The sequence below is a fragment of the Mus musculus genome, chromosome 8 (assembly GCF_000001635.26).
Source record: "Mus musculus strain C57BL/6J chromosome 8, GRCm38.p6 C57BL/6J".
Taxonomy (NCBI): Eukaryota; Metazoa; Chordata; class Mammalia; order Rodentia; family Muridae; genus Mus; species Mus musculus.
Genome location: NC_000074.6, coordinates 11636552 through 11708399, shown reverse-complemented (window position 1 = coordinate 11708399; position 71848 = coordinate 11636552). Strand labels below are relative to the sequence as shown.

Here is a 71848-nt window from a genome sequence, read left to right as displayed (position 1 = left end):
GTGTGTCCTAGTGAAAGCAGCATGAAGTGACGGAGCAGCCTCTCTGCAGACTTTCGGGAGTGGGAGACCGCCAGTTGTGTGCAGAGGTGGGGAGGATGTTCAAGCTGGGGTGCATCTCCCCAGGGCCCTGGGAATGTGGGAAGGAAGCCACTCAGCACCTCCAGCTGCTGCACATGTGGAGAGCCTGTCTCACGCTCGCCCTGGGATCTCAAAATCAATCGCCCTGCTGTGGACACAGCAGCTCCTGTCAGGTGGCCGTCCAGCTGCAGAGTCCACAGGCTCCACACAGGGAGCAGCAGAGCTATGGCTCCCAAAGTAGGCTGCCCAGGCCTGCCTCAGAGCTGGGGCTGCTCGCTATAGGGAGAGCCTCCTGGCCACAGAGGGCAGGACTGTCACTTCCCGAGCAGAGTCCCCTGCTGTGCCCTGCAGCCACTGAGGGATGGATGGTTCTCCGTTACTTCTCCCTGGGCCTTTCTTCACCCTGGGGCTGAGGCTGTTCCCAGATCTCAGGCCCCCTAGGTAGCTCAGTTTCTAAAAATAGGTTTTCTCTCAGGGTGGCACCAAGCCATTGCCCTCCCAGTCACATGGAGTAATAAAACAGGATTCTTGTCCACCACTAACCCATCTTTGGGAAGAATCACTGTCTCACCAAAAACAACAACTAGACCTGAGGTTTGTGAGGGCTGTGGCCTTGTCCCAAGGGTGAGACTTCCACTCCTCCCATGGGCCCCCAAACATTTGATTTGAGTTTGAAAGATGATGGATAATGGAGGTGAGAAGTTTGACATGGCAAATTGAAAACACACAGGCTTAGACAGGACACATATGGTAAATTATTTCATCTCACTGAACCTGTGTCCTGCAAAGGGGTGTGGTCGATGGAGAGGTGTCCACACATGGGGTTTCTGGGATGAGTGGGAAAATTCTGTTTATGTGGCACGTGTGAGCTGTGTGAGCAACAGTGCTTACTGGCCACATAGAGCGGGAATATAGATTTCTTCCCTTGCATCCATTTCTATACCCTGCCATCCACTACACGCTCCGACTGTGACCTAACAATAACAGAACATGCAAGGACAAGGCTAGGCTCCAGAGTAAGCCCCCTGGGTCACTTGTGTCCCCGAGGCACTGTGAAAGCTCAGGTGACACAATGAAGATTGCTTCTGTGATGTTCCAGCAAAAGCTTTGCACCATAAGAAGGAACTTCAGAGCCAGGCGTGAGTGGCACGCACCTTTAATCCCAGCACTCGGGAGGCAGAGGCAGGCAGATTTCTGAGTTCGAGGCCAGCCTGGTCTACAAAGTGAGTTCCAGGACAGCCAGGGCTATACAGAGAAACTCTGTCTCAAAAAAATAAAAAGGAAGGACCTTCAGAGACTTGAGTACTCTAAAGCAGGCTACATTATACACTCTGGGCCCTGGGGTAGTGGAAGCCAGGAATGTAGCCTGGGATTTGTAATGAGTTAAGTTCCTGCAGTATGGACAGCTGCTTTGTTCTCTGTTAGGTGCACACACACACACACACACACACACGTATGCACACACACCATGCACACACATGGACAGGCACAAGTGCTATGCATTTGGTATCCAGAAATCAGCTTCTTCTTTTTTCTTTTTTGAGACAGGCCCTGGCTGTCCTGGAACTCACTCTGTAGACCAGGCTGGCCTCAAACTCGAGATCACCTGTCTCTGCCTCCCAAGTGCTGGGATTAAAGGTGTGTCCCACACAGCTAGGCTCAGAAATTAGCTTCTTGTGCCTTCTACTTGGTCATTCCAACAGCAGAAAATGCAAGATGTCTTTTCAGAGAAATGACAATGGGGTGCCCGCTTTTGCCCTCAGCAGGGATGCTGGACACCAGTGACAACCCACAGGCTGCAGCTCACAGGCTACCCTGGGAGCCTTAACACTGGAGGGTAGCCCTGCAGTCTGCACCCACAGGAGAAGGGGACCACTAGGGGGTCTCTTCTTTTAACCACGAGGCCCCAGCTAGTCTAGAGTGACCCTGTGAGTCCACTTATATCAATCAGGTCCATTTGTAGAAGGGCCTTCCAGGGCTAGCTCAGAACCACAAGGCTGAAACCAGGACAGCTACTTCCATGGGTGGCAGGTGGCAACAGTGAGCTAATGCTGCTACCTCTGGCTCTCGATCAGGTCAGCCTCTCTGTTTCCCTGCTTCCAGGCAGCAGTGTTCAGGGCCAGGACTCCATAGCACTCTGCTGGGACTGTCTCCCTGCACCCCCCCCCCCCCCGGGACCAGCACACACAGCAGAACCAGATGTAGTCCCCACACCCTGAGCTCAGACATTCCCAGTGAATGTGAACATGACTGGCAGGCCCGCACTGCACATTCCCTCTCTCTGAAGCTCTTCCAAGATGCTAGCATTCTGACAAGGCTTTCCATAAATAACGGCTCCCTCGCCCGCCTGTGTTCCTGGAATATGCAGACACTCAAGTGCCTGACTGATTAAAGCGGTCACCGCTTCTTTTTGCAGTCTCTAAAGGCAAAAGGCCCAGAGACATCCAAAAATAATGTGTCCCGAAAGGCGAGAGGGCGTGACTTCCCTTGAGTTCCCGACTTCGAGTGTCCCCATGGAAAACACTTCTGACATCACAGATGTGTGTTTTGTCTGTCTGTCTGGTTGGGTTTTTTTTACAACATAGTCTCAGTATATAGCTTTTCTTATTCTGGAATTCACTCTGTAAGCCAGGCTGGCCTCAACTCTCAGAGATCTGCCTGCCTCTGCCTTCCAAGTGCTGGAATTAAATGTGTGTCCTGTGCTTATCTACAGAAGTGTATTTTTTAAAGTCCTGCTTTTTTTTGTTTTTTGTTTTTTTTAAAGAGAGATTCCTTCCCCAAACTCTGTCCCAGGGGACCAAGAGCATTGTATGTTGCCTTACAGTTTTACTGCTGTGAACAGACACCACGACCAAGACAACTCTTATAAGGACAACATTTAATCAGGGCTGGCTTACAGGTTCAGAGGTTCAGTCCATTATCATCAAGAGGAACAATGCAGTATCCAGGCAGGCATGGTGCAGGAGGAGGTGAGAGTTCTACATCTTCATCTGAAGGCTGCTAGGACAAGACTGGCTCCCATGTGGTTAGGCGGGAGGGTATCACTGCCCACACCCACAGTGCCATACCTACTCCAAGGAGACCACACCCACTCCAACGAGGCCACACCCATTCCAAGGCCACACCTCCTAATAGTGCCACTCCCTGGGCCAAGCATATTCAAAACCACCACACACATAGACATTGTCATATAAAAATATGCTGAAGACCATTCCAGGTCAGGCTCACGGACTGCATTGTTTTCTTCTCTCTCAGTTCTTATTGTTAGCCAAATAAGTTTTTGAGGCTGAAAAATAGAAAGAATTAAAGAGAAAAAAGGTGTACCTGTTTTCATCTTTTGGGTCTCACGTTGCATATAGGTCACTCAGGGCTCAGCCTTGCTATGGTTGCAAATGACCTTGAGTTCCTGGCTCTCCTGTCTCCCTCACCCCACCCCCACCACCCCAAGTGCCGAGATTACAGCTATGTGCCACCAGGACTGGATTACTTACAGAAATTCTTTCAGTAACAAAACAGGTTATGTGGCACAGCTCTGTGTTCCTTCCCCAAGTCTGGGTGCCGGAATAGCAAGCATGCTTTTATCTTTACATCCTGCAACACAAATGCACCGTGTCCAGTAGCACAGATCAGCAAAAGAACAACCAGACAGCCAGTGCTTCAGGCTCTGGGAGCAGATAGTCTGCTGCTGCATGCACCAACAATATAAGTGAGCGGATGACACTGGTGTGTTCTAATAAAACTTTATTTACAAGAACAGGCAGCAGGTTGAATTTGGTCTTTGGGCATTATAATGACAACCACCAATGTGCACCATCATTAAACAAGATTATATTGGCACCACTCTACAAAAGCTATTCTTCTTCTCAAAGCAGTGTTCTGGGGGCTTATACTCCAAGGGGTGCCACTCTCCCTATTTCAAATGCCCTATAGACAGGTCAGTGAGAGAAGGACCCCAGCTTCTCACCAGAAACACTGCCAACATGCTTCTATTCCCAAGAATGGACTTGTAATTGTTTTTTTTTTTTCTCTTCCCATTTGAGGTTCGGTAGTAGGACTCAACTTTAGCCCTGCTTGCTTCACACTTCTGTGGTTCTCTTTCCTCCTAACCCAGGAGATACTGGGGTGACCCGCACCCTTTCTTGGATGGTTCACCTCCACTGTCAGCTTATGATTTAGAGCATTCTATGAGACAAACTTCTGGATGTATCTGAGGGTGTTTTCAGAGAGGCATAGTTGAAGGAAGACCTCTGAGAATGTGGGAATGTGGGCGGCACCATCCCCTTGGCTTCCTCCTTTGAACAAGGAAGAGGCTGGAGGAACAAATGCCACGCCTCTCTGGTCCCGACTGACTGTGTGTGGTGCAGCTGCTCCACGCTCTTGCTGCCAGGCCCTCCCTCCATGATGTCATGAACCCACTTGTAAACACCGAGCCCAAATATACCCTTGCTTCACATGCTTTTATCACAGGAATGAGAAAAGTAGCAGACACACCTCAGTTTGTCTTCTTGTTGTTTTTAAGGCAGGGTCTCTAGCTGCCCTGAGGCTGACCACAGTTCTCTCTGAGGATGGCCCTGAGTTTCTGACCCTCCTGCTCATCAGCTCTTGAATGCTGGGATTGCAACCCAGTCTCTGTGATGCTGGAGAGCAAACCCACTTAGCACATTGGAGCAGCACTCTACCGAGAAGCTGCACCCCAGCCTTGCTCCTTCTCTTTAACATGCTTGGATGTCCTATCTCCCTGCCACATGCCATGGGCAGGGCAGTCGCCACAGAGCCTGTTCTCAGAAAGAGGCCTGGATGCTTGGTCAGTTCCACTATAATTCAATCTGCACACCCATGCAAGTCCTCTAAAAGTGTAAAAGTGAGTTAAAAACCATAGTGGGGAGGGGCTGGAGAGATGGCTCAGTGGTTAAGAGCACTGACTGCTCTTCCAAAGGTCCTGAGTTCAAATCCCATCAACCACATGGTGGCTCACACAGCCATCCGTAATGAGATCTGATGCCTTCTTCTGGAGTGTCTGAAGACAGCTACAGTGTACTTACATATAATAAGTAAATAAATCTTTAAGGCCGGGTGTGGTGGCGCATACTTTTAATCCTAGCACTCAGGAGGCAGAGACAGGCAGATTTTTGAGTTCAAGGCCAGTCTGGTCTACAAAGTGAGTTCCAGGACAGCCAGGGCTATACAGAGAAACCCTGTCTCAAAAAAACAAAATAAATAAATAAATCTTTAAAAAAAATAGTGGGGATGGGAAGAGGGACGGGGCACAGAGACTTCACCAGCAAACATGTTAACCACTCAATGAAAGCAACACATTCTGTTTATTTTTATTACATTTTTTATTATTTTAAAACTTTTTAGACAGTATATTTTTGATCGCACTTTCCCCGCCCCAAGTCCTCCCACATCCCTCCCCACCTCCATATCTACCCAACATCATGGTTTTTTCTCCTTACTTCATCTAGAAAAAAAAAAAAACCCTCAAAATCAAAAGAGAAAACCCATAAAACCATAACAATAATAACAACAAACACGTTAAGTCCTTTGAGTGGTGGCCAAGTACTCCTGAGCATGGGGCCTTCCCTGATGCATGGTGCATATAAAAGTGTCACTCCACTGGAGGAAAATGAGTTTTCTCCTCTCTACTGAGCTGCAATTGCATCTCAGTATCAATTGCAAAGAGCTTCCTGGTTAGGGCTTTGGGCCACTTCTCCTTTGCCAACAACACACATTTGAGGAAGACATGTGTGTAAATACACAGAAATCCCACCTGGGGGGTGTAGGAGAGCAGGGTAGACCCGTGATGAGTTTGGGAGAGTTAGTGGGAGTAAAAATGATCAAAACACAGAACATGACATTCACAAAGAATAAAGTCTTTCTTAAAGGTAAATATAACTTTCAGAAAAATAATTGGGGCTGGAGAGATGGCTCAGTGGTTAAGAGCTTTGTTTTTGCTCTAACAGAGGACCTGGGTTCGATTCCCAGCACCTATGTGATAGGTCACAAAGGTATACAGTTCCAGTTCCAGGGGATCTGATGCCCTCCTCTGGACTTCAAGGACACCAGCCGTGCACAGCCACACACAGCCATGCAGGCAGGCAAAACCCCATATGCATATACATTGTTTTGAATTAAAAGAATACATTCTGCCACACCACAAAGAGGGCCCGGGTTGTCTGTGATGTCATTATCAGAGGACACAGCCTGGAGCTGCCACGAATGTGGTGGGAGACTCATTCCTGGAAATCACACAGGGTGCTGCCAGGGAGAAAGCCAACCTTCTCCCCAGGTAAGACTCCCGCCGGGGCCCCTGGAACAAAGAACACAGACATGCGTGGATGCGCCTCCACTTACTGTGGGTCCCATTTACTGTTAAGTGTTAGGTGGTGTGGAGGCCATCTTAAGAACCAGAGCCCCCATGCTGTGGGCTGCTGTGGGCATGTGTGACCAGTTAAAACCAGGGCTGAGCTAAGGATCCTGGGAGACACGGCATTCCTTCCTCTGCCTTTAGGAAAGGCAGCTCTCCCATGAGAGCCTTGTCACCTGCTGCAGGGACAGTCAGAGTCCTTCCTGCACCTGCCTTGCTCAAATCCCTGCAGTGTGGGTGCCCAACACGTCAGATCCCATGTTCTGGAAACGGTATGTCCAGATCTGCCAGGTGCCATGCCACATGGGTCCGGGGAGCTTCTGACACACACACAGGACCTAGACAGGTGGGGACATCTCGATCTGGTCTGTGGCTTTGTCACACCCACTTGGCTCCAGTCCCTGCATGGCGCTTCCTGCTCTCTTCCTCCTTCACTCCAAGTGGACTTTAACACAAGGACCAAGCCATTTGTGATGGTTGCACTTGCCGAGCTACAGCTAAAATCACCTAAGAGGACAAACCTTTGGGCTTGCCTAGGACAGTTTCTAGACTGGGTGGATGCAGGAAGACCCTAAATGTGGATGGTACCACACCATTGGCTCGAGGGGCTTTGACTGAATCAAACCTCAGAGAGTGAGTTTAGCACTCCCACTCTTTGCTCTCTGCCTCTGAACCCGCACACAACAGAACCAGCTGCCTCGAAGGACTAGATCTTAAGAGCTGTGAGCTAGAATAAACCATCCTTCTCTAAATTGCTTCTTGTCAAGTATCTTGTCACAGCAACAAGGCAAGGAACATAAGACACTGTTCCTCTTGTCTCACCCAGGCTGTGGTTAATCAGCCTTCTCCAAACAAGGCGTGGCTTCATCTTCACCCTCCTCATCTTCCTTGGGAACAACCGCATGAAGGATAGACAGACGTGATCCTGCCTTTGCCTCTGAAACATAACTTGGGGAAACTAGAGGTATGTGTGTGTGTGTGTGTGTGTGTGTATGCGCGAGTGCGCGAGTGCGCGTGTGCTGCCTGCTCCTCTGCCCTCAAGGAACAGCTCTGTGGAAAGGCCGCTTTAGGACAGGACAGAGGCAGACTGACCTTGGCCAATGTGTAACCAATGAGATACCAAGTGTTCAGGGCTGGATGAAGCCCAGACTAGAATGCTAGGCATCTCTAAAAGTGAGGCTTGTCTCTGCCTCAGGGCCACAGTTCCTTAACGGTAGTACCAGAAATATAATCTCGGCAGGTTGGGGGATGATAATGAACTGTGTATACACATGGCTCCCCCAGTTCTACTGTTCATTGATGTAGAAATCCTCTTTCTCGCTAATATTTAACTCCCTCCAAACCCCAGAGTTTTCTCGACTTGAGTGAATTTCCTATCTCTGGAACTAGGGGTGTAGAATGGAAGGTCTGACAGCAGAGGGCGCCAGCAGCACACCGGCTCTCCGGGTCTGTCTGTGCTTCGGAGACAGCAGGAGTCCTATGCCTAGTGAAAGACACCCAAGTCGGACTTCTCTGTCCATCTCTGCACACTCCCACCTCCAAGTGTCCCTTCACCCTCTTCACACCCAAGCAGCCCCAATCCACGGGGCCACACACACAAGAAGCACACCAGGACGCACACGCGCATCCTACTGTAAGCCTGTCCTTCTCCCCATCCTGGGGCATGTGGAGAAAAGCAGCCCAGCTTCTCTCCAGGCTCCGCTGCTTCCGTGGTAGGTTTTAGTGGGCTCTAGCAGGCAGCTGTCCCCTCTGCAATGCTCTCGGTATCTCAGTGCCACAAGAGGATGCGGGGAATACAGGCTCTAGCCCGGGCAGAGCTGACACAGCTGAGCGTATAGTAAGGCAACTGCAGGAGAGCCTGGTTAGATTTGATTCCATGTGTCCTGCAGAGTTCTTCAAGTTGCCAGGTGAATCAGGGCTGCAGCCAGACCTGCCGTCTGAGGTATGTGTGTGGTTCTGGCCCCAATTCCTGGGCATTTTTTGCCCACACTGTAACAGACTCCCAGACCTTAGCACAGCTGATCATGTTAGAGGGGTCATTTTGTCCTTCAAACCCATAGGCTCCCAGCATCTGCCAAAGCAGGAACAAAAACCTAACCCATTCACCTGGTCCGTGCTTCCAGGAAAGGCCTTAAACGCACTAACCTTGCTTTTTGGCTTCTGTAATTCTGCTTCTTGCTAATGAAGTTTGACAATGAGTATGTGGTTTTGTGCATAAAAGACAAAGAGCCTTTAACTCTGAAGACACAGGATGGAGAAGCCGCAGGAGGGGTGCTGGGCCTGGACTGAGCCTGCGCTCCTTTCAGACTCCTTTTGAGCTGACATCAGCAGAATTACAAATTCTGAACAAAAGTTGTTCGGTTTTTGTTTTTCCTGTTACTCAGGGTTTCTTTAGAAGCAAGTTATAGAAAATCCTGACCAAGAAGGATTTAAAAAATATATTTTAAATCTCAGCATATGGGAGGCAAAGGCAGGTGGATCTCTGAGTTTGAGGCTGGTCTGGTCTATATAGTGAATTCCAGAACAGCCAGTTACAGCTACACAGTGAGACCCTTTTAAACACACACACACACACACACACATACACACACACACACACATTCATCTCATGAAAACTTGCAGCCTTCAAAATGTTGGTCTCTAATGTTGTGCGAGTCTCTAACCCACAGTCCATGGGCTTTATGCATCCAGGAACAGTCATCACTGTCATCCAACCAAAAAAATTATAAATTTAGTTAAAACAACATGAGATTTTTGTTGCAGTTTCCTTTTTGATAACTCAATTGTTCAGTTTGGGGCATGAACTTTGTAGACAACAATATTGTTGTGTCTCAGTGTCAAAAGATTGGATACCCATGTAAATCAAAATATTGAGGGGGCAAGTAGGGGTTCATTGTAAGACTGCAGCCAAACCAGAGAAGCTCTAACCGAGAATAAAACATGCTATTGAGCCCAGCACTGCAGGAGACACGGGCCTATGGGCAGGCACCCATCCTATGTGCTGATTTCCTTTCCATGGCTTTTTAAATCCTTCCAAACTGTTCTCCCAAAAGCTCACAGTGGTGTCCACATTCCCTGGTGGGGATATGTAACTGTCAAGATCAGTGCCACGTGAAGGAGAGAGGAGAGACCATGTGTTAATAGTGTTGAGGCGATGACCTGAGAGTGCCCCCTCTTCCCCCCCCCCACCCCCCGCCCCCGTGGCTTACCCGATCCGGCTTTCCGGTTCCTGGTGTTCTCGCCTTGCTCTCCTGCTGGCTGGCGGGTTTTCCTTACGGCTCTATGAACTCCTATGCCTATCAGAATGTTGTCATTGTCCCGAGACTCTGACCCCAAATATAATTTCATGCAACTCGATTTTCCCTTCAGTTAAGGTATCTTGTCCCTCAGCATCCACCTTTACATTTATCCTTGCAATGGCTTGATGTATTTCTCTTTTATAGATTTAGAGGAGGAGGAGGCGGCAGGGTCTCACTGTGTGACATAGCTGGCCTGGAACTATCTAGACCAGGCTGGCCTCAACTCACTGAGACCTTCCTGCTTCTGCCTCTAGGTGCTGGGATTAAAGACAAGCATACTGCCACACCTGGGTTTTTTAGATTTTTTGAGATCTCATGTAGCCCAGACTGACTTCAAAGTTCTTACGCAGCTGAAGACAACTCCTGATCCTTCTGCCCCCAACTCCCAAGTGCTTTGACGTCAGACACAGGCCCTGTGACCAATTTATGCAACGATTGAGAATAGAACTCAGGGCTAGGTATGGACTCTACCAACTGAGCTACATCCCAGGGCCCCCAATAGTTATTACAATCTTTTCATATTTCCCAAACTGATTTTCCATTAGGCTAATTCTTTAAAATGTTGAGTTATACAAGAGAGTGGGGGATGAATATTAGGAAAACGCGTGATCTGTGTGACAATGGCAAGTGTCCTATCACTGAGAAGGTAGGTAACACGATGAGTTCCATTTGCTTTTATGCTATTCCTGTCTAGCTATTCCCATCTAGCTGTGTTTGTCAGGTGCAGCAAAGCTCTGTGGTCCCTGCTGTCCGCAGAGAAGAAAGTAGCCCAGCAGAAACCCAGGAGCTGCTCTCTCCTCTGCAGGAATGGGGGCATGGAGCAGAGCTCACACGGGGACCCTTTTCCATCAGATGGAACCAGCCAGCATCTGCATGCTCCAGTCCCACGCAGGGCCTCTGGCACCGGCCGAGGTCCTCTGTTGTTTTAAGTTTCTAGACCTATTCCTGGACACCGCACGGTCACAGTGCTGATCGGTTCTGGTGTCCTCCCCAGGCACCTGTTGCTGCCAGACTGCCTGGCCTTCACTCTTGCTGGCTCCCCACTTCTTCCTGAGCCTGGGCAGGGGCTGGGATGGGGCAAGCACTGGAGAAGTTTCCAGAAAATAAGTTGTTTTCTTTTTTTCTCTTCCCACCTATGTGACTTGTCTCTCTGGTGCCTCTGATATATCAGAACTGGATTTTTACATTAGAAGATGGTAAATTCACTGCAGACTCAAATACTCTGAAGTCCACTACAACTTTAATTGTAGCTTCAATAATTGTGACTGCAGTCTGTGACTCAATTTGTGACTACCTGAAGTCACTCAGACAATGGTGAAACCCCATGCAGTGTGGAAGAGACAGCATGTGGGGAGCCCCAGCTCTCGACCCACCTCTACCCCCTCCCCCAAGGCCATGCACCAGGCTTTTGGGTGTCCCTCACTGGACTTCCTGGGTGAAGCTGGAGCAGTCAGGAGAGGTTTGGGGAAGGTGCAGAGTCTGCCTCAGACCCAACCTCCCTCTGATGGCCATGTGTCCTGTGTTTAAGTGTGTGTGTGCATTTTTACATAAGCTATGAAAGTTCAGCCCAACAAATAATTCCAGGTCTTTATGCTCCATGAGGGGAACAATTCTAAGTCAGTCAGTCTGTCTGTCTGTCTGTCTCTCTCCCTCCCTCCCTCTTCTGACCTTACACACACACACACACACACACACACACACACATACAGGATGGAACTCAGAGCAAATGCTCTATCATGAAGCTACAAAACCCAGCCCTAAACATTCTAGTAACTTTGTTTTAAGACAGGGTCTTACTCTGGGTGTGATGGCGCACACTTTTAATCCCAGCACTCAGGAGGCAGAGGCAGGTGGACTTCTGAGTTTGAGGCCAGCCTGGTCTACAAAGTGAGTTCCAGGACAGCCAGGGCTATACAGAGAAACCCTGTCTCTGAAAAAAAGAGAGAGAGAGAGAGAGAGGGTCTTACCATGTAGCTTTGACTGTCCTGGAACTCACTCTGTAGACCAGACTGGCCTCAAACTTAGATATCCACCTGCCTCTCATTTCCAAGTCCTGGGATTACAGGTATGTGCTACCCTGCCCGGCCACTTGAGGTGTTGTGAATAAAGCCTTACAGATATCTGAACTCAAGGAGTTGGAGGATCGAACACAGTCTCAAGGGCCTGGTAGGATTCATCTGTTGCTCTGGGTGTTAGTGACCCAGGTATTCTTGCACTCTGCGGCAGTGTAGCTCCAGTTCCTGCCTCTCTGTTTCTACACCCCACCTCAACTTCCACATTTGCTGGTTATCTAACAAAGACACTAGACACTGGATCAGGACCCACTAGAATCAAATGGCTTGTCTCCAAACTGTTAGCTGACCAAATAAGAGGCAATCTAAGAATTCTAGGTGATATGAATCTTAGTGGGACACTGTGGTGGTTTAAATGACAATGGCCCCTGAGGGTCCCAAGCTCATGGAACTCTTTGGGAATGATCATGAGGTGTGGCCTTGTTGAAGGAGGTATGTCACCTGGGGTAGACTGTGTGGTTTCAAAGTCTACACCAGGTCTAGTCTCTCTGTCTGCTGCCTACAAATCAGGATGTAAAGTTCTCAGCGCCTGCTCCAGGGCTAGACCCATCTGCTTCCAACCTTGATTATGACTGACCCTCCAAAACTGTAAACAAAGCCCTGGTTAAATGCTTCCTTTTATAAGAGTTGCCTTGGTCATGGTGTCTCTTCAGAGCAATAGAACAGTACCTAAGACACCTTTCAACCCTGCTTATGATATTGAAACACTGTTCTCTTCAAGGCCCTGTGAGACAGTGGGTATCTCACCAGCTGCTGCCATCAGCCACTGCTCCTTTAAGAGATGGTTCTAAGCCGGGCAGTGGTGGCGCACGCCTTTAATCCCAGCACTTGGGAGGCAGAGGCAGGTGGATTTCTGAGTTCGAAGCCAGCCTGGTCTACAGAGTCAATTCCAGGACAGCCAGGGCTAGACAGAGAAACCCTGTCTCAAAAAACAGAGAGAGAGAGAGAGAGAGAGAGAGAGAGGGAGAGAGAGAGAGAGAGAGAGATGGTTCTAGAGATACATTCCTATCTCGATGTTCAAGTTCCTCCTGGTTGAGGGACCTGCTTGCTCACTATTGTAAGAGAGAGATGTCAAAAAGAGATGGGCACATTTCTGTCCACAATGTCCGTTCACCAAGTAACAATAAACTCGCAAGCTATGTTGATTTCATTGGCTTTAATTTAGCAAGAACCACTGATTGCACCTGACAAACATTGCATTGCCACAGGTTCCTCTACACCACTGCTAACACTCTCACATTTCACTGTACACAAATACTTACAGTACAGATCGTCAACAAATGGATGAAAGAGGCTACAGGGCTCAAAGTGTCCTTCCTGCAGGCCGGAGCAGAGAGCAAAGGGAGGCAGGATGTGACAATATGTCAAGAAACCTGTTTTAGGCTGAGCTGGTTCAAGGACACAGCTGGAGCTGGGTGAACTGGGTTTTAGGTGAGCCATGCATGGCACGAAGGCAGGATCATACGGTTACAAGCTCCATGTATGAATTCTATGTTGGATGTACATGAATGTCTGATGACAAGTACTGGGTGAGGGTTAGGGTTTGGTGGCACGTGTCCCTCATTTTATGTGGCCCTGGATAAGCCACTGCATGCTGCTGGGGTGAAGCATTCATTTGCCTGGTTTCCAGAAACGGTTTTGGCATTTCCATGTTTGCACACTTAGCATAAGCCTATGAGTGGCCATACTTTGTGTGCGTGTAAATAAGTCAGGTCTCAGCTGTGCCTCGTGGTTTGTGCAGGACAGAGGGTGGCTGCTTGCTCCTACAAACAAGGTGCAGAGTCCTGCCTTCTGCATTTACTCTCTGAGTGGAACAAATTACTGCTTTATAAAGAGTCCCAGAGCCAGGCACAGCCTCAGAGCCACTGTCCTACAGCATCATCTGAACTCAGCAACCATCTCTCCATCAGGGAGTCCACTGTGAGTAGAGGCCACAACTGTCTTCCCATGACTCAGATGACAGGATTTCAGTGAGGTGGGGGTTGGAGAAAGCTTTGGGGGGAACACAGGTTGAGTGTGCTATAAAAATAAAATCTGGAACTTGGTAGCAACTGAGAACTACAGAGGAGAGCCTGGGCTGTGCCAGCTTACATGTGACCATGAGTCTTGAAATGATAGTTGAGAATGTAAAATTGGCTCATGAATATGCACTGCTGGGAAACTATGACTCTGCAATAGTCTACTATCAGGGAGTTCTTGACCAAATGAACAAGTACCTGTACTCAGTCAAAGATACATACCTCCCTCAGAAATGGCAACAGGTTTGGCAGGAAATAAATGTGGAAGCTAAGCATGTTAAGGATATCATGAAAACACTCGAGAGCTGTAAACTGGACAGCACTTCTTTGCAAGCTGCATGAACTTCCAGCTGCTGAAGGAGAAGTCTGGTCCTTGCCTGCACCTGTTGAGAGAAGACTCTCACCAGGACCTAGGAAACGCCAGTCTTCTCAGCACAGTGACCCTAGGCCACACAGTAACCAGCCAGGCACAGTCGTCAGAGCTCATCGGCCATCTGCACAGAATCTTCACAATGACAGAGGGAAAGCTGTTTGTAGTCGTGAAAAGAGAGAACAGAATAAGGGAAGAGAGGAAAAGAACAAATTACCTGCTGCCGTTACAAAACCAGAGGCAAATGAGCCTGATAGCGCTGGATCTGACGAGGGCTTAGTGGAAGCTTTGGAAAGATATAATTTCTCAGAATCCCAGCGTTCGGTGGTGTGATATTGCTGATTTAGTAGAAGCCAAAAAGTTGCTTCAGGAAGCAGTGGTGTTACCAATGTGGATGCCAGAATCCTTTAAGGGCATTAGGAGACCATGGAGAGATATGCTGATGGTTGGCCCACCTGGCACTGGAAAGACCCTTGCTAAAGAAGTTGCCACAGAATGCAAGACAACATTCTTCAATGTCTTTTCATCAACTCTGACTTCCAAAAACAGAGGAGAGCCTGAGAAGCTTGTCTGTCTTCTGTTTGAAATGGCTCGGTTTTACTCCTCAGCTACCATATTTATTGATGAGGTAGATTCCATTTGCAGCAGCCAAGGAACTTCTGAAGAGCATGAAGCCAGCTGAAGGATGAAAGCTGAGCTGCTGGTTCAAAAGGACGGTGTTGGAGGTGCCTCAGGAAATGATGGTTCTGGAGGCTACTAATGTCCCATGGGACATAGATGAGGCTGTAAGGCATCGTCTGGAGAAAAGAATCTATATTCCATTACCATCAGCAAAAGGCAGGGAAGAACTGTTAAGAATAAGTCTACGAGAGCTGGAATTGGCTGATGGTGTTAACCTTGCGAGCATAGCAGAAAACACAGCAGGCTACTTGGGTGCAGACATTACCAATGTATGCAGGGACGCATCCTTGAGAGCTTTGAGACGACGTACTGAGAGTCTAACCCTAGAAGAAATCTGGAACCTTTCAAGAGACGCAATGCATATGCCTACCACCATGGAGAATTTTGAAATGGCTTTTAAGATTTCTAAATCAGTATCAGCTGCAGATATTGAAAGATACAAGAAATGGATAGTTGAGTTTGGATCATGCTAGCTATGTTCACACATGGAAACTGTGAGGAATCTGCCTTAAGTCTTTGAAAAATAATTAAATGTAGAAAAATAAATAAATAAAATCTGATGGTCCATAGGTGCTTCAAGCCAAAGTAGTACCAGCTGCCAAGGAACAGAGAACCCTAGACTCTGCAAATTTCTGCTCTCTGGCCATACCACCCCCCCCACACACACACCAAGCTCTGCTTAGCCACCACTACCACCCCCCAGAACCAAATGGAGATTCAGAGTAGAACACTGCTCACAGCCAAGCTTGCCTGCAATGTCCTTTATCTGATAAGCTTTAAATAGACAGGGTGTAAAATGTAGGGATGGTCTGGTTTTTGTTAAGAAAGATAAGACCTGAATGGCAAGATTGTTTCCTCCTGATACATTGGAAAAGGGAGGCCAAGTGTTAGGGTTGTAAGCTGTTGTCTTAAAGTGCCTGCCTTGTTAGGCTGAGGCCACCAGGCCTTTTGAAGTGGTCTTATCATGAAGTGAGAACTGCTTATCTCAAATTCTGCTCTCAAGCTGGATCCAGCAGGGCTGGTACCTTCCTAACGTCATCAGATTCCTGTGTGCACCTAAGGTTGGACTTGGAAGAGAGAGAAGCCTAGGAATCCCCAACAGCCACCCCGTAGGTTGAGGGTACAGACTAATGAATAGAATAGGAGGCAACCCAGCAAGGGGAAGCTGGCAATGCCCAGCCCGAGACTACAGAGTGGGGTAACTGGGAAGAGCTTGGGGGCCCTCATTCTCTACAGCACAAGTGCCTAGGAGGTGCATCAGCCCCAGTGAGGCCTGGAAGGCCCGGGGTCATTGGTTTACATAAAGTAAAGAGCTGCCACAGGAGACGGGAAATAAGAACAAAACATGGTATATGTATATGAAAATGTCATGTAGACATGGTGGCGCCCAGTACTGGGCATATTAATTGTAAAAAGAAGTTCAAGAAGATGGAGCACACAGGCCTTTGGACAGCCCAGTGTTCTCCCCTGACTTTGGTGCCAGCTGCTGTTGTCTCTGGCACAGCCACAGCTTTAAGATATGACAACAGGTGGCAGGATGTCCCCACTGGTTCAGGTCAGGACTAGGGACAGCTGATCCCACGCTGCCTGCCAGAGGGCCTGGATTCACATCCTACAGCCAGGCCGGGGGTGGCTACCAGTCTCCTGCGGACACGAGTTTCTGTTTCTGTCACCAAAGTCCCTACGGAAAAGCCAGAATGGGGGGGGGGGGGGGGCTGCACATGGTGGTGTCCTGCAATCCCCAAAATGGAGAGGTAGAAGCAAGACCAGTCTCAACAATATAGTAAGTTTGAAACCAGTCTGGGCTATGTAAAACCCTGTCTTGAATAAAGAAAAAGGAAAGAAGGAAAGAAGAAAGGGAGGGGAAAAGGGAGAGAAAGAGGGAGGGAGGGGAAGAGAGGGGGAGAGAGGGAGAGCCATAACTAGACTGGAACCAGCAAAGGAGAGAGCCTGCCACCCTATCACGAGGCCAACAAGGGCTTTACTGCGCACAGAGCTGCATGGATGCTGGTTAGTCACTTGGAGTGTGGACTCAGGCTGGGCAGCCGTGGCTGTGGTATGAAGCTGTTCCGGGAGAGCAGGGCTGAGTCAGAGACGACACCCACTGGAGCAATAGTAAAGAATGTTAGCTGAGATAAATTAAAATTGGGTAGTAAAGGAGCTAGCTCAGATATATGAACCTTTTTAAAAAGTTAACTTTCTATCTGGGTTAGAGGCGGCTCAGCAGTTAAGAGTGCTGTCTGCTCTTCCAGGGGCCTAGGTTGGATTCCCAGCACCCGTATGGTGGCTCACAACCATCTGTCACTCCAGTTCCAGAGAATCTAATACCCTCTTCTGCCTCAGAGGTCACTGCACACACATAGTGCACAGATACAAATGCAAACAAAACATCCATATAATTAAGGGGGGAGTAATTTACCATCTAAGATGACTGATTTTAACTCACTTGGTTTACTCAATGGTTTGTTCTAGAGGTTCTGATGCTGTAGCTCTCAGATGTCAAAACCAATTACTTTATTCAAGTGAGCTGTGCTTTCTAGTAAAATCAGCACTGGTGTGTGTGTGTGTGTGTGTGTGTGTGTGTACACTCGAGCAAGGGCCGGACTCCGTGTACAAGGCGCAACATCTACACAAGGGCTCCATTCTCCAGAAGCCACATTCAAGGTACTTTAGAAACCTTCAAAGGCTGGGGTTAAGATCTAATGGAGTCTGACTGGTGTTGAATCTGCTGACTTTTCCTGTGGCAAGGACCAAAGACAAAAAGGTAAACTGTTCTTGATAACTATCTGGAGGCATCGATCCCAGCACCCCCCAAGTTCATCTGAAGACGCCACCAAACACTCTCAGCACAAGACTATGTTTCTCAGCAACAAAGATATGGAAGTGGGGGCTTCTCAAGGCGGGGTGTGGGGAAGGTGAGACCTAAAGCCCAAGGGACTCAGGAGGGTGGCACTGGAGTCTGAAGGAGACCTGGGAGCCCAGGGAACCTGCTCTTAGGTTTCCCCACACAAAAGTTTTTTAAAGGTTTCATGGTTTGTGTGTGTGTGTGTGTGTGTGTGCGTGTGCGTGTGCGTGTGTGTGTGTGTGTGTGTGTGTGTGTGTCTGTGTATGTCTGCATGTGCCTGAACTCCTGAAACCAGACTTATAGGCCTAGAGTCAGGCATCAAGTAAAATTACCATGTCTTGGCCTCAGAAGAACTTTTCAAAGAACAATTTGCAAAGAGTTAAAATAAATAAATAAATAAATCAGCTGACCGCCTTCCCATTTCTGTGACTGTGACTATAAAAATGAGCTGTGAGCAAGGAGTGCCCGCAGTGTTAATCCTGGCCAGCCGCCCTCCCCCACCTGCTCTGAGCCACCAGTTGGGTGGACAGCAACACAATGGAGCCAACTCAGTCTTCCGGGCAGCTGCAGGAGGGGAAATCTTTAAATAGGGACAGCTGCTGCGTTCTCACAGCCATTTCTGGGAACGAGGCTATTTAGTTCAGGTAAAACCCTATGAGATATCAAACGTGAATCTCATGACCCAGCTTAGCCACATGGATGTGTGTCTTAATCCATGAGAAGGAACAACACACAAAGCCAGACTATACAGTCAAATGGACTTTTACATAAATCTGTAGCCATGCCTGTAGGAGACCTGTATCTTATCTACAGTAACCAACCTGGAAGCCATACTCTCAAGAACTTCTGTAACAATGCACTCAGAGCTGCCAGGGCTTAACACCCCGAAGCTTCCATCCCCAGACCAACCAAAACCAAAGGGGCTCCCTGCCAGTGGCAACCCTGCTTGCACTGACCCTGTTTGCTACCAGATCCTCACACAACCCTATGGCCAGGCAGAAAGCCGGCTTTGTTCCCAAAGGCAAACCTTCAACAGCTTGCCTAAGGCTGTCCAGAGATTCTTGTTGAATATTGTGAACCAGGGAGGGGGGCCTTCAACCGAGGTCACCACCATCACAGCATCTCTTGAGGAGAGAGACCGAACCCAAAGTTAACACAGATGGCAAGTAGCCTTTCAGAACTAAAGAGAAGGCCAGGTTCAGAGGATGAAAAGGGGACACTTCAGGGGGAAAGAGGATTGCAGCAGAGTGGGCCTGACAGGAATCTTTGAAGGCAGGACATAATCAGACATCTCTTGGGAGAGGGGGAGGCTAAGGTCTGACATGAGATTCTAAAGCAGCTAGGTAGGTTCCTGAAGAGAGAAAACAGTGCACACACACACAAAAGCCCTAAATCAGGGTCTAGGGATGGGAGTGTGCTGTCTTTTGTCTTTGGACCACATATTAATCTAGAGTTGTCCAATAATCTAGAGGCTATTTTAGTGACATTGTGACATGACATCATCTACAAATTTCATTTTTGAGAACACCAAAGTCACCAATAAAGAAAGAGGAGGAGGGGGAAGAGGAGGAGGAAGAAGAGGAGGAGGAAGAGGAGGAAGAGGAGGAGAAGGAGGAGGAGAAAGAGGAGGAGGAGGAAGAAGAGGAGGAGGAGAAGGAGGAGGAAGAGGAGGAGAAGAAGAAGAAGGAGAAGAAGAAGAAGGAGGAGGAGGAGGAGGAGAAGAAGAAGAAGAAGAAGAAGAAGAAGAGGAGGAGGAGGAGGAGAGGAGGAGGAGGAGGAGGAGGAGGAGAAGAAGAAGAAGAAGAAGAAGAAGAAGAAGAAGAAGAAGAAGAAGAAGAAGAAGAAGAAGAAATCTCAAAATGTTTTAAGTGTGCAGATGCCTGTATGTTGGACTGTGTTCATAGCTATCCTGCCCCATTTGTCTCACAGGCTTGAACTGATCACTCCTGCTCCATCCTGGGTTACGTATTATTGTGGTCTTGTTCCTGAGATGAATGTGAAAACTAAGATTCTTAAACGCAGAGACAGCACTTCAAAGTGTGTAGGGCCAGGCTGAAATTTTCAAACAGTTCATAGCAGGCCCTAATGATCGGATAAATAACTCAGACAAGTAAAATTCACTCTACAGGATTTGTCCTTTATCTTCCCTAAGACTCTGATCTCAGAAGGTCATGAATTTCGAGATAACCCAGGATCTGTTAATGGGCAACACTTGTCACTACGACACTCCAAAAAATAAACGTCTATGCTCAAGATGTTTCTACCTCAGTGTCAGTTTCTATATAAAACTTGAATATTCATAGTCCAAAGTTTATTCATTTAACAAAGGTTAAATCTTAAGAGTTGTGGGATTTTGAGGACTTGGCTGGCCTCCAACTCACAGAGATCTGCCTGCCTCTGCCTCCTGAGTGTTTGTAGTTTCTAAAGGGTCCTGAGATGAAAACTCACTTGAAGCCACCTTTTGGTGGACAGGGACATCTGCTGCCCTTCTCGGTACTTCTTGGTGTGGGTGCTGTCACCAGTTGATGGATAAAGTGGAGAATGTTAAGGCCATGACAGTTAATGCTATGTGCAGACCGCCCAGGTATGTGACTGCACATCACTCCATGTCAAAGGGTGCTCCCTGGGGCAGACACACATGTGAACCATCAGAGAGGAGGAGAAAGGAGGAAGGAAGGGAAAGCAAAACCAAGAAAGCACTGCAGTCAGGGCTGAAGCCCTGGTCATTGACCTGAAGTCAATGGTCAGAGCATTTGCAGAGCCTACACACAGCCCTGGGGGCTCGGCCCTAGCACCACATAATCCACACGTGGTAATTGCACGTGCGATAATCTCAGAAATCAGGAGTGGTAGACAGAAGGGGCCAGCCTTGCCCTTGAGAAAAGAGAAGGGGGGAGGGAGGGAGGCAAAGTAGGATAACCTGGGGCATAAACAGACACTTTCTCACTTTGGAGACATCCAAGGCTACAGTCCCAGGGTTCAGCTCCTGACAGGGGACTCCTCGTGGTTTGCAGACAGTCGTGTACCTGTTACAGTCTCCTAGGTCCCCCGTTATGGTGGGAATGTAGAGGAACAGGTAAGAAAGACAGGCTTCCTCTGCCTCTAAGAGCGCCAATCCTATAAATAAAGATTCCCTCAGCCTTAACTGCTCTTGAAAGCCCAATTCCAAGAACTGCTACATGGGGGTGTGTTTGGGGAGATGAGGATTCACTACATGAGTCTGGTGAGTGGGAACACATTAAGTCCAGAGAAGCTGGATTTCCCACCATCTTATAGGCAGGAACGTGAAAGCTAGTCATCGAGTTAAGCTATATATAGATCTCTGAGAAGAGACACACCTGGCTAGCTAAGCTTTAGGCTGTACCTCTGGCAGGGCTGCCTCTTCTCTCCAGCTCTGCTCACCATTCCATGTTGGCCTCTGAATCCTGCTGGGTCTCATTCCAGCCATGACAGACATTGTCAGGAGCAGGATAGGCACACAGATGGGACACTGGTCACCAAGCTGGCTGGACAGCAGATCCTTCATGAGCTCAGCATTTGCCTTAGCTAGGGTTACTGTTGTTGGAATGGAACACCATAACCAAAGCAACTTGGGGAGGAAAGGGGTTTATTTCATCTAATACTTCCAGGTAACAGTCCATCTCTAAGGGAAGTCAGGACAGGAGCTCAAACAGGGCAGGAGCCTGGAGGCAGACGCTAATTGAAATGCTGCTTACTAAGGCTTGCTTACCTGTTTTCTTATAGAATCCAGGACTTCCAGCCTAGGGATTGGCACCACCCACCATGGACTGGGCCTCTTCCATCAATCAATAACTAAGAAAATTTCCTACAGCTGGATCTTATGGAAGTATTTTCTCAATTGAGGTTCCCTCCTTTCAGAGGACTCTAGCTTGTGTCAAGTTGACATAAAACTAGTCAGAAAACTGACCCCTTGTCATCTTTACACACCACACATCAATGTCAAGCCACAGCCTTTCTTTTCTTCCTTTCTTGTTTATCTCCAAGATGACAAATTAATATCGATATCACAACATAAAACATTTTTACAAACTTAAAGTCTCACAGTCTTTAGAAATTCAAACACCTTTAAATTCAGTCTTTTTTAAAATACAAAGTCTCTTTTAAAACCTAAAAATCTCTTTTAAAATTCAGTTTCCCAACTGTTGGCTCCTGTAAAATAAAAAATACATTATATATTTTCTTGTTTCAAAAGGGAAGAACCATGGCACAGTTACAAAAGCAGAAGCAAACTCCAAAAGTGTAAACAACTCAGTAGTCACTATCTGGGATCCGCTCACAATCTTCTGGGCTTCTCCAAAAAGCCCGGGTCACTTCTCCATCTCTGCCCTGTGCAGCACACAGCTTGTCTTGTAAGCTCAGGCTGGCTCTACTCCACCATTGCTGCTGTTCTTGGTGATCATCCCATAATACTGTAATCTCCAAAAATGCTGGAGTCTTCTACTGCAACTGGGATGCACTTTTACCAACAGCCTCTCCTGGGCTCTCTTCAGGGACTCTAGACTTTCCACACAGTGCCAAGCCTCAGCTGCTCTCCATAACTCCTTCACACTTTCAAAACCAGCACCACCTGCGTGATTCTTACACTACCATGGCCAGCTGACAGTACGAGGTACAATGATGGCAGATTCTGGAACACAGCAGCTTCTGTGTGCTGACCCTGAGGAAACACTTCCCAGAAATCTTCATCCCAGTGACACTGGTCTCTTCTTAAGGCTGATTCTTCAGCCTCAGCTGACCAGCATCCATTGTCCCAGCAATGCAAAGGTTTTTCTTTATTAGTTCTGGTCTTTTGTCAGTCACAGCTGATGATTCTTCGGCTTCAACTGACCAGACAGCACAGATTCTACACACCAACGGCCTATGAGAGCCTTTGCTTCCCTCTAAAACATCACAACCCAGGTCTTCATCACCTGCACTGCTCTCAAAAGTCTTATCTTCCAAGCTCCCACAGAACAGCTACTAAGCTCTCAACATTCATGCCTTTTCTAGCCCAAAGTTCCAAAGTCCTCCCCCAAACAATGTGCTCAGGTCTGTCACAGAAACACCCCACTCCTGGTACCACTAAGGTCACCTCCTTTCAGATGACTCTTGCTTGTGTCAAGTTGACATAAGACTAGCCAGGACAGCATCCATGGCAGGGAGGCAGAGAGCAGAGGACGCAGACATGTGAGACAGAGCCTCCAAGGGGACCGAGACTTCCCAGCCATGAGTGTCCAGTAGACAGGAGAGGATGAAAGAGTGAGGGACAGAGAAACACCCTACAATAACTGCACTCACACGAGCATTCTGGTTCAGAGAACATACTCTCGGAGGGGCTCCATGGGGCACAACTACACACTCAGCCAGGAACACAAGCTGAGCTGGCCAGGGATCTGCCCCTCTAGAAACAACTGAAGCACACAGAACACAGGTCAAGTCACAATCAAAGGAAGTATTTTTCCTCCCAAATATTACCAGATGTTTGGAATGAACAACAGAAGTGAGGCTAATTGGATAGAAAGCAGAACTTGTAGGTTTATTGTCATATAAAGCAAAAGTTTAAACAAACAAAAAAAAAAAACCCTTAGACTTTAAAGTGTTTCTGTCCTGCCTTTTGCTTCCAAGCACATCTTAAAGAAGAAAACAGCACGGCAATGGGACTTTCTGTGGTCTGGGAGTGAAGACTTTAAGGGATGATCTTGGCCCAAGCATTCCATCATCATTTGCTTAATGGATCTCTTAAATTTTCTGTCCTGTGCATCATTCCCAGCTAATGGCTTAAAAGTTAAATTTAGTCACGAACCTTCTGTTTATGAAAATCCTGAATCCATCGGGACAGGAAAATGATGCTCCCCCGTGAGCGTGTCTAATAGTCTGGCAGGTGTTGCACCTCATCACCAACTTGGCTCGCTTTTGAGCAGTTCCTGGTAGTGTCACCACAGCATGCCCTTTCCTGCGGTTTCATGGCAGGCAGAGGAGCAGACAGGTCATGAGCAAACACATTTAGTTGTTGACTGAAGCCACAGCAGCAATGTCTTGTGGAAAACTGAGAGGGACCCGATGGAGCTGAAGGCCAGATGGAGGACCCAGTAATAAAAGACAAAGCTAGAGCGGGCCTGAGTCATTTGTAGAGGATGTCACTCTCAGCAGAACTGTGTGGACACACATGAGATTATTCTAACCCCAAGTGACAGGAAACTAAAAACTACTGAGGAAACTTGCAGAATATGACATGTGACAGTAATAAATACATGTGATCTCCAGTGGTCTCCAGGGTGAAGGCCATGACAGACACATGGGTCACTAAAGAACAGAGGCTCTGAAAGTCACCCACAAACAGACTCTATTAGAAGCTCAACAGAACTCTCAAGACTCTGGAGGTTCACAGGACTTTAAGATTCACAACCCAGCCCTTTTGGCTCTCCGGTCGGCAAGAACAAGCGCCTGACGAAAGGTGGCAAGAAGGGAGCTAAGAAGAAAGTGGTCGATCCATTTTCTAAGAAAGACTGGTACGATGTGAAAGCTCCAGCCATGTTCAATATTAGGAACATCGGGAAGACACTAGTCACGAGGACTCAAGGAACCAAAATTGCCTCTGATGGCCTCAAGGGTCGTGTGTTTGAAGTGAGCCTTGCCAATCTACAGAATGATGAAGTTGCGTTTAGAAAATTCAAGCTAATCACTGAGGACGTTCAGGGCAAAAACTGTCTAACTTCCATGGTATGGATCTTACCCGGGACAAAATGTGCTCCATGGTCAAGAAGTGGCAGACCATGATCGAAGCTCACGTTGATGTCAAGACAACCGATGGGTATTTGCTCTGACTTTTCTGTGTTGGCTTCACTAAGAAATGCAACAACCAGATAAGAAAGACATCCTATGCGCAGCACCAGCAAGTCCGCCAGATCCGGAAAAAGATGATGGAAATCATGACCCGAGAGGTGCAGACCAATGACTTGAAGGAAGTAGTTAATAAACTGATTCCAGACAGCATTGGGAAAGACATAGAAAAGGCTTGCCAGTCCATTTATCCTCTTCATGACGTCTTTGTTAGAAAAGTAAAAATGCTGAAGAAACCCAAGTTTGAATTGGGCAAGCTCATGGAGCTGCATGGGGAAGGCGGCAGCTCTGGCAAAGCAGCTGGAGACGAGACGGATGCTAAGGTTGAGCGAGCTGACAGATATGAACCGCCAGTCCAAGAATCAGTGTAAAATCCAGATTTTTAATAGTGACAAATAAAAAGTCCTATTTGTGATCGTTAAAAAAAAAAAAAAAAGATTCACAACCCAACTTCCACCCCAAGACTAATGTGATGGTTTGTATATTCTTGGAGCGGCACCATTTGGAGGTTTGGCCTTGTTAGAATAGGTGTGACCTAGTTGGAATAGGTGTGTCACTGTAGGTGTGGGCTTAAGACCCTCACTCTAGTTGCCTGGAAGTCAGTCTTCCACTAGCAGCCTTTGGATGAAGACGTAGAACTCTCAGCTCCTCCTGCACCATTGCTGCCTGGATGTTGCCATGCTCCCACGTTGGTGATAATGGACTGAACCTCTGAATCTGTAAGCCAGCCCCAATTAAATGTTGTTTTTTAATAAGACTTGCCTTGGTCATGGTGTCTGTTCATAGCAGTAAAACCCTAACTAATATAACTATACAGGCAAAAATCTGAGTAAACGGGGAAGCTTTCAGGCAAAAGGAGACTCCAGTGGAGCTGCCGGCAACGTGTGCAAGGAAAGCCAGACACCAGATTTGGTGAGTTATCACCTATGCTGGGCTGCTTTGAGAGAAGCAGCTGCCTTTGAGTCACCCCATGCTCTGAGAAGTAGCCCCAACCGGCTCACCCGCTCACCAGGCCACACTTGACTTGGTGGATTATCCCTTTGGTTGTCATCAGTGCCCTGTCTAGAGTGAAGACGTGTTTGTTCAAGTTGGCCTAAGAGAAGTCATACCTGTGAAAGAACAGTACAAGGGTCCAGATGGGACACATGTCAGAGCCCTGTCTGAGGTGTCCTGATGTTGACTGGTGATGCTCTACTGGGAGACACTGCTCAGATGACCTGTTTGCGACCTTCTTCCAACTTCATATGAATCCATAATCACCTCAAAATACAAGTTTAAGCAAGCCTGAGCTAGGAGGTGAGGCAAGAGCACAGCTTCAGTTGTCACCTCAGCAGACACCTCGGGCACTCACACTCCTTACCTCTGATTAATTAGCGGTCTGCACACGGCAAGGAGGAAAGGGCAACTGGGACAGCAGGAAGGTGCAGGTGCAGCAGCAGCAGCAGCAGCAGCAGCAGCAGCAGCAGCAGCAGGTAAAGGTACTTGCAACCTGACGGCCTGAGTTCAATCCTTAGGTTGCTACAAGAAAGATCTGACTTCTGCAAGTTATCTTCTGACTTCACACAGACACACACACACAGACACACACACACACACACACACACACACACACACACACTTTTTAAAAGGAAAAGAAAAGGCTTTTATTAAATTTGTGTTGAAATTCTTCTTTAAGAGCAACAAGAAGAGGTTAATAAAAATCAAAACCTTGCAAAGTCAAACTGAACTCCTTAAGAACAAGCACAGAGCTGTGTGGCCTTCCATTTCTTTTTGTTCGCTTGTCTTTGTTGTTGCTTGGGTTTTTCTTTTTCTTCTTTTTTAAAGACAGGGTTTCTCAGTACACCAGCCTTTTCTGTTCTGGAACTTGCCTTCATCTCAGGCTGGCCTCGGACTCACATAGATCCCATTACATCTGCCTTCCTAGTACTGGAATTAAAGGTACACAGCATGTCGCCCGGTTAGCCGCAGTTCTCTTAGGGAGGTGCACCTTTACATAACCAAGCTCACAACTGAGCTCCCACACTTATTAAGGGAGATGCCAATGCCTTGGGTTTTATTATATAGAGATTTACAGCCAACATAATGCTCTAGGAAATTTGATCTGAAGGCAACGAAGACCCATGAATGAATGAGGGCACATGCACATGCAGAAAGGTATCAGGGGTGTCCTTCCTCAGCAGACCTCTCGCCATTGATTCCCAGAAAAAGTGAGCTCCTGAGCTGTTTCTCTGTCACTGACTCCTGGCCCCTCCTGCTGGTTATACATCTCCTTTGTCCTTCTGGGATTTCTGAGCAACAACGTCTGTCTTTGGGATTGAGACGCCTGAGGAGTACACGCCCACTGTGGCTCTCTCCTGCTCTACCTTTTTTTCTCAACTACATTTCCTAATAGAAAAATATGAGGGTTCCATAACCCAGTCCTCAAGTCTTTCTCCAAAGAGTGGGTGGGAAATTGAAAGAAATCAAGTAAAATTTAAAGGACACTGGAGGTGCCCTGTGTGGTCACTTACACTCTTGAGAAGCCTTCCGACGTGTGAAGGAGATGAAAACAAACATATGGAATTACATTCTAACATGATGTGCTAGTTAGATTTAATTGTCTCAGTGAGGAACTGTCTACACTGGGCTGACCTGTGGACATGTCTATGATGTTGTCTTAAGTTAACTGATGTGGGAAGACCTGGTCAGCCCACTATGGGCAGCACCATGCCCTAGGCAGGGAATCCTGAACTGTATAAAAGAGTGGGGAAGGCAAGCTGCTCAAAGGCAAACAAACATGTATAGATCTACTTCTCTCTGCTTTGGAGTGTGTGTGTGAGGTGATAGCTGTTCTGGGGTCCTGCTTCCTTGACTTCCCTACATGATGGACTATAATCTGAAAATATGAACTGAAACAAACACTTTCCTCTCCCAAGGAAAATCAAACTACGAAACATGGTGACAAAGAAAAAGAATGCTAGGCAAAGGTCAACCAAATCGACAACACAGAACAACCATAACAGAAAAGAGGACCGACTGACGAGTCATCAGTGACAGGAAACCTAACATGCTACATAAAAGTCTAAAGATAGAAATAGTGCATAGGTGTGGAAGTGCTTACCTTTTGTTCCAGCACTCAGAGGCAGGGAAATCTCTGTGGGTTTGAGGATACCCTGATCTCTACACAAAGTCCCAGGACAGTCAGGACTACACAAGGAAACCTTTCTCAAAACACACACACACACACACACACACACACACACACACACACACACCAGAACAGAACAACACACAGAGTAACCGCTGTGGAGTGGCTGTGCTTACAGCAGGTACACAGGACTGGGACCTGGGGGAAGTTCTTGGAGCATGGGGTTTGTTTCCTGTGAGATTCTGGCTAGCCATCCTCAGAGGATGGTTAGATGGAATCTGTACCACCCTGACTTCCTGTTCTGGGGAACAGCCTTTCTTTCTGCATGTGCTCCTGTATCTGCCATGGGCCCCTTACCAGAGCGTGCACATTGCTAGCTGGGCTTACAGCATCTAAAACTTTAAGCAGAACCTCATCTCTTAGGAAAGCCTTATAATATTATTATAAGTCATAATATTATTACAAAGCAAGCAAAAACAATGAACAAAATAGCTGCTCTGGAAACTGAGTGGGTTACGTATACAAAACCACAATGACTACTACAGAAGGCAGAGTTATATCCATCAGAAAAAGGTTGGCAGACAATGAAGACCAAGAACATCAACCCAAGGAACACTGGTGTCCCTGGGTCAAGAAGCAAGCAGACATCACACACAGTCCCCACAAAAGCACAAGTAAGAAGAGCATCTGGAACTACAGTGTGGTCTGACTCCTTGGGTCATATGAAAACGTATGAGGGAAAATGCAAAGTTAAGACCTAATTAAACTGTTGACCTTCATAAGAAAGAGAACAGTTCAGACTGAGAGCCCTGTGGAGCGCAGCCACCATACAACTTCAACCTTCCTCAGCAACATGCCAGATTTTCCTGAAGATCATGAAGGAGTAACAGAAGCTGCCAGGAATTTGGTTGTTTTTATTAACCTGGAGCTTCATTACAAATGAAACATTTTCAATTTAAAGGAAAAGGAAGCCTGGTCCAAGTGTATCATCCCAACCACTGACCTGTTAGACCATAAGGTAGCAGACTCCCGCGCAAAGGATTCCTGGGTGATGACACCCATGAGGCCAGACTACAGCCAATTGGCACTGAATTAAAGAGGCATTTGGGAGAAGAAGAACACAGAAATGGGAAAGTGCTCTCAGGTCCTCATGAGAGCAGTAAAGAAGAGCAAAGGGTCCCAAAAACCCTGGTGGGCACACCTCACTGGGTCCTCGGGGTCATGGGGGGTACTGTTGGCCTTGCATCCAGAATTACGTCATGGCCCACTAGGTATGAAGCTATCTTAAGGCCGACCCACTGGCACTCTGAAGTAGATGTACCCTGTATGCCCTCTCTGGGCACTGGATCTGTCCAGGGATAGTGTGGAGCACGGCTGAGTTAACTGAAGGACCGTTTGGAAGATTTTGCATGGTACTGAGGGAGAAAACTCCAAAAGCCTTACAAGGCAGAGCTGGGGGAAGACGGTGGAGAATGTGGCCATTTGCTCTGCCTTGTGATGACCTTTCAGGGACAGAAACAACAGAAATGGATGCAAAGAGAAGAGAGGAAGGGAGGGGCTTGAGCTGCTGGAGTGTTTAGACTTTGAGCCCTGTTCTTCAGGATCCCAGAACTGCAGAGCCATGGGCCATGTTCTTCAAGGACCATCTGGATCTGCTTGTCCTGGCACACATCCTGCAGTTCATCAAGTCCTCCAGCACCCTTCCAGGACGTCCGTTCATGGAAGGAGATATGATGGGCTTTGACCTTCACATTAAGAGTATTGACTGATGCCTTACCTCAAAGGTCTTGGGATTGTAGCAGACACGGGCAGGCAGTACAAAGCAGCAGAGAGGTTCTTAGGTGCAGTCAACTCGCATCAGTCTCTCCTGAAGACCAGACAACAAGCATGGCCCTACTCACAAGGAAAAGGAACCCTGATCACTTCCTAGTGGTGATGTCACAGGTCTCGGGCATTCCACGTATCCGAGAGATCAAGGCTGGGGAAGCTGAAGACCTTCCAGGGAAGGGCCTCCTCCTTCTGCTGGAGGGACCATGACAGCGAATAGAGGAGCAATGACCTTCTTATCTGTCTTCCTGCTGTGCTGTTGGCAAGACGTACAGCCCTGGCCGAATAGAGAGCTTTCAGGTAGAGTCCCCAGGAGACTGGCAGATAGAAAACTATAGGCACGATGAATCAGGCAGGCAATGTGGTTCTCTGCTATTGTTTGAAAGGGCTCCTTTCTAAGCTATAGGTTTGGAAATAATGATACCAGTAAGAGTAAAGAGATCTTTACGGTAACTGAGCCATGGGGGCCGTGCCCAGTAACCTGGATTAAGGCCTTTATAGAAAAGGTCTGTGTAGCACTTGACTGGTTTGCCTGGCCACTTCCTGCCATTAACATGCAGCAATGGAGCGTTGTTCTGAAGGAAGGAAGCAGCCCTCACTATTCACCATGCCTGCCTAACTGTGAGGAATAAAATCTATAGACTTTGGAATGACATATCCTCAGGTCTTTTATTGTCTCTGGAGCACAAAAAGGCTAAGGCCTTCTTCCTGCCCCGAGGAACGAAAGAAAATCGAAGTTTCTGTCTATGAAGTCCTTTGAAATTCTGCAAGTCTATGGAAGAGTTGTTATACTGTGTGCTTTAATTTTCATTAACTTGGGGAAATACTCTACCTTACCTAAAAGTAAAGGAGGGTTGCCAGGAGCCTCAGGATGGGTAGCTGCTCTTGAGTTTAAATGACTGTGCACATTTTGCTAGTTGATCTTTGCTTCATCATTGAGCATCTTATGTCAATCTCCTCTGTATTTTTTTGAGACAGGGTCTCACTCAAAGTTGAACCCAGAGCTCAGTAATTGGTTAAACTATCTGGGGAGGTAGCTCCAGGATCCACCTGTCTCCATCCTCACCATGCTGGGATTACAGACTCACACTACCATGGTTCTCCTGATTGCACACAGGCACTCTGCTGACAGTCATATCCTCAGCCCCTGGAATTCTTTAAGTGATAACTTTAAAGTTATTTTTCACTGAAGTTTTCATTCTGTACATTCATCACACATAACTAATTCCGCACAACATAAAGACATTTTTGTAGCAGTGAGTGACATGTGCCAAACATGTTCCTTCCCATTTCTTTCTACCCTGCTGTCTCCGTTTTCCACAGCCCTGAAGAAACTTCATAACCCAACAACTTGTAAAAGAAAGCATTTAATTTGGTGCTCAAAGCTCCAAAGGGTTAGAGTTCATGATCATCGTGGTGGGGAGCAGGGCAGCAGTCATGCTGAAGTAGGAGCTAAGAGCTTGCTTATGTCCTTATACCCAAGTAGAATACGCAGAGAGGGTTAACCAGGGATGGCTGAGTTTTTGAAAACCTCAAAGCTCACCCACAGTGACACAACTCCTCCAGCAAGGCTACACTTTCTAATTCTTCCCAAACAGTTCCACTAACTGGGGACTAAGCATACATGAGCCTACGGGGGGGGGGGGGGGCATTTCTACTCCAATCACGCCTGATTTCTGTTTAGCCCCCTTCATTCTCCCAGAAAGTCTTGCTTTACCTTCATGTCATATACACTGTGATTACATTTCAGAAATCAGATTTATTTCCTTACTGTGGTCATCTCCAGATACATTTCTTTCCTGAAAATGGCACCATGTTGTTCCTTATGGCTGAAGGAGATTCAATTGTGTATATACTACATATTTTCCTCACCCGTTCCTCTGCTCTTAGGAACCTGAGTTGGTTCCATCACTGAGCTAGTGTGAATTTTGCCACAGTAAACATCAGCGTTTAGTTAGCTCCATTGGTGTTGATTTGAGGTCCCCTGGGTAAATATCTTGAACTGGACCACAATGGCTCTTGTTTTAGTTCTTCGAGAAATGTCCATCCTGAATTCCATGGTAAGTAGACTAGTTTACATTCACACCAGCAGTTATCAAGGGTTCCTTTGTCTTGCTGGTCCTTGTGTTTCCTCAGTGGCTGCCACTCTGACTGGGATCCCAGTGTACTTTTAATTTGCATCTCTCTGATGGTTTGTGAGGACAAACATCTTTCATGTTTAATAATCATACTCTTATTTTGAGAGCTTTCTGTTCATTTCATTGTCTGCCTTTATTGGGACATTCCGATGTCTTGATTCAATTTTTAGTTCTGCACACCCTAGCTATTAAATCTCTGCCAGGTGCAGTAAGAATTTCAGTATCTTTAAAAATCACAGAAATAGGACTATGCTTTCCGTTTAATCCCAGGTATGGAATACGGAGCTGCTTCGGACTGTCTGAGGCAGCTGAGTCCAATTTGCCTCACCCTCTAATAGAAGCATGATTTTGCCAGCTGCAGATAGTTTCTGTGATTGTGTTAGGAATTGTGGGGTTGGGGTTTCTTCAGAAGGCATATATATATATATATATATACACACACATACATACACACACACACACACACACACATATGTGTGTGTGTGTGCTAGGTCCCTGAGGACTAGGGCTGTTGGTAGCGAGTTGTTGGTTGGTTCTTGTTGGTCAAGATTTGTTAAGTAGTCGTGTACAAAAAAAGAAAGAAGAAATGAGATATCCTTATAGTGAAGATCAAACTTGCCCCAAGGAACTCAACGTCCCTAATCAGCAGGAAGCAGTTTAATGATAACATCACCTCTTTCCTTTCTATCCTTTTCTCTCTCCTATCTAGAGTTAGGGGGTTGAAAGGGTGGAGAAGGGTGGGAAAGAAGAACCCACAAAGTAACTAACATTGACTACTGACAGGTGTATAGCTAAGACTCTCTCCTACCTTGTAGGCTATGTCTTCATTTCAATGGCTGTTACTATCTGTGCATCTGTATAATTCCATCAGAAAGTCCTTGCCTATGCCTATAATTTAAAGCACTTGCCTGACTTTTTTGGGGGGTGGGGGAGGCCTAACATTTTCAGTCTTTATACTGAACCAATTGAAGACAGTCATAAGCCTATAAGGCTGAGAAAAAAATCTAATTTACATATAGATATCCAGTCTCCCTACCATGATTTGTTGAAGATATTGTCTTTTGTACAATTAATATTTTCAACATCTTTGTAGAAACGGAGGCAGCTGTGGCTCCATCAGTTTGTCTGGACCCTCTCGTTCATCGTGTGTCTGTCTTTGTGACAGTACCATAATGTTTTTGTCACTATGGTTCTGTGACAAACCTTGAATTCAGGTGTAGGAACACCTCAGACTTATTTGCTCATTCTTGATTTATTTCTTTGTTTTAGATTTCTTGCCTATGTGAGGTCTTTTCTGCTTCCAAATTAATGTTAAGATTGCATTTTTTCCTAATTTCTGTGAAGAATGATCTTGGAACTCTGATGAGGTTTGCATTGAGTCTGTACTTTTATTTTGTTGGTGGTACTAGTTGCTCGATGCTGTGCTAAGAGACACGATGAAAGCAATTTAAGGAAATTTATTTCGTCTTCTAGTTCAAAAGCACAGACTCGTGGTGGCCGGCACATGTTGTGTCTGGCCAGTAGATCACAACGTGGTGGCCGGCACATGTTGTGTCTGGCCAGTAGATCACAACGTGGTGGCCGGCACATGTTGTGTCTGGCCAGTAGATCACAACGTGGTGGCCGGCACATGTTGTGTCTGGCCAGTAGATCACAACGTGGTGGCCGGCACATGTTGTGTCTGGCCAGTAGATCACAACGTGGTGGCCGGCACATGTTGTGTCTGGCCAGTAGATCACAACGTGGTGGCCGGCACATGTTGTGTCTGGCCAGTAGATCACAACGTGGTGGCCGGCACATGTTGTGTCTGGCCAGTAGATCACAACGTGGTGGCCGGCACATGTTGTGTCTGGCCAGTAGATCACAACGTGGTGGCCGGCACATGTTGTGTCTGGCCAGTAGATCACAACGTGGTGGCCGGCACATGTTGTGTCTGGCCAGTAGATCACAACGTGGTGGCCGGCACATGTTGTGTCTGGCCAGTAGATCACAACGTGGTGGCCGGCACATGTTGTGTCTGGCCAGTAGATCACAACGTGGTGGCCGGCACATGTTGTGTCTGGCCAGTAGATCACAACCTGGGTTCTAGCCTGGCACATCCCCAGGCAGCTTCTCCCAGAGCATCCATAGTCAGAAAGCAGAAGCAATGAATAATAATGCTCACCTCGAGTTTTCCTTTTTATTCAGTCCAGGACCAAATACGGCCAAGTACGGTGCCACCCATATTCAGGGTAGATCTTCCCACCTCAACTAACTTAATGTAAACAACTTCTCACAGTTATTTCCAGAGGCTAACCTCCCTGGAAAGGTTTGCCCTTGTAGGCTATCTCAGGCTTGCCCAGAGGCTGTCACTGACATGGCCCTACATGATGTCAGGTTGGCAATATTAATCACCACAGCTCTGCCTTCTTTCATCATCACACCAAAATACATTACATGTAGGCTCACGGCCATCTCATAATAAAAAACAAAAAACAAAATCATTTAGTCCCCGTTGTCTTTAAACAGTTGCAACATTGTTTCAAAGCCCCAGGACTATGTTTGACCTATAAAATAAAAAACAAATGACAAGCTTCCGATACAGACTAGCACAGAAGAAGCATGCTCGTTCCAAAAGGGAGGACTCGAGCACGGCAAGGGATGCTCAGACCCAAGTAAGAACAAAACCAAGTAGAGCAAACAAAGCCCGCGTCTGGCATCTGGCTCTAGAGGCAGAACCATCTGGGTCCATGGGGTTTGGTTAGGCCTGCCTCTCCAGCTCTGCTGCCTGCAGAACACATGGCCTCTCTCTTGGGATGGTTGTATTCTATGCCTTCAGTTTTCATCAGCAAACATCTCATGGTCCTGGCATGTCCAAAATCCTGAAGTCTCCACTGAAACTTAGGCTTAGCGAGGTTATTTCTCGGGAACTCCTTGCAGGGCCTTCAACCCTGTCACACACTGCTTGGCCTCTGAAGTTTTCTGGAACCATTGTGCATGAGTCCATGACCCCTTTCATACTGCGTATTTCATTACTGTAAAGGGAGTGTCAGGTGAATGCTTCTGCCAACTTCTATCTCCAGCTTATAACAGAAGCTAGCCATTTTGGACCAGTTGTGTTAATGTCTGTGTGTCCTGCAGGCTGATCATAGAGAGACACATCACTAGGTGTCATTTTCCAGCTGTAGATTTCTTACCTGCGTTCTCAGTTCAGGCTCTGTCCTCTCAAATGAGTTTGCACTTCACAAAATGGATTGGCAAGTCTTGCCCTTGGGCATCTTTTCTAGTGTCCCAGTGCACAGCTGGAGTTTTCTCTTTAAGAATCATACCCTCAGAATACCCAAGATACAATTTGCAAAACACATGAAACTCAAGAAGAAGGAAGACCAAAGTGTGGATACTTCTATCCTTCTTAGAAGGGGGGACAAAATACCCATGAAAGGAGTTACAGAGACAAAGTTCAGAGCAGAGACTGAAGGAAGGACCATCCAGAAACTGCCCCACCTGGGGATCCATCCCATAAACCACCACCAAACCCAGACACCATTGTGGATGCCAACAAGAGCCTGCTGACAGGAGCCTGATATAGCTGTCTCCTGAGGGGCTCTGCTAGTGCCTGATAAATACAGAAGTGGATGCTCACAGTTATCCATTGGACGGAGCACAGGGTCCCCAATGAAGGAGCTAGAGAAAGTACCCAAGGAGCTGAAGGGGTTTGCAGCCCCCTAGAAGGAACAATAATATGAACTAACCAGTAACCACAGAGCTCCCTGGGACTAAACAACCAATCAAAGAAAACACGTGGAGGGACTAGTGGCTCTAGCTGCATATATAGCAGAGGATGGCCTAGTCATCAATGGGAGGAGAGACACTTGGTCCTGTGAAGGTTCTATGCCCCAGTATAGGGGAATGCCTGGGCCAGGAAGTGGGAGTGGGTGGGTTGGGGAGCAGGGGGAGGGGAAACTAGGAAAGGGGATAATATTTGAAATTATGTAAATAAAGAAAATATCTAATAAGAAAATTTAAAAAAAAGAATCATAGCCTTGGGCTGGAGAGATGAATCAGTGGTTGAGAGCACTGACTGCTCTTCCAGAGGTCCTGAGTTCAATTCCCAGCAACTACATGGAGGCTTAACCATCTGTAATGGGACCAGATGCCCTCTTCTTGTACCTTAAGACAGCTATAGTATACTACTCATATACATAAAATAAACAAATCTTAGGAAAAAAAAAAGATATCGAAGGGCTTTTCTAGACCAATGTTCCAATTGTTTTGCACATTCTTTCCACGGGCCGCTTCCAAAACAGCACATGATCTGGCTAACACGGCAATGGCCCCGCTATCGGTACAAATATTGTCTGTCAGCTACTTGCTGTGACAAACACCTGAAAAAAATTAAGGGTGGATTTTTGCCTCACAGTTCAAGGAGACACTCAAGACAGCAGGAAGCTGGGCTGAGTGTCACCGTGTCTACGGTCCGGAAGCACATCCATGATCAGCTTGCTTTCTGCCTTTCCTTCAGTCTAGACCCCTAGTCTAGGCAATGGTACAACACTCAGGACTGCTCTTCCCACCTCCATTACCCTGATCTAGAGAATGTCTCATAGGGATGCCCAGAGTCTTGTCTCTTGGGCAATGCTGGACCACCCCCAGCCCCCAGCCCCGGCTGGCCATTAGTATTAACCACCACACCAGGATAGACATTTTCACAATACCAGTTCTTCCTGTGTATAGACTTAGAAGCCTCTCCATGTTCTGATTCCTTCTCCTGGGTCTTAAAACTTTTCATTGTACCAATATTTCCCTTTAAATTTAATTCCAGAGTGTGTTTCTCAGGCAACTGTAAGTAGGATTGTTTTCTACTGTCTCCCTCAGCTGTTGGTTAGCGTTCTGCTGGAAGGGTACCGAGGTTCACAGGTCCGTTTCACACCCTGCCACACGGCAGAAAGGTTTTTCTCATGGCCCCCTGAAATGTGAGCATCCCTATGTACAACCGTATCATCTGCAGATGCGGCCCTCTGGCCTCTTCCTTCCTTGTGTGCACCCTGTATCTCCTTGTTTCACTGCTCTGCCTAAACCTTCCCACGCTGTGCTGAGTGAGGACAGTGGGCATGTCAGGGACACGGGCTTGCCTCGTACTTTACTAAAGATGCTTTTAGTTTTTCCACATTTAGCAGTAATGTTCACTATTTGCTAAACTCCCTTTATTATGTTGTGATATGATCCTTCAGCCCTTCTATCATGGAGCCATGTTGAATTTTGTAAAAACCTTGTCTACATCTATTGAGATAATCGTGTGATTTGTCTTTGAGTCTATGAGATATTGAATTACATTTATTAATCTTTACATGTATATTTTTATATAACCAGTCTTTCAGCTCTAGAAATAAGCCAACATGACCATGGTAAATTACCTTTATGCTCTCTTTTTAAAATCACTTTTCAGGTATTTTACTTAGAATTTTTACATCTATGTTCATCAAGGGAATCCGTCTATAATTGTTTCATTGTGTCTTTATGTTTTTTTTCTGTGTGTGTAAAGATAATAATTTCACCAAAAGTTTACACTGTTCCTTTTTTTTTTGTATTTTATGAAATGCTTTGAAATGGGGGTATGGGTGCTCTTTTAAAGTCGCCAGCCAGCAGGATGGTTCAGTGAGTAGAGGTTCTTGCACCAGGCATGGCAACCTAAGTTCCATTCCTGGATCCCATAAGTGGCAGGGAGAACAGATTCCTAAGCTTTGTCCTCTCACCTCCATGAGTGTACCATGGGACACACATGCTGCACACACACACACACTCATCCTCTTTCCCTCTCAGTGTGTGTGTGGGGGGGGAATAGGGTTATACTGTAGTGAACAGACATATAAGGCAGAATACAACAAATTATTTTTCTTTATTTTTAAAACTTCCTTTATATTCTATGGTAGGAGATTTTACAGAAAGCCCCATGGCTGCTAAGAAGGATATATATTCTGCAATGTTTGGATGTAATCATGGTCTATAGGTATCTTCTAAATCCATTTGATCTACGTCTACTTCAGCTATCTATTTTTATTACCAGGTGGCATCCAGTGAAAGCAGGATATTAATGTCACTCACCCATGAGGGACATCACTGGTGTCTGGGTAATCTGTATCTTTAGATCTAGCAGTATTGCTCTATGAGGCTGGACCCCATGGTCACTGTGCATGGGTTTAAAATGGTCTCTCCATACACTGATCCCTGCATCAGGAAGAAGTGACATATCACTTTTATCTTGGTTTGAACTCTATTTTGTCGGGTATCAGAAGACCAATACCTGCTTGGTCCCCTACACCAACTCCCTGAAGTACCCTTCTCTATCCTTTCATACTAAGATTGGATCTGTCTTTGACAGACATGCTTCTTGGAGGCAAACATAGGTGACTCCTGCTTTTTAATCCAAACTGCCAATCTGTGTCTTTTGACTGAAGAATGGAGGCTGTTAATGTTCAGAGTCATTACTGAAAGGTTTTGTAATGGTTAGTTACCACTGATTGTCAACCCGAGAGCATTTACAATCACAGGAGACCAGGCCTTAAGCTGTTCCTGAGAGTGCAGGGCTCTCTGTATTGCGTCAAGGTGCAGAACACTCCCATTAAGAAAGAAGAAGTTTGAGCTGGGCATGGTGGCGCACACCTTTAATCCCAGCACTTGGGAGGCAGAAGCAGGCGGGTTTTTCGTTCGAGGCCAGCCTGGTCTACAGAGTGAGTTCCAGGACAGCCAGGGCTATACAGAGAAACCCTGTCTAGAAAAAGAAAAAGAAAGAAAGAAAGAAGTCCCCAGGTTTCATCAGTCCCTCTAGCCAACACTCTTTGCCCCAGCATCATTTTCTTTGCTCTTTACTGTTGACAGTTTAATTGGAATGGGTGGTAGACAGTCCTATTTTGATCAAGTCCATTTGGGGCTCTAAATGCAACTTTTGCCTGTATGTCTATATTTTCACAAGGACTTTGCTATTTTTTTTAACTGAATAGCTTGTCAGTTATTTACTCTGTACTTTTCTCCATCTATTTTGATTATGGGTTCATTTTTAATCTTTTTGTTTTGTTTTGTTTTGTTTTTCGAGACAGGGTTTCTCTGTATAGCCCGGGCTGTCCTGGAACTCACTTTGTAGACCAGGCTGGCCTCGAACTCAGAAATCCGCCTGCCTCTGCCTCCCAAGTGCTGGGATTAAAGGTGTGCACCGCCACGCCCGGCTTCATTTAATCTTTTAATGGCTGATTTTGTTTTGGTGTTTGTTTGTTTGTTGGTAGTGGCTTGAATAAGAATGGTTCACATAGGCTCATATATTTAAATGCTTAATCATCAGAGAGTGGCACCATTTGTGTAGGATCAAGTGTGGCCTTGTTGGAGGAGATGTGTCTGTCACTGGGGGTGATATTTGAGGTTTCAAAAGCCCAAGCCAAGCGCAGTGTTGTTCTTTCTCATGCCTGCAGACCAGGACGAGGTTCTCAACTACCTCTCCAGCACCGTGCCTGCTATGTCTGACGTTATGTTCCCAGCCATCACAACAATGGATAGAGCCTCTGAAATTGGAAGCAAGCCCCCAGTTTAATGCTTTCTTATATTTTTGGTTGTGAGCCTAGCCTTTAACGGCTGAGCCATCTCTCCAGCCCAGTTTAATGCTTTCTTAAGAGTTGCCTTAGTCAGTGTCTTCATAGCAATCAAATAGTGACAAAGACATTTTTGTTTTATTTTGTTTTTTGACACAGGGTCTTATTACGTAGCCCTGGCTAGCCCACAGCTTGCTATATAGACCAGGCTGGTCACTAACATACAGAAATCAGCCTACCTCTGCTTTCAAAGTGCTGGGATCAATGGCAAGTGCCACCACACCCAGCTCAACTGTTGATTTTGTATGTTCTATTTATTCTGCCTTTTTTCTTCATTAGATTCCCTAGTGTGGTTACCTATCAGCCTTGGCTTCAAGCCCCTGAGTCTCTCTTTTGCTTGATCCAGTGTACTTTGTGAGGTTTCCTACCATATTCTTGTATGATTTACTGGGTGTCTCTTTCTCAGAATCTCCATCTCCTCTCTGTAGTACTCTTATGTCCAGCGCTGTCTTCTGTCAGCTGCTTGTCTCAGCCCCTTTGAATTTAAGCTCATTTTAGAAATCATTCTTTGTCATTTCATCATCTAGATATCTTTAGAGTTGGTCACTGGAGAGGCAGGAGATTTGGAAGCTTCATGTGACCCTGGGTTCTCGTGTATCTTGTGTCCCTGTGTTGACATCTGTGCACCTGTTGTGATGGATATTTGTCACACTGATATACAGGGACCTTCTTAGTGAGAAGCCTGCTCTTTTTTTATTTTTTATTCTTTCAATACTCCATACATGTTTTCCAGTGTGTATGGACCATATTCTTCTATCACAACCTCCTTCCCAACCCACACATGCCCCAAACTTAGCCCCAACTCCACTTGCTGTTGCTCAGATACACAAGTCTGTAGTCACCTGCTGGGCACACACAATCTACCAGTGGCCTCATCCTCAAATGAGTGACTTCCCCTTCCTCAGAAGCCATTTACTGTGGGATGCAGGGCTTCCCCCATCCATGCTGAAATTCTGACTAGCTTAGTCTTGAGCGCATCACCAAGCAGTCTACTCTTGACATAGTTTGCAATCTTGGTTTCTTATACACCTTTCATGTGAACCCTATGGAACGTCATAGTCACATTCCCGTGTGGCTTTGGCTATGACGGATGGGTTTTGTCACAATCCATATTTTCTTCTTGGTTAGTCTCACAAGAGCGCTGTCACTCTAGTCATTCAGAAAGGTATAATGCCATTAGCAGAAGGTATGGTATGTACCACATGTGGTGGTTACTCCTCTGGTCTTTCCTACAGTGTATGAGCTAACAGGATATGAGCTCTGCCTACACTGTGGTCTTTACAGGTTCAGGTTAAAGTATCTGTGCTGTCAATTCCTGCTGCTGCTATGACGTGAACACAGAGGTGTGGACTTACAGCCCTCTATAGTTAGACATACGTGGGTTATGTTGACTAGGGCTTTTCTTTCTCCTATTCTGTAAGTTAAAGCATCCATCCATGTATGCCTATGGCTGGTCTGCCTTTTTCTTAAAGGAATATAATATGGGTCACTTAGATAGCAAAGTATTATATGTCAGAGGGTGTCAGAAGACGCAGAATTGGGATGGGATGCTTGTCCTCACAAGTGTCGCTGATGGCCTCACTTGTCCACTCCTGTGCACAACTCTTGAATATGTCTGAAAGTTCCTCGAGTAGCTTGTTAAGGGTTTGCTCTCGATGAGATGATTTCTAGTAATTTTCTCCTAAGACCTGGTCAAAACTGGGACAGCATTCACCATCTTCTCTAGCTTGAAATCTCACTAAATCCCTGTGTGACCCTCATGATCGTCATCAGTCTGAGAATGGTCACTACAAGGTCTAGCCTGGGCTTTTAGTAGCACACACCTTTAATCCCAGCACTCCAGAGGCAGGCAAATCTCTGCGAGTTCAAGTATTAGGATAGCAAGAGCTTTGTAGAGAAACCCTGTCTCAAAAAGAAAGAAAGAAAGAGAGAGAGAAAGAAAGAAAGAAAGAAAGAAAGAAAGAAAGAAAGAAAGAAAGAGAGAGAGAGAGAGAGAAAGAGAGAGAGAGAGAAAGAGAAAAGGAAGAAGGAAGGGAGGGAAGGAGGGAGGTAGAAAGGGAGGGAGGATGAATAGATGGTAGGAAGGAAGGAAGGATGGATGGATGGATGGATAGATGGTTTGATGGATGCAAAACAAACACTACAAGAGATCTGGTTGTACTGTGTATGACTCCAAAGGTCTCCCCAGCTTGAGCTTTGGCCATTGCCCTACATGACCTCCAAGATCATTCTCCAAGGTCTTCCTCAGCTTGAGGGGACAGTGAAAAGAGTTTCTCCAATGCCTTAAGGGAAATGACACGGCTACCCTCACCCCATCCTAGGGTGCTCCCCCTGCTTACAGGGAGAAAAGTTGTGACTCTAAGTGTGTGTGGTTTCCTCATGGGGAGGTGCTGTCCACTTAGGATAGCAGTTGATGTGAGCATGGTTGATGTCTTATGGTCACTCAACCGGAGTGAATTCAGAATTCAACAGTGAACTTCATAAGGCCAGAATGTGCTGACGTGGTCACTGAGAGGACGTGAGTGTCTTGACCTTGTGGGTATGTGCTGTCTAGAAGCTGTGACTCTCCCCGGGAGGTGGTGACAGGAAAAGTAGGTACAGCAGCTACATTTGACAATGCAAATGAACAGGCACAGACGACACACCACGCATGTGCACACGGCTGACTTGCACAATGCTCCCATTGTGATTACGGGACAGACACGGGATGAAAAGAATATTTTTAACAAAGTGCTGGCGCTGCGCAGCTGTCCCCATTCGTAACGATCCATTAATGTCTCACGCAAAGAGAAACTGTACAGTTTGTTTGGTTTACCAAGGTCAGCACACTGAGAAGCAATTGTCATCACCACCACAGACCTCCTTACATATTTCCCATTGTTCCGAGCCATGCAGATGAGCGCATTGCGATGCAGATTGTCCACCATTAAAGCCTTTGAGAACAGCTTTGTCATTGGTTTAGCTGCAACTTTAGTTCTTCCAGAGTTCTGTGCCTCAGAAAGGAAAGGTACGGACAGTGGCCCTGCTCGCCATCTTTGGGGGTCTCGGGACCTGGGAGCTGGAAGAAGAGGCCAACCTTGAGCTCAAACTAAGAGATGTACCAGATCCAGAGACACCACAGTCCCTGATAAAGAGGGGTCATGCCAGAAGGAGGGAGGGAGTTGTGGTGGATGCTACAGGGAAGAAACCGGTCCTCAGAATTCTCATGGCATCCAGATACAGGTAAACCCCATGTACCCAGCACACATCACAGATAAGAGCCCTGGGCCCTGGAGACAACAGCCATCCAGAACCCTTGAGCCCACTGATCAGACTCCATTTCTTACCTGCAGACAGAGCACCCTGGAGGGCTCTGCTCACGCTGGAGGAACGAGGTGCCCAGTCTCTGGTCCACCCCATAGAAACTCGAGTATCACAAATGAATGTGCAGGGCCACCTAGGGCTCTCAGAGAAAAACACATCTGCAGTGTCTTCACACAGGACAGACAAGCATTTGGGTGGTGACATGAGAAACCTTAGTCAGGGGCTGGGCAAGTGCTTCTCCTCACTGGTGCTGAGCTGGGCTCTGAAGCTGGAGCTCCCCAGACCCATCCAGATGATGTCACCAGCCATGCAGGAGGCAATCGCTGCTTCCTACAAAACAAAGCATGTGACCTCTTCTATCTTTTGTCCCTGTGATAGAGCTTGGTTTTCCCTGAGCACCAACACTGTCTTACCATCCCTGAGGGTGACTCCAGAGAGCAGGAGGGCAGGTTCTACTCAGGGTGCCAGGGGAAATCCTGGTTTCCACAGACACAGCTGCTCCGTGGGTAACGCCTTGCCCATCTTCCATAGGAGAAGCTCAAGTCCCGAGGGCTTCCCTCAGCGCACAGAGGAAGGAGCAGCACCCCACACTGCGTCCTCTCTGTAGAGTAGACTAGGGCTGTGTCTCACAACTATCCGTTCACAGAGAGGTGGGTGAAAATCACTTAATGCTGTAAAACTATAGGATTGTTTTATTGTTTTGTTTTGTTTTCCTATCAGGTTCAAGTGGTAAGCAATGGCCAAATTTAGAAACTCTGGATGATGACATAGCTACAGTGTTTGGTAAGGACTCTCCACCTGGTCCATGGTGAGGGAGGGGTCGGGCACTCCCCAAGGCTTTACCAGACAGTCAGGCGTCAGTCACAGGCACTGGAGGAACTGATGTGTTTGAGGGCAGAACCACATTCTTCTGGCCCACAGCTTTAGCGCTGACCAAATTCCTTAAGTCATAGAATGACCATCAGAACCAAGTCACCACGCATGGAGCTTTGCCTTGCCACGTGGTGTCCGGAGACCACTGGTATGTCTGTCACCCAGAGACTTGCTTCAAACACCCTGCATCAAGCTCCACCCAAGCCTCCCACATCAGAATCCACATTTACCTGGACATGCTGATGCAGTGTACGACAGAGAGGCCTGAGGCCAAGGAACTCCTCAGCCTCGGATCAGGCAGGACAGTTCCTAGGGGTGAGGACCTGGCCTCTCCCCAGGGTTTCCGCCTTTGTGGCCTCACCTTAGGGCTTCCTACAAAACTCTGGAAGGGCTTGAGCACAACAGGATTGGGCACATTGATCCGACCCACACTGTCCCTCAGTGACAGAGTACAAACTGCAGACGTAAGGCTAAGTTCTCTGGTAGCCACCTGAGAAAGCACGTAAGCAGTGTACAGTGACTGATATGGAGGTCCATCTTTAGCACCAAATCTACAAAGTCCATTGTGTATGACCCTCCCAGAGGCGTCCCCAGGTCTGTCCTGTGAACTGTGCTCACCACCCAGTGCCACACTCATGTCACACTTGGTAAAGTAAGGCCTGCAGAAGCTGCCTGTGCAGTCTGACTTGCAGCTTAGGATCCTGGGGCGTCTGTCTGCCCAGGATCACCAGTCAGATGGGATCAGGAGTAGACTAAGGGAGGGCACGGTGTGAGTGTGAAGCTGCTCTTACAGCTGAGCCTCATCAGGAAGTTTGTGATGGCAATGTCAGGTGACAGGGGCCCTTCCCATGAAGGACCTCTTCCAGAAAGGCCAGGTCTGCTTGTTCCTGAGTCTGGGCTGGGGAATCATTGTGGACACATGGCTGATCGCACGAATGAGTGAATGAGTGTTTCCCAGTTCACCTCTCCTACCCCATCTGCCCTCCTAAACTACTACTGTATCACATGCAGCAGACCTACTTCCCACCATGCAGGTGGCCTCATCTCCTCACACCGAGATGAGCAGACCACACACAAGGTCGAGGTAGCTTCTAAGCCCCATCCATGGGTGGCCATCGTGCTGCAGAGACAGGCAATTTCCAGCTGTTGCTTATTTAGCTTCCACTGTGACACCCACACAGTGTGGGGTGCCATAGGTCTCACAAACAAGCACCCCATTTTACTAAAAGTTCACTGAGAGTTAGAGACACGAAGACAATTCATTCTTACTCAAATCTGAGTGAGTGAGAGATAAGCCAGAACATTGGTTGGCTACAAAGTCCTGGATGCATGTGAGAGACTTCCTGGGAAAGGAAACAGAAGAAGAAAGACTGGCTGGATATAGCGGTGTGTGCACGCCTTTAATCCCAGCACTTGGTGGCAGGGGCAGGCAGATCTCTGAGATCAAGGCAAGACTGGTCTATAGAGTGAGTTCCAGGCTATCCAGAGTTAAACTATGCAGACACTATACAGTGTGTCAAAAGAAAAGATGGACGTGTTTAAAAAAAAAAAACAAGAAAAGTTGTTCTGTCAGTACCTGAAGGCAGAGTCAGGACAGCATGATAATGGACAGGAAAGTGGATCGTGATCAGGGCTAGGGCTAGGCTTTGGAACTGTGACTTCAACATATGTAGTAGATTTTCCTCACTATGGCAAAACTTCAGGGTAACCACTTATAAAGATCAAAGGTTTATCTGGGATCAGTTTTGGAGTTATCAGTCCTTGTTTGGTTGGCTATGTTGCTTTGAGCAACTGGTCACATGTCATGGTGTGAGTGTGTGGTAGTATAATACATTTACTTCATGGTCAAGAAGCAAGAGAGAGTAAGGGGACCAGGATCCTACTACCTTTCTTGCAGATACCCCCCAATGTCCTAAAGACCTCCCACTAGGCCCCATCTCTTATAGAGGTTCCATCACCCTCCAATATTACCACTGAGGAATTCAGCCTTCTAAGACATGGGCATTGAGGGACCTTCAACATCTGGATTACAAGGGTGCTCAAGGATACTCCAATGATCTTAATCTCCCTCAACTAGGGAGGCAGCAGTATGGACAGCATCCACAGATAAATTACCCAGAGTAAGGCCACTGTCCAGAAGTTACTTGAATTTTCTAATCATGGTATTGACAGGCCACCTGGAGTTCAAATTCTTCACAGAATATCGACCCTACGTCATTGGCTCTATACCATGTTCTTGTGTGCTTTTTCCAAGATGAAATTCTAGTCCGGGATATTCTGGAGCCAGGGAAAGCACCATATTTTGAAAATCAAAGCCCATCAACAACTTCACAACAAAAAACAACGAAGGAAAAAGGCAAGTATACCCTTTCAATCCCTCAATTGCCAAGTCTCTTTAGATCTGCAGTGTTGAATACAGGACCCTATTTCATGAGCACTCAGTAGATCCTGCCATATTTGGGCAGGAGCAAGTGGACACACAGAGAAGCCAAGGTCCGAGGCCACTGTTACAGCCTTCCTGAGATGGAGGAAGTCACCTCCAAGGCAGAAGAGGCTTGCTTCCCTCTGGGGTGATCTCTGAGTTACAGTCATACATGTCCTTAGGCCCAGGATAAGGGTAGAGTCCACTCACTGCAGGAATCCAGAATGAGCCAGATCACTGTTAACACACACCATCTGCTTGTGCTCACCTATAGCTTCTAAGGGAAGCCCTTCTGTCACACGATGTGGCCAAGGTCCAGCATATAATGTGCCTAAAGCCAAGGAGAGCCAGGGATAGAGGCAAACAACACGCTTGGCAGAGCACAGCTCTACACTGAGAGACTGTGCAAACAGATGGGGCAACAAGGGCATGGAGGATGTGACAGACGGTGGCAAGGAGAGGATCTTGAGGAAATGCATGCAGAGGAGGGTTCATTACTTTCCTGGGAGGCTTTTGTGCAGATGTGACTAGATCATAAGGTTTGTTCACCCTGTAGCTTCCTAGTCCCAAACCACCAGGCTCAAGGTGGTTGGATGACACCCAACTATTTAAAGATTTAACTTTCTAGTGCACAATTTCAACTAGAACTTAAACCCTGTGCCATCATCCTTCCAGCCCAGTGTTGGAAAATAGGGCTCAGGCTAAAAATGTTTACAAACATGTAATAGGAAAAACCTTCCCTGTTTCTTTCCATGTTTTTCCTCAAAGAAGTCCACACAAAAGAACCCATACCTTCTAAGACATATCAGAAGCAGTCATCTTCTGGGACCATGCACACCCCTTCCTTTGACGGTAAATATAACCCCACGACCCCCTTCCTGGATTCAGAACTTCTCTCTTAGGGTTTTCATCGCTGTGACGAGACACCATGACCAAGGCAACACTTAGAAAGGAAAACATTTAACTGGGGGCTGGCTTACAGTCTCAGAGGTTCAGACCATTATCATCACGGTGGGAAACATGGCTGTATGCAGGCAGACCTGGTGCTGGAGAGGGAGCTGAGCTTGATCTGAAGACAGCAGGAGACTGTCTTCTACACTGAGCAGAACTTGAGCATAAGAGACCTCAAAGCTGATCCCCACAGTGACACACTTCCTCCAACAAAGCCACACCTACTCCAACAAGGCCACACCTCCTAGTAGTGCCAGTCCCTATGGACCAAGCATTCTAACACATGAGTCTATGGAGACCATTCCTATTCAGACCACCACAGAACCTAACTGGGGAGCCTCAGCCAGCCAGGCGCAGATGGATGGTTCTACTTGAAGCAGGGCAGAGATTCTTCTGCTGGAGCCTGTGGCTGATTCACCTGGTTAGGTTGTTAGGTAGGTTTCCTACGATGTCCCAAGCCTTAGGATGTCTCGGGTGTCTAGTCCTGCATTGGAGCTCAGCATCCCACAGCTCCCAGACCTGTCCTGGGCCGGCCTCTGCATAATCCAGAACTGCCCAGAAGACATGTCTTCTTGTGGGGGGGACACAAGCTGAGTCCCCTCCCAGACTTCTGAGTCTGAATAGAATAGAATAGAATAGAATAGAATAGAATAGAATAGAATAGAATAGAGCAGAGCAGAACAGAACAGAACAGAACAGAACAGAACAGAACAGAACAGAACAGAACAGAATAGAATGAGCAGGGCATTTGGAGTGCCCCTCGGGGCAGGAGGGAATTGGGAGAAAAACCTCCTTCCCTCATGAGTCTCCTACCATTGACAGGGACAGGAGACGCAGCTCTTTGCTCCAATGAGTAGATAGAACAAAGTGTATGTGTAACAAAGGATGTGCAAGTCCAATGTCTGCAGAGTGACCCCATGTGGAGCCAGACTGTGGCTTTGGGTATAGAACATATTAATATGGTAATGCTGTATGGCTCTGGGAACCTGCATTTCAATCCTGCATGGCTTCTCCAGCTGCTGAAGCTGGAGGTACGTCAAAATGACAAATCCATGGTGTCTTAGTTAGGGTTTTACTGCTGTGAACAGACACCATGACCAAGGCAAGTCTTATAAAAAAACATTTAGTTGGGGCTAGCTTACAGGTTCAGAGGTTCAGTCCATTATCATCAAGGTGGGAGCATGGCAGCATCCAGGCAGGCATGGCACAGGCAGAGCTGAGAGTTCTACGTCTTCATCCAAAGGCTGCTAGTGGAAGACTGACTTCCAGGCACCTAGGGTGAGAGTGTTAAGCCCACACCCACAGTGACACACCTACTCCAACCAGGTCACACCTCCAAATGGTGCCACTCCCTGGTCCAAGAATATACAAACATGGCATAAACAGAGCACAGTTGTATTTAAAATGACTAACCTAACACCTCTGAGGTTGACCCACTCGTCAGTTTGATGACTTTGCTGATGATAGTTCTAGAGCAATAGGTAAGAATCCTTCTAGTAGCTGCCTAGAGAGGGACAGTGAAGGTAAAGCCTGTTGAAGGGACTGCCCTATACATAATGGCAGGCAAAAGCAGACTGAGAGACAGAGAAGAGCCTCACAGGTGAGGAGATCTGAGGCTATAACTGAGAAGGGAGAGGCGATCCTAAGGTGCCACCCAGGCCCTACAGCTGGCTACGCCCCACTGGGACAATGTGCTTGCCCACTGGAGGTCAGCAAACATCCCAAGCTAGCCCAGAATGTCGCTTGCATTGCTGCCCAGGCCAAAAGACTGATCTGTGGCCACCACATGAATTCCTTCCCTCCCCAAGTTGTCCCTGAGCTGCTGGGACCTGATAAGAGCCTTCTCCTGGCCCCTGGGCACACAGCACCCATCAGGACAGCTGAATCCCTCACTGAAATTGTGTGATTCCTAACCACCAAGCGAAGACCAGCCTCTGTGGGGACTGGGTAAAAATGCATGAGTTATAAATCCATGACAGAGAGACCGAGGGACAGCCAGGTTAGGAGGAGACTTGGAGACCATCAGAAACTAGTGTGTGACCCTAGTAACATGACAATAGGGTACCCAGAAAAAGAAGGTGTTAAGAGTGGGAAGCAGGGATCTTGGGCTGCATGGTGTAGAACCCTAAGCAGAACCTGAGCTAACTAGCCAGCATTAAAGAAAAGAAGCCCCAGCTCCCAACAGCAGCAATATGGGCAGAGTCCCTCATAGCCCTGCCAGATTGATGCTGTCAGTGATGAAGGCTAGGTGGGTCTGGGAGACCGAAGGCAGGGCAGAGACCTCCATCCATTGTTTCCACACTCTTGTCTCAGACAGAGAAAGGATTCAGATAGACAACATATAAACTGGGAGGAGGTTTAATTAACAAACATGTCACTCACCGGACTGAAGAAATGGCTCAGCCATTGAGAGCATTTGCTGCTCAAGGCCCCAGGTTCTATTCCCAAAACCCATGTCAAGCAATTCACAACTAGAGTTATGCCGCCTTCTGGCCGGCACAGACACCTGCAACCTATATGCATAGCACTCTCTCTCTCTCTCTCTCTCTCTCACACACACACACACACACACACACACACACACGTAAAGTAAGCACACCTTCAGGAGTGACGGCTAGCTTCAGACAATAGCAGCATAACAGTACTTCATAGGCTTTGGATTAAATCTGGGGATGTGACACAAGGTTACACAGGTCGCTTTGACCTGGAGATCTGACAAGAACTGCATTGCTGCTCTGTCTTGTCAGGGTGCATTCTTTCAGCACTAAACTCATGCTGATGGCTGTAGATCCTGCATCCTGCGTTTCTGCTCCTCTTCCTGGTCAGTCCCTATTTCAGGTCCCTAGGGGCAACAGAGAGATGGGTTGTGGCCAGGCAGTTTCTCTCCATGATCACGTCACTGACTACCCACAAAGCCCAAGTCTAGGCCCCAGTAAAGCAGTGAGAGTCAGTGTATTGAGGCAAAACGCAGCAGGCCATCTTCAGCTTCAGCACACAGGTCTTGTGATGGAGCCCCTCCCGGGAAAAGGAGAGTTCCGGGAAAGGACATGTAACCAAGTGAGCTGACAAAGCTGCGAGCACTACGGCACCTGGAGGCCGCCTGAGCCCTCGGAGTCTCTGGGACAGGCAAGTGAGCCAGGCCGACATGCTAGCTGCGCACCTTTGCTTGGATGGTCATGGCCCCTTGGTGTCTAGGAGATATATCATAGTTGCATCCCCTGCCCAGAGCTGTCTTGGATGCAACAGGTGTGTGCTGTGTTGAGCAGAGGCGCCCACCCTTTACCCACACATGGTCACAGGTGAGGGGTCAAAGATGGATATACCTATAGGTCTCTAGCACACAGCAGAGGCACACACACACACACACACACACACACACACACACACACACGCACGCACACGCACATTTTTTTGCAAGTGAGGCTGTGCTCTCTCCCCAGGGCTGAGGACAGGGAGTGCAGAGGACAGGAGGTGAGATGTGGGCCTTAAAACTGATATCAGCCTCAGCTGTACCACACCGTTCCTAGTGTCAGCTTAACCTTCACATGGGCTTTTCTGGGTGTGCATCATGCAGCCAGGAGTGTTGTGTGGCAAGAGCATACTGTGGTGAGTGTGTGCCAGCCTGCTAGAGAAGGCATGTTTTCCTGCCCAGCTTCAGCAAGGACCAGTGGTGATGTTGATGCTAAATGCTCAGGGCTGCAGGTAGGGCACCAGCCCCATGACTGGCTGCTGCAGGGGTTATGAGTGGCAGAGAGCATCTATGGCTTTCGGCTTTGTGACAGAAGGCTCAAAGGAAAACAGGTAGGTGGCCTGTGGGCTAACCTGCTCCTCCTCCCTGTCGTCGTCCCCCCTCCCTGTCCACCCACCCCCCATGGTCTCCGAGGCTCAAGACAAGGCAGTGTGTCTCTTTGGAAGGCAGTGTCTCTATGGGATGAGAGGCTCTTGGTGCTCATGTCTGAAACAGGACCTTGAAGCTGTGAAGAGAGCAGGAAGGAAGCTGCAGAAAACACACTGTGGCCTCCACCACAAGCTAAGATGGCCCACGTAAACAAAGATGCTTGTTTGCCAAGTGCTGTTGAGGGAGACCAGAGGACTGTGTCCGCCTGCTAGAAGTGGGCTGCTGTATGGTCATGTGCATGCAGGTGTCGCCTAGGAAACAGGATCGGGAAAGAACCTGGAAATCAGAAAATCAAAAAAAAAAATCAGGAAAAAAAGGGGGACAGGTTAAAAAAGGAGAGCAAGGTGCTTAAAATAGCTTCATTGTGACATTATTTTAAGCTAACAAAAACTTCACAAGTGTCACAAAAAGCATATAAGTTTATGTAGCAGCACTTGCAAGATCAATGGTAATAATAACAATGGGGACATTCACATTCATGAAAGCTCTTAAATGACCCATGAAAACATTAGCAACAGCAGAAACAAAGGAACAATGACAAAGTCCCAGCTCTCGGGTCATAGCAGATAGGTTATTCTGGTGCCACATATGAGTGACCATATCCCGGGAACATAGATTCAGATTATTCCAAATTCCATGTTCAGACATGGCCACAGTTTCACTACGTTTTTTTTAGTAATAGAACAAAGTGAGTTATAAGTCAAGACACTGTAAAAACACTTTGAAGGAAACAAGGCAGGCAGCTACAGCCAGGGAAGCTATCTCTCTACTCTAGGCCTGGGATACAAGCTGATGACATCCTTAGCTTTAGGGCTGATGAAAGGTAAGGACTGTTTGCACATTCCAAGGAAGTTAGATCAGACACACTGGGAAGGAATGGCTAAAGGCTGCCTACTTAAGTGTGACTGGACGTGCATCATCTAACCTCTCCAGGGTCACTGCATCCTAACAATCGGCCTTGCAGAGGGCTCAATGCAAGGCACAGGTCCTCCTGGGAACTTCGGTTCACATCCACACAGCTTGTACACACATCTCCACCTCTCTACTGTGTTTCTGGATCCAGAGCCCATCAGGGTTCCATCTTTCCATTGCCTCAGTATCCCCAGCATGGCCACTTCCTCCTATGATGGGTCTCTGATGGCCTCAAAGAGCATGGGCCTGTTCCTCTGTGGAATGGCTTTCATTTTGGGTTTGTGAGAACTCTCCTGCCTCCAGGAATTTGAAACATTCCATCTGGCCCTCCAGCATCATTGGTTTTATGAATGAAAATTTGACACAGCTCTATCACTATTTGAATGTCTTGTTTCTTCAGGTATTTATACTGAATAAGCTCCTGGTGGTCACGGGGCAGCAGGCTACAAAAATGAGCACAAAACATATGCTCACTCTATATGCTCACTCTGAGACCCACATGGCCTAGTTTCAAAAAGCTTGCAGTTAAACAATATTTGTGATGTCTATTCATTGTCCTTCACTTTTCCACAGATAAGCAGAAAGAAATACTTTTTCAGCTAAGAAGCCTTGAAGCTCTGGAGAAAATGATTGACAAGATTCGAAGAGCTATTGGTAAGTAAAATCCATGGTTCGGGTCCTGGAGAGGGCTAATGAGACTCAGCAGGTAACGGTGCTCGCTGCCACATTCGAAAGCCTGACTTCCACCCCTAGGACCCCCACGCTGAAAGGAGATAAATGAATACCCAAGTTACACACACAGTTTTTTTTTTTTTTAAAGGAGAAAGTGAGCTAGCGCCAGCACTGTCTCTCTGCTTTTTGGCTGTGAATGCAGTCCTCCAGTTGCCTTACGCTCCCGGCCCCATGACTTCCACCCATGTTTGCACCCGATGTCACCAGAAGACACTGGTGGATCACACATGCCTCCTGAATCCCAACCACAACAGTCAGTGCCACCGATATGTGACAAGGGCCTGACCCAGGCTGTGGTGACAGTCAACAGTATAGTAATAATTATTCAAGAAAACCTCTCCCCTAACAGAAACTAAGCTCAAGAGAAGACAGAAGCTCCAGCAAAGTAGAAGCAGTCAACTCCTGGGGAAGCCAATCCAGCCCTAAGTACTAGGCCTGGCGAGAGGGACAAGCCACTGCCGCACATGGGGACAGAAGAGAGTGGAAGGAGCCATCGACCTGTGTGAACTGTACTCAATGAGCACCAAATAAAATTAGCATATTTAAATATTAAGTTATCTGATAGGGCTGTTTTATTTCTTCATTATTTTATTATTATTATTCAAAATGGGGAGAGAAAACTGGAACTGGGGGGCATGGGGAGGGGTGGAACCCTAGTGCAGTGATAACTCCTAGTAACGAAGGAGGACTCACAGTGATGGAAGATACAGAGCCTGCACCTTCCCTTGTCTGTAACCAGGTGTGCTGGCTACTCTTATGTCACCTTGACACACAAACTAGAGCTATCCAAGAGGGAACCTCAATTGAGAAAAATGCTTCCATTATTTCAGCTTAAGACATTTTCTCAATTAGTGATCACAGGTGGGAGGGCCCATTGTGGATGGGGCCATCCCTGGGCTGGTGGTCCTGGGTTCTATAAGAAAGCAAGCTGAGGGGCTGGAGAGATGGCTCAGTGGTTAAGAGCACTGACTGACTGGTCCTGAGTTCAATTCCCAGCAACCACATGGTGTCTTATATGTCTCATAACCATCTGTAATGGGATAGGATGCCCTCTTCTGGTGTGTCTGAAGACAGCTACAGTGTATTCATATAAAATAAATAAATCTTTAAAAAAAAAAAAAAGAATCTAGTCGGGCAGTGGTGGTGCACGCCTTTAATCCCAGCACTTGGGAGGCACAGGCAGGCGGATTTTTGAGTTCGAGGCCAGCCTGGTCTACAGAGGTTGTTCCAGGACAGCCAAGGCTACACAGAGAAATCCTGTCTTGAAAAAGAAAAAAGGGGCTGGTGAGATGGCTCAGTGGGTAAGAGCACCCGACTGCTCTTCCGAAGGTCCAGAGTTCAAATCCCAGCAACCACATGGTGGCTCACAACCATCTGTAATGAGATCTGACTCCCTCTTCTGGAATGTCTGAAGACAGCTACAGTGTACTTACATATAATAAATAAATAAATCTTTAAAAAAAAAAAGAAAAAAGAAAGAAAGAAAAAGGAAAAAAAGAATCTAGTAGTTGCTCAGTCCTATGAAGCTAGCTGTTTCAGCTAGTCTTCTGTAGAAGTAGGTTCCAACAGATGTGCTGGCCAGTAAGTAGGTGTAAGCAGTCGAAGAATCAAGAGTGAATCTTACTTCTTCCAGCATAAGGCGTGGCCCAGATTAAAGGTGTGTACCACTACTCCTAGATCTGAGACTAGCTTTGTCCCAGGCTGACCTTGAACTCAGAGATCTCCTTACCTCATCTCCTGGGATTAAAGGTGTGTACTACGTTGCCTGGGCCTAAGCTTTTCATGGCCACTATGCCTCGAGATCTCCATGCCAAGATCCAGGTCAGAAACTTGTGTCTTCCAGTCTCAAGATCTGGATCACAGGTGTGGATTGTAGTTCATTCCAGATATAGTCAATTTGACAATCAGGAACAGCCATTATAACCAGGATCAATTAAATAATTCTTAATGAGAGTCTGCTATACTTATAGATTGGTAACTCATCCAGTCATTATCCTAGAGGCAGCTCTGGCCACTGAGGAGAGAGGATGGAGAGACCCAGAACCAAACAGTGAGCAGAGAACCCAGGCTGGAGGTCTCTATACAGTCTCTCCCCTCAAAACTGAGGAAGCCCAGAAATTGTGGGAGCTAGAGGGTTGAGAACAACAGGAGACAACAGGAGAACACAGCCCACGGAATGAACTAAGCAGGGCACATGCATGTTCACCAAGACTGAAGTGGCAATCACAGAGCCTGCATGGGTCTTTGCTGGGCCCTCTGCATATATGTTATGGTGTTTGGAGGGTACTCCTGACAGTGGGAGTGGAAATTTATGTCTGGGCTAGAGGGGAGGTGTGGGAACTAGGAGGAGTGGAAGCTGTGGTCAGGGTATACTGTATAAGTGACAAATAAATTTAAAAATTCAAATATATTTTGACCATATTCTCCCCACCATATCCTTCCACATCCTCTCCACTGCCCTATGCCCTTACTTTAAGTTCTTTCTCAAAAAGAAAGCCAAAAACCCAACAAAACCTAGAAAACAAAATACAACACCCAAAATAACAAATGAACAACACAAAAGCCAAATGAAACCAAACTATAACCAAATGAAAGCACAAAAATCAACTGAGTCCATGATTTGTTGGTCAGCTACTCCTGCACATGAGACCTACCCTCAGTGGTTTGTTTACCTAGTGTCATTTCAATGGAGAAAATGGATTTTCCCTCTCCCAGCAGGTACAAATGGGTTTGTTAACCCTTACCCTAGAGGCTAGATATTCATTCATTCATTCATTCATTCATTCATTCATTTTTAAAAATATATAACAAAAATAAAATATAATTTAAAAAGAAAACTATCATCAAAGTTTGACAAGACAGACCAACAGAAGGGAAAGAGCCCAAGAGAAGGCATGAGAGTCAGACACCCACTCACTTGCCCACTCAGGAATCACATAAAAAACATTAAACCACAAGTGGGGTGTGGTGGCGCACGCCTTTAATCCCAGCACTCGGGAGGCAGAGGCAGGTGGATCTCTTGAGTTCGAGGCCAGCCTGGTCTACAAAGTGAGTTCCAGGACAGCCAGGGCTATACAGAGAAACCCTGTCTCAAAAAACCAAAAAAAAAAAAAAAAAAAAGACAAAAACAAAACATTAAACCACAAACCATAATAAAGACCAAGAGGATGTGTGTGGTGCCAACCATGATGTTGCTTCAGTCTCTGAGTTCCTAGGAGCTCTGCTCATGTTGACTGGAGTTTTCCTGTTTCCTTGGTGTTCTGCACCCCCTCTGGCTCTTATTTTCCTTTCACATCCTCTTCTGTACAGGTCCCTGAGCTCTGAGCAGAGAAATTTGATGGAGGTGTGCCATATAACGCTGAGTGTAGTTGTGAGCTTTTTATTTGCTAACCGCCTGCTGCAGGAGAAAGCTTCACTAGCAAAGGCAGGCCAAGTTATTCATCTATTAGCATAGCAGACTATCATTAGGAGTCATTTTATCACTACAATTTTTTTAGATCAAGGACCCTGGGTTATTTAGTCTGAGGTTCATGGTCACCCAAGCAGTGTTAGGCATGGGTTCCATCCTGTGGAGTGGGCCTGGAGACAGATAAGTTAGTTATTGGTTGGCTACTCCCACAACCTTTGTGCTACGGCTACCTTAGCAGGTAGTACATCTTGTAGATAAAGGTTTTGTGGCTGGCTTGGAGCTTACATTTCTCTTTTAATGGTGTGCACCACAGATGTTGGAACATAGGGATAAAGGCTCTATGTAGGCAGCAGCTGGGCCTCTCCATGCTCAATGAGCTGTGCGGGTGTTCACTTCCTTCAGCAAGGGGAACTTGCTGTCAGATTATGGAGAGCAAACTATAGTCTTGGCAACAGGGTGGGTTGTTTGGAGAATTTCCTGGGGCTCCTTTGGCCAACAACTCAACAACCCAACCCCAGTACTAGGAGCTTCACTTGGTGTAAAGAGATGACCAGTTGGGGTTGTCTCTCCCATTGTTTGGCAGTTTCATTTAGATCACCTTCGTATATATATTTTAAGAGATTTCCACTGTTTTAGGTTTCCATACTACCCCAGAAGTGCCCCTGAATTTTAGCTGTCTCCCCTATTTCCTCCCAATATCCTCTCTCCCTTCCCCATCCCTACTTGATCATCCCATGCCATATACCTCCTAGTTCATCCATAAAAATTTATTTTATTGCCCTTTCCTAATGAAATCTATCTGTCTCTTAGGTCCCTTACTCTGTATGTACCCTCTTAGACTGTAGCTTGGTTATCAGTGACATAACTACCAATATCTACATATAAATAAAAAATACCATATTTGTCTTTCAGGATCTGGGATACCTCACTTAGGATGATTTTGTCCTAGTCCCACTTATTTGTCTGCAATTTCATGTCTTTTTTTTTTTTTGGAACAGCTGAGTAATACTCCATTGTGTAAATGAACATTCTCTTTATCCAGTCTTCAGTTGAAGAGCAAGGAGGTTGTTTCCAATTTCTGATTATTGTATGTAGAGACACAATGAACAGGACACAGTCAGTGCTTCTGTGGTAGGATGGAGTGTCTTTAGAGTATACGCCCAAGCTGGATCCTGAGGTAGACAGATGCTCTTCTTAAGTAACCGCCTCATTGAGTTCCACAGTGGTTGTACAAGTTTGCACTCCCAACAGGAATGTGTGAGTGCTCCTCTTATCCACATCCTCACCAGCACGAAGTTTGTTATGGCCTCCTTTTCAGTTGTAATTTTGTTAATTTGGATCCTCTCTCTCTCTCTCTCTCTTTCTCTCTCTCTCTCTCTCTCTCTCTGCCTTTTAGTTCATTTGCATGAGGATTTGTCAGTCTTCTTACTTTTTGAGAAGAGCCAACTCTTTCTTTAATTGATTCCTTGTATAGTATTTTTTTGGTTTTTTTTTTTTTTTTGGTTTTTCGAGACAGGGTTTCTCTGCATAGCCCTGGCTGTCCTGGACCTCACTTTGTAGACCAGGCTGGCCTCGAACTCAGAAATCCGCCTGCCTTTGCCTCCCGAGTGCTGGGATTAAAGGCGTGCGCCACCACGCCCGGCCCTTGTATAGTTTTAATTGTTTCTAATTTAATTGTTTAATGATGTTCACTGCACCATCATGGAGTTTGATTATTTTTTTTTGCAATCTACTCCTCTTGGGTCTTATTTCTTCTTTTTGGTCTAGAGTTTCCAGATGTACTGTTAGTTAATAGCATAAGATCTTTTTAACTTTTTTTTTTAACATTTATTTATTTATTTCATGTATATAAATACACTGCCGCTGTTTTCAGACACACCAGAAGAGAGCATCAGATCCCATTTACAGATGGTCGTGAGCCACCATGTGGTTGCTGGGAATTGAAATCAGGACCTTCAGAAGAGCAGTCAGTGCTCTTAACTGCTGAGCCATCTCTAATATAAGCAATTAATGCTATGAACTTGCCTCTTAGAACAGCTTTCATTGTGTCCCATAAATTCGGGTATGGTGTGTATTCATTTTCATTCAATTCTAGAAAGTCTTTGATTTCTTTCTTAATTTCTATCTTGACCCATTTTTTTGTTCATAGAGAATTGTTTCTGTTGGTGTTTAATCATGGCAGTCAGATACAGAGTGTAATTTCAATTTTCCAGTACCTGTTGAGACAGACTTTGTATACGAGCCTGTGGCTGAGTTTTGGAGTAAGTTCCAATCTTGGACTAGTTGAGAAGTATTCTTTGTGTTTGGGTGAAATGTTCGGTAAGTGTCTGCTGGGTCTATTCGGTTTGTAACTTCAATTAGCTCCCACATTTCTCTGTTTCATTGTTGTCTGGATGACCCATCTATCGGTGACAATGGGGTACTTAAGTCTCTATTAGTGTGTGAGGGTCAATATGTGATTTAAGCTGTAGTAGTGTCTCTCTTACAAACTTTGCTGCCCTTGTTTTTGGGTTTTTGTTTTGTTTTGTTTTTCAGAGACAGGGCTTCTCTGTGCAGTCCTGGCTGTCCTGGAACTCACTTTGTAGACCACGCTGGCCTCAAACTCAGAAATCCGCCTGCCTCTGCCTCCCAAGTGCTGGGATTACAGGCATGCGCCACCACTGCCCGGCTGCCCTTGTATTTCTGACATAGATGTTAAGAATTGAAATGGCCTTTTGATGAATTTTTCCTATAATGAGAGTATGTAAATGTCCTGTCCTGCCTCTTTTGATTAGTTTTGGTTTGAAGACTTGTCAGATATAAAAATGACTATATATATATATATATATATATATATATATATATATATATATATATATATATATATATATATGCTAGCTTGTTTCTTAGGTCCGTTTTGTTTTGAGTATCTTTCTCCAACCCTTTACTCTGAGTTGTTCTCTATCCTTGATGTTTTAAGTGTGTTTCTTGTATGCAGCAGCAGGATGGATCCTGTTCTCACCTTCATTCCATTTGTCTGTGTCTTTTTATTTAGGAAAGTGGGACTGTCAAAGTTGAGAGATATCAAACGTAAGTGTCGCAGGTCCAGAGGGAAAGGCTTGCTCTGTACAAGCGCTGAGAAAGTTTCCCCAGCAAAAGTGTTACAGCTCTGCTCTGAGAGGTATCCTGCAGATGAAAGCCAAGGAATACAGCAAAGTTACAGAGGAAAACAAACCTTACCTAAGAGATTTGTTAAGAGGGAAACCCCCAAGAGAGTGGCTGCCTCCGCTGGGTCAGGAAGCAGCAGAGAACTGGGCAAAATCAGGGTTTATATAGGGTTTCTTGGGGGGCAGGAAGAGGGAGGTGGTTTCCAGGGTGGCCTGGGATTGGTGGGACTATGTAGTCAAATTCAGGGATTGGTGGGATTTTTTGTTTTTGTCTTGTAGGGTGGGGCCTGGCCACTTTCCAGCCTCAGAGCTGGGGATGACCGCTACAGCCAGTAGAAAACTACTCTTAGAGCAGTTAAGGAAGTCTAGGGGCAGGGCCTGGTCACTTTCCAGACTAGGAGCTAGACTGGCAGTTACAGCTGTTTTAACCTTACTGTCCTGGCTGCTGGAGCTCCTCGGTTGGGGCCTGGGCATTTGCAAGCATCAAGTGTTGACAAAGTTTACAAAGTTTATAGCAGGGAAAGCCTCCCCTGCCTCTTCAGTTGGTGTTAGTTGGTATGAATGGGCATCATCAATATCCAATGATTGTTGGTTCCTGTGGTGGTGATGGTGGTGGTGGTGGTGTGTTTGTGTGTGTGCTTCTGAGAAACCAGCCCACCTCCATTCTGTAATCCGGAGCCATTTTAGTTCAGTTGGATTTCTGCTCACTATAAGATATAAAAGTTCTGTTTCCTGGAAACTGACCTACTGTGGCCTGGCAGTTTAACTATAACCCCATCCTTCCCACCCTCCCATCTGTTCCTGGAAATGTTCTGTGACTATTGTTCCAGGAGAGACTTTCCTAACTGCCGGGTCTCCTATGCAAAACCTCCCACCCTGTAGTTTTGCCCTATAGAAGGGGAGTGGGAAACTGGTTCAGGGCTGCTGGACTCCTGAATCCAGACAGAATCAGCAGGAGACAGCTGGACCTCACCTCCCATAGAACTTGTTTTCATTGGCCATAATTTGGGCTAGTGGTCTCTCTCCTAAGGTCCCTGGAACTAACACTTCCCTTCCTTTGGTTTTGCTCCCCTGGGATTATTCAGTCCCTGCTTTCTTGGCTGGACTTAACTTCTTAGGTTGGTATTTACTTTTCAGGGCCTCCCTCCCATAGGGCTAGACTTTTTTTTTTTTTTTAAGATTTATTTATTTATATGAGTACACTGTAGCTGCCTTCAGACACACCAGAAGAGGTCATCAGATGGCTGTGAGCCACCACGTGGGTGCTGGGAATCGAACTCAGGACCTCTGGAAGAGCAGTCAGTGCTCTTAACCACTGAGCCATCTCTCCAGCCCCCCCACCCCACCCCGTAGGGCTAGACTTATAGATATATATTGCTTAAATTCGGTTTTACCATTGAATATCTTATTTTTCCCATCTATGCTGAATGAAAAGTTTTGCTGGGCATATTAGTCTGGCCTGGCATCTCTGGTCTCTTAGAATCTACAGCACATCTGTCCAGATCCTTATGGCTTCTAGAATCTCCATCAAGAAGTCAGATGTGGCCAGGCGTGATGGCGCGTGCCTTTAATCTCAGCACTCGGGAGGCAGAGGCAGGCGGATTTCTGAAAAAGAAGTCAGATGTGGGCTGGAGAGATGGCTCAGCGGTTAAGATCACTGACTGCTCTTCCAAATGTCCTGAGTTCAAATCCCAGCAACCACATGGTGGCTCATAACCATCTGTAACGAGACCTGACACCCTCTTCTGGTGTGCCTGAAGACAGCTAAAGTGTACTTACATATAATAATAAATAAATCTGTGGCCCAGAGTGAGCAGAGGTCCTGAGTTCAATTCCCAGCAACCACATGATGGCTCACAACCATCTGTACAGCTACAGTGTACTCATATACATAAAAAATAAATAAATCTTTAAAAAAAAAGTCAGGTGTAATTCTAAGAGGTCTGCTTTTATATGTTAGTTGAGTTTGTTTGTTTGTTTTGTTTTCTGTTTTTCGAGACAGGGTTTCTCTGTGTAGCCCTGGCTGTCCTGGAACTCACTTTGTAGACCAGGCTGGCCTCGAACTCAGAAATCCACCTGCCTCTGCCTCCCAAGTGCTGGAATTAAGGGCGTGCGCCACCACTGCCTGGCCATAATAAACATTATTATGTGCCAAGGTGACTTTCTTTTCTGGTGACAGTCAGTTTGGTGTTCTGTATGCTTTGTGTACTTTGATATCTATCTCTTTCTTTGCTGCGATATTGTTGTATTTTCTGTGCCTTTCACATGTTTCTCCCTCTTCCTCCATTCCTATCATTCTTAGATTTCTGTCTTTTCATAGTGTCCCAGATTTCTTAGATATTTTTATGGCAGGATTTTTTTTTTTTGACATTTTCTCTGACCGGTGTATCCATCTCTTCTATCAGGTCTTCAATACCTGAAATTCTCTCTCTCATCTCTGTTACTCTGTTACTGAAGCCTCTGTGGCTCCTGTTCAAGTTCCTAACCTTTCATTTCCAGATTTTCCTCAGTTTGGGTTTTCTTTATTGATTCCATTTCATGTTCTGGTCCTGAGCAGCTTGCTCATTTCCTTCCAGTGTTTGCTTGCGTTTTCATACAATTCTTATGAAATAAGAACTTATCATATTCTCCACATACATCATAACCTCCATCGCATTCATAAAGACTTTTCAGGTCTTTTACTTGTGCTTCAGCTGTGCTGCAACACTTAGGGCCTGCTGTGGTAGGGTTGCTGGTTTCTGGTGGAGACACATTGTCCTGGTTGTTATTCTGCCCCCTCCCACTGGCATCTAGGCATGTGGGACTGGGGAGACTAATTCTAGGTGCTCATATATGGTCTTAACTTTTTCATGTGGGTTTTCTGTGGTTTCTTGATTCTTAGGAGAGGTGGCTGTGTGCAGCCTGTGGGAAAATCTTCTAAGGCCTTGGTATGTGTAGGTTCTGAGGATTCCAGGTAAAATGTGTTCTTGGTTTTGGGACCTGAGACTTAGGAATGGGGATGGGCTGGGGGCAGTGGAGGGGCTTCACAAGGGATATGGAAGGAGGGAGGAAGGCTGGGTATTCCACCAAGATTTGCTTAGTCAGCCTCCTGGGAATGAGTGAGGAAAGGCCACAGCAGGTCTGCTACAGAACTGGGGATGACTGGGGACTGGAAAATCAGAGTTGGAGCAATAGGGGGGGAGGCAGAGAGAGAGAGAGAGAGAGAGAGAGAGAGAGAGAGAGAGAGAGAGAAGGGTCTGCAGTTAGCCTGCAGCTATTCCATGCCAGGAGTAGCCTGTGGGTTGCTGTGGAGTGTCTGCTGAAGTTGGGTGCTGGGATAAAGTAGCAGAAAGAGAGGGAGGAGGGGATCTGTGGGATCCACTGGTAAGGGGGCCATAGGGGAGTAGGGAGGCTGCAGGAGGTATTCTTTTGCAGCGCTTCAGATGAGTCTGAGGATTTGGACTTGGGAGAGTGGGAGGAGAGTGAGAACCTGCAGTCCTAACTCCTTCCAGGCAAGAGTGGTCTGTGGTTTCCTGGGGAGTACCTCCTGGAGTTGGGGGCTGGGATAATGGGAGGGAAGCTAGTAGATCTGTGGGGTTCCGTGGTGATGGGGGGATGCTGCCATAGGAGTTTCACTGCAGAGCGGGCGGGCGATGAGGCTGGGGCATTGGACTCAGAGGAGTGGAGGGAGAGGTGAAGAAGATCTGCACTTAGCCTGCCTGCTTCCCAGGTTAGAGTAGCCTGAGTGCTTGCAGAGTGTGCCTGCTGGAGAGTGGAGGTGGAGCGCCTGTTTTTCCTTCATTAATGATTTTGTTTGTGGCTCCAGCTAAGCAATCTTTGATAGTCTAATGCCACGAGGGGCCTCTCAAGTTTCCCGTTTTGTCATTTGTGGTTCTTGTTACTGCTGCAAACACTGGTCCTTCTTTTCTTCATTATTTCTCCTCCTCCTCCTCCTTCCTTTTTAAATTTTTTTTTTCTTTTTTAAATACAAGGTCTTGCTTTGGAGCTTAATGTGCCTCAACCTCACTAATCCTACTACCTCAGGCTCTAGAGTGCTGGTATTTCAGGCATTCCTAGGTTACTGTCTTCCTCAACCTTCATCAACATCACTTTACAGAGTTGTAAACAAGCTATGTATTGAGATTGGGGCTGGTGAAATGGCTTAGCCGTTAAGAGCGCTGGCTGCTCTTCCAGAGGTCAATTCTTGCAGAAATTCAATCCCCAGCACCCACACGGTGGCTCACAACCATCTGTAATGGGATCCGATGCCCTCTCTGGTGTGTCCGAGGAGAACAACAATGTAATCACATATATAAAATAAATAAATATTGAAGAAGAAAGAAAGGCAGGCAGGCAGGAAGGAAAAGAGAGATCAGGTTCTGCTCTTAATTACTCCATAGAATAAAAACAGTGGGTTTTCAGGCGATGAATTAATTACCCTAAGACTTTTGTTTTTTTGTTGTTTGTTTTTGGAGACAGGGTTTCTCTGTATAGCCCTGGCTGTCCTGGAACTCACTTTGTAGACCAGGCTGGCCTCGAACTCAGAAATCCACCTGCCTCTGCCTCCCGAGTGCTGGAAATAAAGGCATGCGCCACCACACCTGGCTCTGAAAGAACCTAGTGGGGAAACCCCCACTCAATTCCCGATTCGGCGTGCACCCAAGAATCATGAACAGACGACCATCTTGATGTAAAAGCATGAGGTAGTTTAATGACGGAGCTCCGGGCCAACACATATCTCCCGCAGGAGACAGAGGTGTCAACCACATGGTGAAGCCATAATGGCAGAGCTCCGGTTCGAAATGTATCTCACACAGGAGACATTGGTTTCGACCCCGAGGCTTGGAAGCTAGTTACTTTTATAGAAAAGGGGTGGGGCTGGGGGAAGAATTGGCGTGGTTTCACATGATTGGTCCATTTAAACATCAACAGACTGTCAGAAGGGCGAGAGATAGGGAGCCACCAGGCCAGTCAAGACATGTAACGACGGGCTTGTCCAGGCATGTCCTGGCCTGTTCTGCTATGTTCTCAGCCCCAGGTTTCAAAGCTCACAAACAACTCTTTGGGCTATTTGACATAAATTACATGAATCACATGTCTCAAGTTTTATTTCCTTTTAGCTCCTAAGACTATTTTTGCTCCCATTTCGAGGCTAGAGGATGACTGTGAATCTGGATGGACACCACCTTCTGTCCAGCACCATCCGTGCAGTACACATTGACGAATGACTTATTTTTAAATCAGGCATAGTGCTGCACCCTTCAATTCCAGCATGTGGGAGGCAGAGGCTCTGTGAGTTCAGGACAGCCTGGTCTGTATATTAACTTCCAGGACAGCCAGGACTGCACTGAGAGACCCTGACTCAAACAAAACAATCAGTGAGTTATTCCTCAGCATGGAAAGGGTGTTACTATCCCTATAAGTCATCAATGTGAGTTGTGACTGTAAGAGCACATGATTGTATTTAAATCATAACAGGAAAAACCAAACCCAAGAATGTACTAGATATACCAGATCAATGGAAGGGTTAACACCCCTACTTGTTCTCTATAAAGAGGACAGTACCCCAACACTGGTTGGATTGGGCACTCCAGACCTTTGATTTGATACCAATGAGTGTCAAAAACAGGCAAACATCCCACAACTGTGCTGGGGCCTAACTCAGATCAATCCATGCTACTGATGTGGCCCAATGACCTGCTTTCTGTTGTCCTGTGGTTTGCCCATCTGGACCTACTGTGTGTCCTACCATCCACTCCGGCTCTGGGCCTGGTTCTCCCCTAACACCTCTGTAGCAACCCCACAGCTCAGCTCTCAAGTTTGTGATCTACAGTGGTCTGACTTCTTCCCTAAAGCTGTCAGAATCTACAGAGTCAAGATTTCCAAGCTTCGAAAATCATTTATTGTGTGTGTGTGAATATACTTGAGCAGTCTCCATCTACCATGTGGGTCCAGGGAATCAAACTTGAGTCCTCAGGCTCAGTGGCATATGCCTTTACCTGCTGAGCCACCTTGCAGGCGTTTCCATCCCAGCCTTAACCAGCAGTGTCTCTAACATTCAAACTCCTCGTGATAGTTAACACTGTTGGGTTTATGAGGTGGAGGAAGCTGAAATGCAGGAAAGGGCAGTGCAGCCTGCCAAGCTGCCAGCTGGGTATTAGATTAACAAGCCAATCACAGAGGTGCCTGGATGGCTGCCAAGGGGCAGTATAGAGATCTCAACTGAGCTGTACCCAGGACCAATTAGAAGTTTGTTTCCTGGTCATCTCCTGGGCAGAGACTGTGATGAGTCCCTTAGAGTAGCCTCTGACAAAAATAATAGTTTAATGTGCTGTGTCTCTCTTTATATGTGTCTTGTGTGTCTCTGGTCTGGTCTCATAGGTCCAATATATTCAGTGTGTTGTTAATATAGAAACAGAATTCTGACCTCAGAGGGCATAAGAGGTCATTTATTCCAAAGCCAATTATGAGTAACCATGGCCCAGGATGTTGGATTCATGGTACACCAAACAGTGTGTTTCAGTGTGATAGAAGCTTCATCAAGTTTTATAGTCACAGAACAATGTCATAAATAGAGTAGATTTTCAAATATATTGGTGGATAAATGTCAGGTAGGAAGGCAAGTCCGCCAAGTCTAGGCTACAGGCCTTAGGCGCTACCTGGTGACATTCTCAGTTTGTGGTTTGATGGAAGCTGGGGCTCTACTAGCACAGTTCACAAAGGATTTTTTTTCTGGTAGTTACAAGGGTGTTAAGCCAATCACAGAGGTGGGTATTAACCTGCAACATTCCAGCTTTCCACAACCACTGAAGTCTTAATCTGCCAACCAGTCGTATGCAATGGTAACTAACTCAAGTGCTGCCTTTTCTGGAAACCTCATTCACAATGTCCCACATCCAGTGTGCCTTCAATTGTGTCCTGCTCGGTCCATTGAGTCCAGTGTGTCTAGTCACTCCCAGCATGCCACGGACCAGCCTTGGTTTGGAGAGGGTTCTGAGGAAGGGGTGCTCAGGAGCAACAGAAAGAACTTAAAGTCAAAGCGTGGGCACAAGCTGACAACTGTGTTCTGCTTGAGACAGCTTTCTGGAGATCACCAGACAGCTCATCCAGATAGCTCCGTTCTCCCAGACCCAAGCCCAGTTTTCTATCTGCATATCAATTCAATCGTTCATCCCAGGTTCCACTATGACTAATCCACAAATCAGCATCCCCTGACCCCCACCCCAGGATTCTTAGCAAAAGACTGCAAGTATATTCCCTTCCTTAACATTGCGAATGAATTCAGGGATCTTTCTGTTTTTTGTGTGTTTTTTTTTTTTTTTTTTTTTTTTTGGTTTTTCGAGACAGGGTTTCTCTGCATAGCCCTGGCTGTCCTGGACCTCACTTTGTAGACCAGGCTGGCCTCGAACTCAGAAATCCGCCTGCCTCTGCCTCCCGAGTGCTGGGATTAAAGGCGTGCACCACCACGCCCGGCCTCAGGGATCTTTCTGCCTGCCTTGGTAAGCACAGACAACATAGCTGGGTAGGATCTCACTCTGAGATGCCATGCCCACCACGCCTGGGCCTAACCTCCCTCTATCCCAGGGTAACCTTGAATCTGCCTTCTTTTGTAAGCACAAATAATAAAATTAGTTGGGTGGGATCTTGCCTCCATGATCACCACTCCCTAAATCTCTTAATCTCCTTCCTTTTTTATTTTTCTTACAAGCTGGCTCATAGTGTAGCTGCCTCTGTTTTTTTAGGTCTGTGAAGCTCCTTAGACAATTCATACTGCATCCTTATATTTTTACATAGTTGAGAAATTATATATTTTTGAACTTATATTTTCAGAGTTCTTTCCAACAGCCTTAAGGGCTGTCCTGAAGGTCATGGCATTTACCATTTTGCTAAGACACACCCTCATCTTCCAGACTCACATAGCTTCTAATTATCATGAGGTCATTAACCTTGGCAGAGAAAACATTTTCTGATGGAGGAACATGAAGTAAGATTGATACATTTTTTTATATATACAAACAAATGTCACACCCAGCATCCTTCAACACTCATGGAGACTTACGTTTTGCTGGCTTTGTTCCAGAGGCAGGTACCATGTCATGTCAGCATTAGCATCTGACGGTGTTTTACTTGCCAAGCAAAGCTCTAAGCCATCACTGTTCCAGAGATGCATGCTGGGATAGGAGGTGAAGGGCTGAAGGGTGACCAGCCAAAAGGCACCAAGGGCAGTTCTATGTATCCAGATCAAAACACTGGTTTCTAGTTATTCCCTGCAGAGTTACATGTCCTGGCTAGGAAACTGAAGCTCTGTCTGCATAAGGTACTGAGCAAGATTACAGATTGCTCTCTCCTATATGAAACAAACTAAGGAGACTGGGTTTGTCTTAGTTAGGGTCTGTTGCTGTGATAAAGCACCATGACCAAAAGCCACTTGGAGAGGAAAAGGTTATGTTAGCTTAGAACTCACTGTCAATCAGCAGCTAGTCTCAGTTGACCTTGACAATGACCCTTACAGCTGGACAGAATAATTACCGTCTTACCTTAGTGAGACAGGAAACTAAAGCAGAGAGGCTGGGAACTCTCTCCAGCATATAGTTTTCACACACACCATCCCAGCCTTCCCAACAGAGAGGGCAAGGCCAACAGAGAGATTAACTGCCCCAGTAGAAAGCCTCCAGGGGAACTGCCACTAGAGGTGTTGTTTTCTGTTGCCTTTGTTCCATTTAAGGAGCCTCCCTAGGGCCCCTAAAGAGATTGCTTTCAAGTTTAAAATAACCAGGAAGGGTAGTGAAAGGTTCTACCCTGTCTTCACTGTAGAGACTGTATTGTGACATTAGCATTCGCTGGCTTGGTGACTTCTGTGCAGGTAAGAGTCATTTTGACTCTTGTTGAGGTGGCTAAGATGATCTTCTCCTTTGTAATGAACAGTTCTAGTAATATGTTTGTATATATTTCTTTTAAATGTGGGGTCTCATGTAGCAGAGGCTAGCCTTGAAGTCCTATCCCAAGTTCTGGAATTACACCAGCTTCTCTTGGTGTTCTTTCATAGTAAATGTGGTAGTAGTACTTTCAGTTAAAGTCAGAAAGTGACATCACTTCAGTAACATCAGGTCCAAGGGCTGGTCAGCTGGTGGCCAGGCAACATCCTCTGCCTGGTCTGGCACAGCCTGGGTGGTGAGGAGACTTCCTAGTCTGCCATTCAGGAGGCTGGAAACCCAGCACCCTGGCTCAGGTGCTGAAGCACTCCTGAATAGTAGCAGCAAAGACATAAGCAGACCAGTTGAACACATTTTAAATGACTACGTGGCTGTGATGCTGAAGTCCACCTGACCGTCATCTTACCCCTCAGCTGCTTCTCAGGGCAAGGAACTCTTTTCCTACATAGCAGCACCTGACGTGCCCACCGCTATCCCCCGCCACTCCTCCCATCCCCACCCCCACCTCTGTGCCTGATATAGTTCCAAGTGTCTCTGTGTTAAAGGCTTGATCCCGAAGTGGAACTGCTCCAGGGGCAAAGGGACCTAGTAGAAAGGACTCTGGGTAATGGGGTTTGAGGTGGGGATCTCCTGCAAAGGGAACTATGGGACCTGCCTCTCACAATGGGATGCTCTGCCACACGTGCCTGCCATGAGGGAATTGCTGCTTGGGACCCAGAACTATAGGGCCACCCAATCAGGGACTGGAATCCCCAAAACCATTAGCTAGAATAACCTTTCATGTTGTTCATGCCTCAGTTATTTTAATACAATACCACTAAACTGACTTAACACAGTACCCTTCACCTTCTTCCCCAACAATGACTTCTGTTCCTATCCATGTGACAAATGGAGTCTGATCTTGTGTCTGAGTAAAACATCCTCCCTTTTAATATTTGTACTCAGCACTTTAAAAAAAAAAAAAAACAAACAAAACAAAACAAGGCACTTGTAAGACACTGAGAGGTAAATTCTATAACTTTTGTTTGTTTGAGATAGGGTCTTTCCACTTAGACCTGTAACTTGCTATGTAAACCAGGCTGGCCTCAACTCGCATAGATCCTCCTGCCTCTGCCTTCCAAATGAGAAGAGGTGTGCATCACCATGTCCGGAAGCTCTAGAATACTGAAGTTCACTTTAAGCAAGATCTTTGGCCACCCTCCTTCTGAAAATGGGCTGCCAACTGATTTGAATCTCGGTTTTCAATTTTGTGTCACTTGGCAAATGTTGAGTGAGGATGAAGCATGAGGTGGGGGTAGGGAGCTGTCGGGAATCGGACAGTCATGGACTGAGAGGAGTGAGAGTTTCTGCTCCAAAACAGACATGCGCAGCAGGAAGACCAAAGTCTACCTCCATTCTCAAAGGCATCTGACAGCTTTCTAGTCAGCAAGGGTCTGTGAAGGCTGGGCTGGGTATGTGGTTCAGTTGGTAGACTATTTGCTTAAAATACAAGAATTCTAGAGTTCTGGCTGGGCAGTGGTGGTGCACACCTTTAATCCCAGTGCTTGGGAGGCAGAGGCAGGAGGATTTCTGAGTTCGAGGCCAGCCTGGTCTACAGAGTGAGTTCCAGGACAACCAGGGCTACACAGAGAAACCCTGTCTCAAAAAAACCAAAAAAAGAAAGAAAGACTTGTAGAGTCTTGTTGGGGATTAGCCTAGAGACTGGAGCTAGGCTCCGGTTTTGTGGAGGGGCAACTTGGGAACTAATGCTAGGTACCTGACTGTTAGTTTACCTGAGTTCAGTTTAGGTCAGGCTCTCTAAAATCGAGTCTGAACTTAAAAGATTAGGCATCTCAGCTCCTTTCATGACACTATCTTTGGTTGGAAAAACACAATTCCTGTTTTAAGGGCAGGGTACTTCTTTGTATTTTCTTTTACAATAACTGAACAAAATGTGGCATGGTGGCACATACCCTCAATCCCAGCAGACGGAAAGCCGAGGTGGATGCTGAGTTCCAGGCCAGCCCAGGCTACACAGACCCTCAAGAAAACAAAACAAAAATAGTAGTAACTAAGCAAAATGTGGGTTACCCGCCAACTGGAGTGCTGACACTTGATACAGCCAATCCACAAGTCCCACCGCAGACACTGGGGACCCATTCATGAGGACACACATCAGTGTATGCATGGCTATAGAAATATGCATATTATGTAAGTAATTGTACAAACTAAAAAGTGGTCTTGAAGAAAGATCCATTCTAAGAATCCAAACATTACATTTTATTTTACTAGACCTTGATACTGTGTGCAAAATAAAATTCACGGTGAAAATGCAAAGCATGGGCCAGTGAGATGGCTCAGCAGGTACAGGAGCTTGCTGCCAAGGCTGATGAGCTGAAGACAACCTCACAAATCCAAGTAGTAGGAGAAAAAGGTTCCCAAAACTATCCTCAGACATCCACATGAGCCACGCTGCACATGAGAACATGTTTAAGGCGAACATGGGTTGGTCACATGATCCAGATCTGATTCTACACCCAAGGGAGTTCCCTTAAGTATAAATCTCAGGCTCACAGTCCCCAGAAGACAGGGGAAAGTGCCTCTCCCTTGTTGGAAAAGCTGACCAGGTACACCTGTTATCTTGCAAAATGAGACTCCTCTTTCCAGAGCTTAAGGGGATGCGCTCACATACAGGCCAATGGCATGTCAAACAAAACCAACTTCTCAGTGAAAGAAGCTTGAAACACAAGAGCCCACCATTCAGTGCAAGCACCCAAGTAATACCAAAACTATTACGCTGTGCTCTTGCCTCACCGATTATGAACTAGAGACAGACAGATGACGTCTCATATTTCCCACGCATTAGTCACTGCTCAGTGAATTAAACATCACACTTGTCTATGTAGACTGGAACATTTCTCAATATCACCTTCACAGGGAGTGTTTGTTATTTGAACGGATGGCTGTGTAGTGTGTTCACCCGGTTAACAATTCCCCTTTATCAATTGTCTGGTTTCTGATTACTTGTTTTATGCTACTTAATGTTGCAATGTAAGGTATGTAGCCTGGTGGCATATTTATAATCCCAGCAGCTGGGAGGATGAGGCAGGAGGATGATGAGTCCCAGGCCCCAGTTTCTGCAATACAGTAATTTTAATCTCTACTATGTAGCCTCCTCAAGGATAAACATACACAAGGAACAAATATATAGCAAAAGGGAAAAAGTAAAACTTCATTAAGTAAAAAGTAGAAGCTGGCCGGTGGTGGCGGCTCACGCCTTTAATCCCAGCACTTGGGAGGCAGAGGCAGGCGGATTTCTGAGTTCGAGACCAGCCTGGTCTACAACGTGAGTTCCAGGACAGCCAGGGCTATACAGAGAAACCCTGTCTCGAAAAAAACCAAAAAAAAAAAAAAAAAAAAGTAAAACTTCCATGAATAGTGTCTACTCCTTAATGGCTCAGTATGATTTTCAAATTTTATAGCCAGGAGGTGGTGGTGCTCGCCTTTAATCCCAGCAGAAGCAGGAGGATTTCTGAGTTCAAGGCCAGCCTGGTCTACAGAGTGAGTAGACCAGGCTGGGCTACACAGTGAAACCCTGTCTCGAAAAACCAAAATTAGAACAAAAAGAAAAAGAAAAAAGAAAAATTTCAAATTTTTTACAACCATAGCATTGTACCATTGGAAAGAGAATTTAGTAGTCAATTTTTCTAAAATTTCTTTCACCATGTGCCCAGCCTGCTCACGTGACTCATGCTTTACAGTTACAGACGCCAGGGCCTCTCGATTCTCTCTGGCATCCATTCCAATTAAGGCATACCGAAGTTAACTGGCTGCACCCTTGTTTTCGGGTTTTTAATGAGGAGCTGTGCTCCGCAGGCGCCCAATAAACACTAATTGGAGGAACTCAGGCAACCGCGGAAGCAGGCCAGGGCCGGCTGCCAGAGTCCTGAGTCCCCACTCGCGAGTGTGCCTGGCAGAGCAGCAGCTCTATTTAGAAGTAGCGCCTCAGGCATCGTCCTCAGCAGGAACCTGC

General features: G+C 46.5%; 1 protein-coding gene and 2 pseudogenes across 2 annotated transcripts; all 3 read left to right on the top strand.

Moving 5' to 3' along the window:
• Window positions 1-13885: 13885 nt before the first annotated feature.
• Gm6524 (predicted gene 6524) lies at window positions 13886-15418 on the top strand (annotated as a pseudogene). Its single transcript, NR_028307.1, has one exon. The product of NR_028307.1 is annotated as a predicted gene 6524 (transcript).
• Gm7600 (predicted gene 7600) lies at window positions 24140-25006 on the top strand (annotated as a pseudogene).
• 1700016D06Rik (RIKEN cDNA 1700016D06 gene) lies at window positions 29651-52922 on the top strand. Its single transcript, NM_024271.2, has 6 exons — window positions 29651-29824; window positions 43302-43364; window positions 45709-45810; window positions 46645-46728; window positions 52211-52291; window positions 52719-52922. The coding sequence occupies exons 1-6, from the start codon at window positions 29731-29733 to the stop codon at window positions 52793-52795; spliced, it is 501 nt and encodes a 166-aa protein (NP_077233.1). The 5' UTR covers window positions 29651-29730; the 3' UTR covers window positions 52796-52922.
• Window positions 52923-71848: the final 18926 nt, after the last annotated feature.

Coding starts and splice junctions, on each gene's coding strand:
- 1700016D06Rik (NM_024271.2), top strand. CDS start 29,731: ATGACAGCGAATAGAGGAGCAATGACCTTCTTATCTGTCTTCCTGCTG. Junction 43,365..45,708: donor TGACATAGCTACAGTGTTTG/GTAAGGACTCTC, acceptor GCTTTTTCCAAG/ATGAAATTCTAGTCCGGGAT. Junction 45,811..46,644: donor AAAAACAACGAAGGAAAAAG/GCAAGTATACCC, acceptor TTTTCCTCAAAG/AAGTCCACACAAAAGAACCC.